This window comes from Marmota monax, unplaced genomic scaffold (assembly GCF_021218885.2).
Source record: "Marmota monax isolate L192 unplaced genomic scaffold, Marmota_monax_Labrador192_F-V1.1 WCK01_AAM20220418_F8-fsc00008, whole genome shotgun sequence".
NCBI lineage: Eukaryota > Metazoa > Chordata > Mammalia > Rodentia > Sciuridae > Marmota > Marmota monax.
This window is the reverse complement of record NW_026694432.1, coordinates 7,204,160-7,275,662: the sequence shown is the minus strand read 5'-3', so window position 1 is coordinate 7,275,662 and position 71,503 is coordinate 7,204,160. Positions and strand designations below refer to the sequence as shown.

General features: G+C 42.7%; 5 protein-coding genes across 5 annotated transcripts; 2 read left to right on the top strand and 3 right to left on the bottom strand.

Annotated features, from left to right (window-relative positions):
* Positions 1 to 4,960: 4,960 nt before the first annotated feature.
* On the bottom strand, positions 4,961 to 6,155 carry LOC124075293 (olfactory receptor 2A12-like). The gene is made up of 2 exons (XM_046418822.1): positions 5,905 to 6,155; positions 4,961 to 5,663 (listed from the first exon to the last, which is right to left on the bottom strand). The coding sequence occupies exons 1-2, from the start codon at positions 6,153 to 6,155 to the stop codon at positions 4,961 to 4,963; spliced, it is 954 nt and encodes a 317-aa protein (XP_046274778.1).
* Positions 6,156 to 23,917: 17,762 nt separating this feature from the next.
* On the top strand, positions 23,918 to 29,150 carry LOC124075385 (L-amino-acid oxidase-like). The gene is made up of 7 exons (XM_046418913.1): positions 23,918 to 23,933; positions 24,830 to 25,044; positions 25,388 to 25,500; positions 26,523 to 26,724; positions 27,308 to 27,376; positions 27,598 to 27,734; positions 28,298 to 29,150. Exons 1-7 carry the CDS (start codon positions 23,918 to 23,920, stop codon positions 29,148 to 29,150), a joined length of 1,605 nt encoding a protein of 534 aa, XP_046274869.1.
* A 4,154-nt stretch (positions 29,151 to 33,304) lies between these two features.
* LOC124110238 (olfactory receptor 2A12-like) lies at positions 33,305 to 34,252 on the top strand. The gene has a single exon (XM_046469426.1). The coding sequence runs from the start codon at positions 33,305 to 33,307 to the stop codon at positions 34,250 to 34,252; it is 948 nt and encodes a 315-aa protein (XP_046325382.1).
* A 5,317-nt stretch (positions 34,253 to 39,569) lies between these two features.
* On the bottom strand, positions 39,570 to 40,517 carry LOC124110219 (olfactory receptor 2A12-like). Its single transcript, XM_046469397.1, has one exon. It carries the CDS (start codon positions 40,515 to 40,517, stop codon positions 39,570 to 39,572), a length of 948 nt encoding a protein of 315 aa, XP_046325353.1.
* A 12,025-nt stretch (positions 40,518 to 52,542) lies between these two features.
* Positions 52,543 to 53,490, bottom strand: LOC124110170 (olfactory receptor 2A5-like). The gene has a single exon (XM_046469314.1). It carries the CDS (start codon positions 53,488 to 53,490, stop codon positions 52,543 to 52,545), a length of 948 nt encoding a protein of 315 aa, XP_046325270.1.
* Positions 53,491 to 71,503: the final 18,013 nt, after the last annotated feature.

Here is a 71,503-nt window from a genome sequence, read left to right as displayed (position 1 = left end):
GTTCAGAGCTTGGGAGAAGCTGCCTTCTTTATTACAAAGCCCGTGCTTTCTTGGTGTGACTAGGGAAAGCTGGGAACAGTGATAGAAGTGAGAGAAGCAAGCTGGTTTGGATATTTCGAGAAAAGTAGAGAAGAAAGCTGGTTTTAGAGAACCCAGTTAGAAGAGAGTTTGAAGAACAGCCTTAATAGAGAGGGGAGGGAATTGATTGGACTAGGAATGAAGAGTGGAATTGGGGGTGTTAGGTGCAGGACAGGCTGAATAAGTTGTCTGCAGGGCATGCCAAACAAAGTTAGCTGCAGGATGACCTGGCTTTTCAAACCCTCTGTCTGGTTCTTTATCACCTGTTTGCTTCAAGCCCAAACGCCCAAGCCTCCGCTCAAAGCTGAACACTAACCCCCCTTGTGCCAACAAGGTAGCTTGCAGACCCAGAGACCCCATTAGATTTGGGCTATAAAAACTCCCTGTGCCTGTTCCTTCCCTTTATCATAAAGTTCATTCAGACTCAGGTGGGTAAAAAATTTCTAATCAAGCTTTTAACCAGCTTCTCCTCAGGAATTACCAACTCCTGGCTACTGATGATACCTCCAGTCGAGACCTATGTCAAATGGACTGAATCATCATGGATCTGTGGTGGTAAGGAACCTTCATTTATCTGGTTCCTGAAGTTATACTGGTCCTCTCTGCCTTCCTGTGGGGATTCTTACTTCCCTTCTCTCTGATTCTCCCATGCTGCCCCATCTCAGCAGGAAGCAGCCAGAATGAGTTGACGCCCACTCTCATTTAATAATAAAGAGGGGGGAATGTTGGGAGTCACCCCAGCTCCAAAGACTAACTTCCCCATCCCCTGAGAAGAGCTGTCCAATGGTGAGCCCTGCTGGCTTACATGATCCTTACCCACCAATCAGACTAGCCCTGCTGACTCACATGATCCTTACCCACCAATCAGAAAGCACCTCATGCCAACTGTCAAACCATTAAACTGTCATAACTGTCAAACCATTCCCAGCTCTATAAATATGCATAGCTGTTCCTCAATAAATGGGCATTTTCTCTGAAGATGAGCCTTGTTCATTCTTTCAGTGATGATGATGGCTTCCCTTCCCAATGCCAAAACCATTCACTCATGGCCTCAGCCCTCAGGGTCCCTTGCACCTTGGACAAGGCACAGACAAGTTACACATAGAAACTTAGGAAATTTTACTGACCACACAGTTTATCATTCCCTGAATGGCAGCAACACTCCAGTGAAGATTAACTTGAAAAGAGAAGCTTTCTCAAGGGGATCTCCCTACCTTTATAGAATCCCCTCCAAATTTTACCCTCACATTTTCTATTGCTAGAGGAAAAAAAGAGACAGAAGTTCCTAGCTAATCCTAGTTGGCATTCCTACATGCCACGTCCGTAGGACTATCCTACTAGCCTAGACATTTTCTGCTCCAAACTTGGCTTTGACTTTTCAAAGTTCAGATCACCCAATGGACACAAATGACAGATAATTCAAGGAAATACTGCTGTGGAGAAACTCTGTGAGATGCTGGCTTTGAACACAAAGGAAACTTAAAAACCCTTCATAGTTTATCTCTTTAAGGTCAGAATTATTGAACCTTTATCAAATGACAGTCTTCAGTCTTCAATGAAACTGTGATGGTTCCAATGAAGGTGATAGAGAATCAGTGCAAGCAGAGGTCAGTGAAGGTAGTTTGAACTCAGTAAGAAAAGTACTAATGATTGTGGTATTGGTGAGAGTTACAATAGTTATTCTTGGTATAAGATGAATATTTGGCTTTGCATTTCACAGCTAGGTATAGAGCAATTTCTGAATACACTTGAGGAAGTAGTGAGGAAGAGGGCCTCAGGGAGCTGCTAGGGGAGAGAGAGAGAGAGAGAGAGAGAGAGAGAGAGAGAGAGAGAGAGAGAGAGAGAGAGACCTGGCAGGACCCATGTAGAAATATTGTTTAATTCAAAAAGCCCCCAAATCATAGGAGAATGAGTAGTGGAAATATCATAGGGGTTGATGTGCTATCCTGCTACATCAAGATTAGATCAGGTGGTACCCTGGGAAGAGATGGCAGGACAAAGGTATGTAATTAAGCCAGAGAACAGATAAATAGGAGTTGAGGATGAAAGGGAACTGAGGGAGCTGCTAGAAGAAAGTGAGATACAGGAAATTTAGACTTCAGAGCAGGAAATGTTCTAGGTCATTAGGAAAAGGTCCACCCAAGGATGCTGTGCCTGGGGGAAATTCAGATTTGGGTAAAGAGAGGAAGGAAACATTCAGTGGAGAAGGTTTGAATGTGCCTTAATTTTAGGAAAGGGATTTCATAGAGAACCTTCAAGAAAAGGAGACTAAGCTCAACTTGTGAAAGAATATATGGGATGGAGCCCTAGCGAGGACATGCTGGGTGATAATGGTAAGAGATGAGCAGAGGTGACAGTCTGGAGTCCCAGCTCCCCGTTTCTGGCCTAAGGACTTTAAATATGACCTCTAATTCCTGGGAGCATTTGTTTTCTCGGTTTCCAGGTTTTCAGTAAAATCCAGATAATGATACTTTGAAACATTAGAGAAACTGCATCCCTTTGGGTCCAATCAGGAGACATAAAGGACCCAGTAGGCAAAATAAGGAAAAGGTAACATAATTAAGTATCAACTATGAATGAATGGGACCCAAGGAACAAGAGAGAGGGGCTGAGGAAGGACAGACTTGGGAGGGGTTAGACCTCATTAGAGGAGGTGTGGTTCAAGCACTGAATTGCAGAGGAATTAGCTGGTTAGCCAGCCCAGAGCTGACAGGCAAACTAACTAGGGGGCAGGCCATCAGCAAGCAGGGCTAGGGACAAACAGCTGGGTGCTGGCTGCCACTGGGAGCACAAGGTCTTCACAGTCTGTGGGCCTTACAGAAAGAATGACGTCTATGTGGGACACTACATGCTTCAGTCCCCATGGGAGGGCTTGCTGAATGAGTCCACCAAGGAGCAGCACGCAGGCCATTCTGGGACTAGCTAAGGGGCCAGGCAGGTGCCTGACTGGGGTGGAACTCGGGTTTCCATGTTGAGAGGGTGGCCAAGACCTGAGGGGACAAGTTTGCTGGGCATTCTGAGCCTGTGGCCCAGGCTGGAAACGGAGAGAGACTCCCTAGTAATTCATTATCCCTGACTTCCTTTCCTCGTGGATCACTCTGCTCATCCCCTCAAGAGCTGACCCTCCCACTTGCCCGCCTTTCCCCAATTCTCCCCTGTTTGTCATCTAAACCTTCATGTGCTCTGCTGCTCTCCCGAGGAAAGAGTCCCCATCCACACTCCTGCACTCTCCCCTGTTTCTCCCACGCCCTTTCCAGCCATGGGCTCCTAAAGCCACTCCCACAAGGAGGTTATCACCCCTAAATCTGCACCACTTCTCAACCAGAATTTCACACTCTCACTGCATTGAGCACAAAGTACACCATTCCCAGGGGACTTTCGGGATCTGGCCTCTGCCTGACTCCTGATTTTGTCTTTCCTGTCCTGCTCACTGCCAGGACCACAAGAACCTTCCTCCTGTTCACCAGATCATGCAACTCCTTTCCTAACGTGAGGCCTCTGAACCTGGCTTACCCTTCACTGAAAGTGCCTCCTCCTGCTCATTCCTTGCCTGACTCCTTCTCGTCCACAGGTATCAGCTAAATCTTAACTCCAAGCCCTTACTTGTCTACTCTGGGTGAGTAGGTTTCTGTCCTCTAGTTTCTCTACCACAGAATGCTGTTTGTTTTCTAAAGAATTTTGCAACCTCATTTTCTAGTAACTGACCTTGATTTCTCTATTAAGTTTTTGTTCCACTGGTAGAAATAATATGAATCTTCTTGGGGCAACCTTCTGTTATTAGTGAACTCAGGCTAATAACACCATAACTAGCTGGGCTTAAATAACAGAGATTTATTTTCTGGAAGCTGAAAGTCTGAGTTCAGGGTTCCAGCCCCATCAAGTCCTGGTGGGGGCTCTCTTTCTGGACTGTTGATGGCCACCTTCTCACTGTGTTCCCATGTGACAGAGGGACAGAGAGGAAGGCGAGGAGGGAGGGTGAGAGTGAAAGCATTCTCTGGTGTCTCTTCTTATAAGGACACAGATCCTATCAAATTAGGGATCCACCCTTATGACTTCATTTAACCTTAATTATTTCCTTAGTCCAGATCCAGTCCCATGGGGTGTGAGAGCTTCATCATATGAATTTAGGGGGGAGACAGTTCAGTCTTCAGCATCCTCCCTCTCTCCCGGACTCCAAGCCCTGAAGAACTTATCAGGTGCTGAGGTCCACAGTGTTGGATGACTGTGGAATGGTGGGGAACCTGGCCCTTTGTGTCTATCAGCCGCCAAGAGAACCTCATTCCCCTGAGATCATCAGTTCTCACCAGCCATTGTGGCATCTTCTTGGGTTGCAGAAATAAAATTTCATGACTATAAATCTCTCCATATCTTTCCTTGGGTCTTCAAAGTTCTGGAACTAAGCATGTCTGCCCATTGCCATGTAACTTTGTTACTTCTCTGTAGGGAAAACACTTCCCACCCCTTTGGCATCGCCTTGATCACGTGACTTGCTTGGGATGTGTGCAGTCATTTCTGAGAAGCTTTAACAGTCATCACATGCTTTGTCCATTATGTCTTCCCCTCTGTCTTGGAATACCATGTTCCACAATAAGGGCTCTTCCTTATAAGGTGATCTGAGACTTTAGAGAGCTGCAGCCAGCCTACAACTAACATGGAACATGAGCAAGAAATGATTGTTTGCTGTTGTAAACCAGAGATTATTGAGCTGTTTGTTATTGCATCACAAAGTAGGAAATTAATCAAGACATCCACGTTGGTTTCATGAACATTTGTTCCACTAACCAAGTTCTATACTTATTCAAATGCACAAAGTGGGTTGCAGGTATTATAGATGCTCTCTCTTTCTTCAGCATTGGACATTCTATCCCATTCTTCTCCTGGGTCACCAGGCCACCCTACCACATCCCATTACCTTAAGAAAAGCCCTCTTAATGTCCTTATTCCTCAGACTGTAGACCATGGGGTTGAGCAGGGCTGTGAAGACATTGTAGAGGAGGGAGATTTGCTTGTCTTGCTCTGGAGAGTAGCTGGAGTTGGGCCTCGTGTAGATGTAAGTCACTGGAGCATAGAAGAGTGTGACCACAGTCAGGTGGGAGGCACAGGTGGAAAAAGCCTTGCAGCAGCCCTGGGTGGACTTGATCTTGAGAATGGCCAGGGTGATACGAATGTAGGAGGCCAGAATGAGGGACAGTGGGGTGACAACCACAAAGACACTGATGATCAGGTCCACCATGTCAATCAGCTGGGTGTCTGTGCAAGCCAAGTTCCGCACGGAGGGCCCTTCACAGAAGTAGTGGTTGATCCTATTAGGCCCACAGTATGGCAGCCTCATAGTGAGGAAGGTATGGACCAGAGAGAAGAGGAAACCACAGGCCCATGTCCCAGCTGCCAACTGTGTGCACAGTCTCCAGTTGAGAATGATGGTATAACACAGAGGATAGCAAATGGCCACATAGCGGTCATAAGCCATGACTACAAAGAAGATGCACTTGGTCAGTCCCAGAGCACAAAACACATACATCTGCAGCCAACAGCCAGCAAAGGAGATGGTCCTAGAGTGAGCCAGAAGATGCACCAACATGGGGCTGGGGATGTGGCTCAAGCGGTAGCGGGCTCGCCTGGCATGCATGCGGCCCGGGTTCGATCCTCAGCACCACATACAAACAAAGATGATGTATCCGCTGAAAACTAAAAAATAAATATTGAAAATCTCTATCTCTCTCTCTCTGGAAAAAAAAAATAAATTGCTAAGGCTGGCTTTGAACTCATGATCCTCCTGTCTCTGCCTCTATGTTTAAAAAAAAAAAAAAAAGAAGATGCACCAACATCTGGTGCATGGTGGTGGTGATGTAGCTCGTATCCAGCACCGAGAGGACACAGAGGAAGAAGTACATGGGAGTGTGGAGATGTGTGTCCAGGCAGATGAGGGCAATGATGAGCCCATTGCCCAGCACTGAGCTCAGGTAGAGGAGAAGGAAGACAAAGAAAAGGACCCTGTTGGACATGGGGTCACTGGAGAAGCCAAGCAGCACAAATTCAGAAACCCAGCTTTGGTTTTTCTCTGGAAGCATCCCCATGGTGGGGCCTATAAGAAAATCACATTCATCGACATGTCATCTAAAGTATGGTAGCTCACAAGAATGCCACCTATAAAAGCAGACAGCGAAGATTTTAATCCTGCCTGCGATGCTGTTTCTGAGTAATCTTGGACAAGTTACTTAACCTCTCAGAGCCTCAGTCTCTTCATCTATAAGATGTGGCTAATAAACATCTCTCATGGATTTTATCAGGAGTACAGACAATGTGTATGAAGCAACTAAAGACTTAAAACACTGAATAACACACAAAATGTTCGTATGCAATCTTCCACTTCCTTCCCCACCCCTCAGTACACAGTTGGTCACTCATGTCTAACAAACCAGTTGGCACCAGATCAGCCCCAGCTCCCAGACTCCTTAGAGAGGAAGTTCTGCTGTGCCTTGGAGAACACTGTCAGGGTGTGAGGAAGCAGGCCCCTCCTCCTCACACCCTGGAAACATGCTCCTTGGCCAGCTGGCACAATGTGAGGCTCCAGAATAGTGGGCGCTGGAGGGCACTGGCCGCAAGAGCAGCAGGAAGGTCCGTCTGCTGCTGGCTGGGGTCCGCCTTCCTTATTCAGCTTGAGAGCCAGAGGAGTGGCATGTGGAAGGGCCAGCAGTGCTCTCCTCACCTGACCTCATGGACCGACTCCAGGCAGGCTCTAGGGCCACACTCGCCCCATCCTGTGGCTGCAGCTTGGCCACTCCAGCAGTGGCTTTCCTTGCCGTGCTCTGTTGTCCCACCTGGCAGCCACGTCTACAAACCAGCCCTGACTCACCCAGCACCATTGTCCCCACCCCGGGGCTCCTGCTCTGCAAACTCTGCCTGTGTCCACTGGAAGGTCATGTATTCCTGTGAGCGAGTCACACCAATCTGAATCTTCTTGGTTTTTCTCCCTAGTCCCCATCACTTTTTTGGTCAGGAGCAAGGGAAAGTATAGAGGTACCTCCTAAGTTTTTTAAAAAATTTGTTCTTTTTCAATATACATGACTGTAGAGCGAACTTTGACATACAACCTCTCATTCTTGTGGTTGAACGTTGCCGCAGTCCGGCTGCAGCAGCAAAATAACCGGGGGGTGACGAATAACTTGTGTACGTTGATACAGCAGGAGAGGGAGCCGTTTATTGCAGGATAGGAGCAGTATTTATACATTCCACACAGCTTATCTAATTAGCACAAACTAGATACATCAGTCAACCAATAAGGAATCTCCACACTTAATGGCTTGCTTTTGTTACTTCTCAAACCACTCCCTCTGGCATTTTGCCAGGCACCATCCAGACTTGTTTACGAACTCTAACATTCCCCTGGCAAAATGCCAGGTGTTATTTTTGACTTGTTTACAGACTCTAACAGAACGTGATGTGGAGTTACACTGGCGTGTGTTCATATGTGGACACTGGAAAGTTATGTCTGATTCATTCCACTGTCTTTCCTATCCCCTTTCTCCCTCCCTTCCCTTCATTACCCTTTGTCTAATCCAATGAACTTCTATTCTTTCCACCCCGCCCCACCACTTACTGGGTGTTAGGATCCACATATCATTTAGCTTTTGGTTTTTGGGGACTGTGGTATATATTCTCAATGCAATATTACTCAACTATAAAGAAGAATGTAATTATGGCATTTGCCAGTATGGATGCATATGGAGACTATTATGCTAAGTGAAACAAACTAATCCCTTCTAGATCTTTATTTCCTTCAATATGTACTCTCCTTCAGCCTAGAGATAACAGCTGTTTTCATTTATTTAAAAATTTTTTCCCACTTCCTAGTTCTGCATTCTCAGGGTTCTCTTTTATCCCTTTCAGTATCCAGCTTTCACTAGTTGACAATTTGTTATACTGTATTTTCATGGTTCAAATTACTGGTGTGTTCTGCCTCTACTGACCAACAAAGATGCTGAATCTACAGGAAACACATTTAATAAGGAACAGAATATTTATATAGTTGCAAGTTACCTGTCTATGAAGTATTTATTAGTTACAAAAAAAAAAAATTAGCTACACAGTTGGGAAACTGGATAACGTCTCAATCACCAATGAAGAGCATGTAGACACAATAGACATCTCCAGATTAAAAATCAACCACCTATACATTATTATTAAATCTGAATCTAATCATGAAGAAACATCAAAAAACCCAGATTGAGGAACATTCCAATATAAAAATTGCTTTTTTTTTGGTACCAGGGATATACTGAAAAATATCAGTAGTGAAAAATAGCATTTGGAGAAAAAAAAATAATTTTCTTTTTGTAACTTAAAAAGAAATAACAAAGAAATCATTTAAAAGTAATATGTAAATGCTGATAATCTATAATAGATGCAAAGAGAATGAAGAAAATAATGAAATGTATAATCCTGAGGAGGAGGACTGCTATAAATTACATTATTATGACAATTGATAAGGCTGGGAAATCCCTTGGATTTACATTAGATGATATTAAAGTATCATTTAAAGGATAAATTTCCCAGGTGTGATAACTCCTATATAAGAGAATATCTTTATTCTTGGGAAATAGTTGCTGAAGTCCTAAGGGGTAAAGGAACATGATATTTACATATTACTTTTAAATGATTCTAAAATTATAACTACAACAATATATTTATATACAGAGAAAGAAACATGAAGCGTATGTGATCAAATGTTTAAAATTAATAAATGCAAGCAGGGAGCACACAGGATTTCTTTGTGTTGTTCTTTCAACTTTTTTATAAGTTCAAAATTATTTTGAAATGAAAAGTATTTTAAAGTTAAAAATATTCTAAATGTAAAATAAAAACTTTTTCAGACAAAAACTTAGATCAGTTAAAGGGAGTTATTTAGGTTGAAAGAAAGTGAAGAAACAAAAATGCAAGGAATGAAGAGAACCTCAAGGAAAGAGCAAATCAATGGATAAATATAAGTTATTAATGAACATAACACAATCATGAGGTCTTATGAGACTTAAAACAGAAAAATTAAAGGTCATGATGACAACAATACAAGAACGTTGGTGAGTAATGGAGTTAGAGTGGTCTAAATATTAGCATAATTGGAAAAGTGGTAAAACTAATCATGTTTGTAGACTTTGAAAAGTCAAAGATTCATGTTTTGATATGTAGAGAAATCATTAAAGAATAAATAATGGGTATCTCACTAATAAGCTATAGTTTTAAAAAATGGACTGATAAAAATGTCTTTAGGGGCTGGATATAGCTCAGTTGGTAGAGTACTTGCCTAGCATTCACAAGGCCCTGGGTTCAATCCCTAGCACCACCAAAAAAAAAAAAAAAAAAAGAAAGCCTTTAATCCAAAACAATAGTAACTTGAGATAGAGAGGTAAAACATTTAAACAGAAAATAGAGCACTGTTAAATATGACTTAAGAAAGTATGTAAGGCCAGGCATGGTGGCACATGTCTGTAATCCCAACCACTCTGGAGGCTAAGGCAGGAGGATTGCAAGTACAAGGTTAGCCTCAGCAATTTAGTGAGGCTCTGAACAATTTAGCTGGACCCTGTCTCAAAATAAACAAACAAAAGGGGGTTGGGGTTGTAGCTCAGTGATAGAGTGCTTGCCAGGTATGGATTAGGCACTGGATTCGATCCTCAGCACCACATAAAAATAAATAAATAATATGGAAGCTGAAGCAGGAGGATCTCCAAAGCCAGGCTCAGCAATGGTGAGGCACTCAGCCACTCAGTAAGACTCTGTCTCTAAATAAAACACAAAATAGGGATGGGGATGTGACTCAGTGCTTGAGTGCCCCTGAGTTCAATCCCTGGTAGCAAAATAAATAAATAAACAAATAAACAAACAAACAAACAAACAAATAAAATATAGGTATTGTGTCCAACTACAACTAAAAAACACTTTTTAAATTTTTACTTAGTTACACATGACAGTACAATGATCTTGACATATCATACATTTGAATCAGATGGGATATAATTTCTCATTTTTCTGAGTATACAGGTTGCAGAAGGGCTGGGAATATGGCTCAGTGGTTAAGCACCCCTGGGTTCAATTTTTTGGTACCAAAAAAGTATGTAATTAATTTAAATGCAAATTGACTAAGTATTTTAATTAAGACATATGTTTAGAGTAAGTTAAAAAAAATAACCTACATATTGCTTACAAGAACCACTTTTTTTTCTTTCCAGTGCTGGGGAACAAGCTCAGGGCCTCATACACACTAGGAGAAACCATCCTGTCATATAAGGACACAAACACACTAGGAGGACAGAGGGAAAGAAAATATACCATGAGAATATCAACTAAAAGAAATGTTAACTTCATGGAACATTTGCCAAATTTGACCATATGCATCATAAACATAAACTCTAAAAAATACAAAGCATGGAAATCCCTTGGCGCGTATTCTCTGAAGGCAATGAAATTAGCTAGAAATCACTATTAAAATAAATATAATATGTATGTACTTAATTCCTTTAATTAGCAATATACTTCTAAATAATGTCTGGGGCAAAGAAAGACAAATATGAAATTAGTATACATTGAACTAAATTATGATGAAAATAATACATTATTTGGTGCTTAGGGAGAAATTCATAGCCCTAACTGCAGATGTTACAATAGAAGAAAGGCTGCAAATTAATCCACCTCAAAAAGCCAGAAAGTATAACTTTAAATCAAGTCCAAAAAGAAATTAATAAAGGAAATAATGAAGATTAAAGCAGAAAATGAAATAGCAAATTTGCAGTAGAGAACACTCAGCAAAACCCAAAATTGACTCTTTGAAACAATTAATAAGTTAATAAGTCTTTAGCAAGAATCATGAAGAAAAAGAAATAAAACACACATTTCCAACACCAAGAATGAAACAGGAAACATTCCTACAGAGTCATTTAAAGATCATTCAAATCATTACTAAACATTTTTCTGTCTGTAAGTTTGACAAGTTAAATAAAGTAGACAAATGTCTTTTAAAAACACAAATTATCAGAACCGAAACAAAAGAATAAAAGTCAGAAAAGTCCAATGTCTTTGAAAAAATTGAGTCTATAATTTAATTTAAAATTTTTCTAGACAAGAACCAGGTCAAGGGAGGAGGGAAAGAAAAGGGAAGATACTGGGGAACAATGTTGACCGGATTGTATTGTTATTTTTGTGAATGTGTAACAGTGAATTCCACTATTCTATATAGTTATCATGCACTAATAAAAATATGGAAAAATAAATAAAACTTTTTTTAAAAACAAAATTCCCAGGTAGTTTAAATGGTGAATTTGTCCAATATTTAAGAGAAGAAAAAAATGCTACTCACAGCAAACTTTCCCCCAAAAAACATTTTTTTTTAAAGAGAGAGCGAGAGAGAGAGAGAGAGAGATTTTAATATTTATTTTTTTTGAGTTTTTGGCAGACACAATATCTTTGTTTGTATGTGGTGCTGAGGATTGAACCCAGGCCACACGCATGCCAGGTGAACGTGCTACCGCTTGAGCCACATCCCCAGCCCCCCCCAAAAAAAACATTTAAAAAAGTGAAAATAGCTCATTCTATGAGACAAGCACAAGCTTGATATCAGAAAATAACAAGGACATTACAAGAAAGAAAACTTACAGACCAATCTCTCTCACGAGCATTGTTCAGGGCTACTAAACAAAGTATTAGCAAGGTAATTTCTGCAATATATAAAAAGGATACATCACAATAAAATTGGGTTTCTTACATGACTTTAAAGTTGGTTTAGCACTCAATAATCAAATAATATAATTCACCATATAAATATAAAAAGGAGAAAATTATAATATCTCAATAGATAGGCAGAAAAAGCAACTGAGAAAATTCAACAATCACTTGTGATCAGAAACAAACCTCTTAACCAACTAGAAACACTTCTTAAGGTGATAACAGTTATCTCCAATAAAAGAAGAAGGAAAAAAAAACCTACCGCAATGTCATTTCTAATGGCAAAATATTGACAAATTACTCCCTGAGTGAAACCACGTTTCCTGTTACCAGCTCTCTGCCATTGTCCTGGTGGTCTTAGCCAGTGAAATAAGTCAATCCAAAGAAATAAAAGGTCGAGTGATTGGAAAGAAAGAAATAAAGCTGTCAATATCAGCAGGCTACATGATTGGGTAGGTAACAAAATCCAAAAGAATTCAAACTAATGCACAAGTGCACACAAACAATAATAATGTATGGTAATATTTTTAAATAAAATAATAGAAATAAATCTAGTAGAAAAATAATCTATATGTAGAAGAACACTATTTAGAGAAATGATTGAAGACCTAAGTAAATGGAGGGATATGCTGTGTGCAGGGCTTGAACGTGAGGATGCAAGGTGACTCACAGATTCACTGTCATTCCAGTCAAAATCCTAGACCTATTGTTTGGGGTTTTTGCAGAAATTGATACCCTGGTCATAAAATTCATCTAAAAAGTTTGAAGAATCTTGAAGAAGAAGAAGAAGAAGAAGAAGAAGAAAAAGGCAAAGTTGAAGGGGTTACTAGATATCAAGAGTTACTAGAAAGCTATAATAATTAAGCAAACACAAAGTGGGTACAAGAATAAATAAATAGATCAGTGCAGCAAAACAAACTCCCCAACAGACCCGGGCGCATGCACTCACCTGATATGACAAGGTGGAGCCTACAATGCAGTGAGGACAAAGATGATCTTTTCCATAAATGTTGCTGGACCATGTAGAGATTCATACAGGTAAAAAGAGTCTGTTTATCCTACTCACACGACACACAAAAGTCAATTCAAGACACACTATAGGCTTAAGAGATAATGCAAATTTTTAGAATCAAACACAGGAAAATATCTTTATCCTCTTGGCATAAGCAAAGATTTCTTAAACAGAACAGAAAAATCTTCTAGCCATAAAAAGAAAAGTAAGAAACCAGGTTGTATTAAAGGGAAGCATACATCTAAAGATGTTCAGTGTGAAGAACTCCTACTATTCAACAAGAAAACACACCACCCAATGGAATAATGAGCAAGAGATTTTAAAAGATAGTTCTGAAGTGAGGCTATCAAAATAACCTTTAATTAAGAGCAAAGGTTCAAAAAGACTCAGCCGAGAATTACAGACGAAGACACGGTGTGACTCCATTACACACGCACCAGAATGGCTGCAGTGAAATGCCTCAGGTGCCTGGTGCAGTGGTGCACACCTGTCATTCCAGAGGCTCAGGAGGCTGAGGCAGGAGGATCACAAGTTTATGGCCACCTGGGCAATTTAGGAAGACCCTGACTCAAAATTTAAATTAAAAAAAAATGGGTCTGGGGATGTAGTTTAGTGGTAGAGGCCCTGAGTTCAATCCCCAGTGCAGGAAAAAAAAAATCCTAAATAACCACTGTCTGAAGACTTCTTCAGCTGCAGCACCTGACTATCTCCTCCCATATCATCTCCTTCGACACAGTCACAAATCTCCAGGCAAGTCCTCCTGGTATCCTGCATATCTGTATTCCTCTCCCACCTTCAGACCCCTGAAGACATCCTCAGCATGCAGGAGGTTCACCACCTATAGCCCTATCACCCACAAACACTGTGGCATGTCCGATCCTGTTCCCACATCCAGGAAGCCTTCCCTGACCTGTCCTCCTCCTACTCCCAACCTAGACTAGATACAGCCTCAATTTCTTGCCTACCCACAAGAATCCATGAAGGTTCTGATATCAATTTTGAGACTTATCCACTTGGTAAAACTTTTTTCCTTCCTCTTAACTGAATTGCCAGATAACTGAGATGGAATAGCTGTAATAAAGATGGATATGGGGGTGGAGTCACAATCTCCTTTTCAATAATAATGACAGCTAAAGTTCAAGAGCAATTTACTTGTGCCAGGCATTTTACACTAATTTTAGCTCAACCTCACAACAACTCATTGAGAGAAGTATTTTACCTGCATTTTATAGGTGAGAAAACTAAGGCATAGAGAGAACAAGTGGTTTGCTCCAGATTACAAGCTGGTTTGGTAGACTTTGAATGAAATCCATCTGACTTCAAAGCTACTCTTAATTCCTTTACGTACTTCCAACAAACAGGCTGGTAGATGGGAGAGGTGAAGAATGCGAATATCCCCCATCTGCACTTCAATTTGAGCTTATTAAGGTTTGTCATGGGGTACCATAGAATTATGGCCTTGTGGAATTCAGAAGAGGAAGGTAAGGTCACCATACAAGACAGGACCAGAAATGTTCTAGGACAAAGGGCTGAAGTGGAAGGCATGAATTATTTCTCATAATCAAGTTTCCTCCAGCTGCCCCCGTACTTGACCATGGGAATCCATGATGTTGTATTGAAAGGCAGAGGGAATGAATGGGCCATCATGGTCCTGGCATGGCTAAGTCTCTCAGTCTTACTCCAAAATCCTTGAGCTCAGGACATTGTGTGACTCATTTCCCTGTTTCTAATATCTAAACACGGCTTGACACAGAGAAACTATCAGTAAAAATGTATTAAATGAAGAAAGGAGGAACTAGGAAAGAGAAATGAATAAAAGGGGATTGAGGTGTCAGGCGGTGAGGAAAGAACACAGTGCAATGGGGCAGGGGTTAGAGGAGAGCTCGTGGAGGCACAGAGAGGGATGGGTGGGTGGCCCAGCTGCTTCTGACCTCCAGCCCCACAGGTGCCTGGGATCCCACCCACAACCCCAAGCCCAGAGACCATCTCACCCCTCATTAATCCACAGAAATGTATCACTGAGGTGCTGCCCCTGGCTCTGAAGAGGAAGACACTAAGCAGGAAGGCCCCTGGGCAACTAAGTCCAGGGAACCAAGATTCCAGGCAGCTGAGTCTTCAGAAAATCCCCAGGTTTCTGAGAGGTCTGGGGCCGCACACCTTCTCTCCATGGTGCAGATCTCTGTACCTAGCCAGGCCAACTCTGGCTCCTGAAAACTTTTCCTGGACCGGTTCTGGGGTACAGATGAAGCTCAATCATCTCAGGCACTTCCTGGTGGGACAAGCTGTTGAGGTTTTATGGTCCAGCCTCCTCAGCTGGCTCCTCTGGGAGAACTGGGTAAGGGCCATCCCTGTCCCCAAGGGGGGATGCCAAGATGGAATTCCATGAATGTTGTCAACAAGAACCTTACGAGGAAGAGTCCCTTGGGTACAGAGCAAGAGGAAGCAACCTCTAGGAGGAGAGGTAGTGACCTATTTTCTTTTCAGGCCTTTTAGAGATATGAGCAGTTTGATAGACATGTCAAGAATTGGAATCTTCATTCTGATTCTTCTTTTACTGTCCAAACCCCTGAGCCCAGACTTGTCAATTAAACCATATTTGAGTCACATCTCTCTTCCTTCCTTAGCTACCTTGGGCAAATCAATGTCCACCTTCTTTCTCTGGCAACACAATACCATGGATAAGCTTCCCAACCTCTGTGATGATAAACAAGATTTGAGCATCTGAAAGGATAGGAGAAAAAACATACCACTCACACAGATGTCATAGACAAGTTTCCATCCTCATATCAGACAGAGTGGACTTCAAGCCAAAGTTAATCAGAAGGCAAAAAGAAGACATTTCACACTGCTTAAGGGAATTGTAAATCAGCAAGATATAACAATTGTAAATATTTATGCTCCAAGCAATGGAACATCTATGTATAGCAAACAAACCCTTCTCAATTTCAAGAATCACATAGACCTCAACACATTAATACTGGGTGATTTTAACACATTTCTGTCACTACTGGATAGATCTTCCAAACAAAAACAAAACAAAGAAACTATAGAACTAAATGATACAATCAGTAACTTAGACTTAACAGACATACATAAAATATTACATCCATCAGTCAGTGAATACACTTTCTTCTCAGCAGCATAGGGATCCTTCTCTAATATCAGCAATATCTTATGCCACAGAGCAACTCTCAGCAAATACAAAAAAATAGAGATATTACCCTGCATTCTATCAGATCATAATGGCATGAAATTTGAAATCAATGATAAAATAAAAATAGAAGCTACTCTAACACCTAAAGACTAAATAATACACTATTGAATGATGAATGGATAGCACAATAAATCAGGGATGAAATAAAAAATATTTAGAGGTAAATATGAAAACCAATACATATATCATAATCTCGGGGACACTATGAAGGCAGTGCTAAGAGGACAGTTAATTGCATTGACCTCATTCACTAAAAGAATAGAAAGTCAACAAATAAATGACCTAACATTACATCTCTAAGCTCTAGAGAAAAGAGAACAAATCAATACCAAAAGCTCTAGAAGAAATGAAATAATTAAAATCAGAGCTAAGATCAGTGAATTGCAACAAAAGAAAAATTTAAAAAATGGCAAAACAAAAAGTTGGTTCTTTAAAAAAATAAATAAAGTTGATAAACCCTTAATTACTAAAATTCATGTTAAAAAGGAAATATCACCTCAGACACTACTGAAATACAGAAGATAATCAGAAACTATTTTGAAAATTTATACTCCAACAAAACAGAAAATATTGAAGACATGGACAAATTTCTAGAGACTCAAACTGGATCAGGAGGACAAACACACTTTAAACAGAACAGTTTCAAACAATGAAATAGAAGATACCATCAAAAGTCTACCAATCAAGAAAAGCCCAGGACCAGATGGATTCTCAGCTAAGTTCTACAAGACCTCCAATGAAGAATTAACACCAATCACCTCAAATTATCCCATGAAATAGAAAACCCTTCCAAACTCATTCTATGAGAGTAGTATCACTCTGATAATCAAAACCAGACAAAGAAACATCAAAAAAAGAAAATCAGACTAATATCCCTGATGACCATTGATGCAAAAATTCTCAATAAAATCCTGGCAAATTGCATACAAAAACATATTAAAAAGCCAGTGCACCATGATCAAGTGGGGTTCATCCCAGGGATGCAAGGTTGGTTCAACATACAGAAATCAATAAACATAATATATCACATTAATAGACTTAAAGACAAGAATCATATGATCATCACAATAGATGTAGAAAAAGCATTTGACAAAATACAGCACCTCTTCATGTTCAAAACACTAGAAAAACTAGGGATAGTAGGAACATACCTCAAACTGTAAAAGCTATCTTTGCTAAGCCCAAGGCCAACATCATTCTAAATAGAGAAAAATTGAAAGCATTCCCCCTAAAAACTGGAAGAAGACAGGAATGCCCTCTTTCACCACCTCTATTCAACATAGTCCTTGAAACTCTAGCTAGAGCAATCAGACAGACAAAAGAAATTTAAAGGATATGAATAGGAAAAGAAGAACTCAAACTACCACTGTTCAAGGATGACATGATTCTATATTTAGAATACCCAAAAAATTGCACCAGAAAACTTCTAGAACTAATAAATAAATTCAGTGAAGTAGAAGGATGTAAAATCAACACCATAAATAAAATACATTTCTATACATAAGCGAGGAATCTGCTGTAAGAGAAATTAGGAAAACCACACTGTTCACAATAGCCTAGAAAAAAAACACCTGGGAATCAATATAACAAGAGATGAAAAACCTCTACAATAAAAACTACCGAACACTAAATAAAGAAATTGTAGAAGATCTTAGAAAATGAAAAGACCTCCTATGCTCTTGGATAGGAAGAATTAACACAATCAAAATGGCCATACTACCAAAACTGTTATACAGATTTAATGTAATTCCTATTAAAGTCCCAATGAAATTCTTCATAAAACTGGCAAAAGCATCATGAAATTCATTTGGAAAAATAAGAGACCCAGGAATAGACAAAAGAATCCTCAGCAGGAAGAATGAAGCAGGAGGCTTCACAATACCAGACCTTAAATGATACTACAGAGCAACAGTAACAAAAATGACATGGTATTGGTATCAAAATAGACATGTAGACCAATGATGCAAAAATAGAAGACACAGAGACAAACCCACATAAATACAGTTATCTCATATTAGATAAAGGTGCCAAAAACATACATTGGAGAAAAGTTAGCCTATTCAAAAAATGGTGTTGGAAAAACTGGAAATCCATATATAGCAAAATGAAATTAAACCTCTACCTTTCACCCTGCACCTAAATCAGCTCAAAGTATGATCAAAGACAGACACTAGAAGAGAGATCATGCACCTAATACAAGAAAAAGTAGGCTCAAATCCTCATAATGTTGGCTTAGGACCTGACTTCCTTAACAAGACCCCTAAAGTGCAAGAAGTAAAATCAAGAATCAATAAATGAGATAGATTCAAACTAAAAAGCTTCTCAGCAAAGGATATAATCAATGACCTGATGAGAGAGCCTACAGAATGGGAAAAAATCTTTACCACATGCACCTCAGATAGAGCACTAATCTCTAGGATATATAAACAACTCAAAAAACTTAACACCCAAACAAAACAAAACAAAATAACCCAATCAATAAATGGGCTAAGGAACTGAACAGACACTTCACAGGAGAAGAAATATAATCAATAAACAAACATATGAAAAATGTTCATCATCTCTAGCAATTAGAGAAATGCAAATCAAAACTACTCTAAGATTTCATCTCACTCCAGTCAGTATGGCAATTATCAAGAATACAAGGAATAATAAGTGTTGGCAAGGATATGGGGGGAAAAGTACACTCATACATTGCTGGTGGGACTGCAAATTTGTGCAACCACTATGGAAAGCAGTATGAAGATACCTCAGAAAACTTGGAATGGAACCACCATTTGACCCAGCCCTCCCACTCCTCAGTTTATACCCAAAGGGCTTAAAAACAGCATACTGTAATGATGCAGCCACATCAATGTTTATAGTAGCTCAACTCACAACCGCTAAACTATGGAACCAACCCAGGTGGTCTTCAACTGATAAACGGATAAAGAAAATGTGGAGTAGATACACAATGGAATATTACTCAGCCTTAAAGAGAAATCAAATTATGGCATTAGCCAGCAAATGGATGGAGCTGGAGAATATCATGCTAAGCAAAATAAGCCAATCCCAAAATACCAGAGGCCAAATGTTTTCTCTGATATGTGGATGCTAATTCACAATAGGGGCAGGGGTGACTAGGGAAGAATAGAGGTACTTTGGACTAGACAGAGAAGAGTGAAGGGAGGGGAGGAGGTATTAAGATAGGAAGGATAATAGAATGAATTGGACATTATTACCCTATGTGGGTATATGATTACATGACCAGTGTGATTCTACATCATTGTACAACCAGAAGAATGAGAAATTATACATCTTTATGTTTGATGTGTCAAAATGCATTCTACTGTCATGAATAACTAATTAGAACAAATACAAAATAAAATAAATGATTTCTACTTTAAAAAAAAAGAGTTAACTTTTATGGTACCTACTCTATACCAGATCTTGAAGGTCCTGGTAAACAGCATCAGAAAGTAAGCAGTGTCAACCCCATGACACACAGAAGAATGTGGAGGCCCAATGGGTTGAGGGAAGATGCCCAGCAGCTAACATCTTACAGGTACAGAACCAGAATTTGGTCTACCAAGTTCTAGTATTTGTTCTCTTAATCTTGCTGTTTTTTCTGCCTCAGTTGTTTCCTCTGTAAAATGCTAATACACCAACCTCTTCCCTTCTAAAGTTGCTGGGAGAATTAAATGAGATTTTGTAAAAATTCCTGGCCCAAGTCATGATTGTGGGTGAATGTTCCTACCTTCTGTCTGGGCTTTGGTCTCCCAGCCATTCAAAAGGAGAAGATTGGACTCTGAAATCCTTCCTAGCCAGCTACAGGTCACCAGAGCTGATTGTTAAAATGTTTAGGTATATTGTGAGCTGATTATTAAACATAGCCATTTAATTTTTTAAAAATTTTAATTTATTATATATAACAACAGAATGCATTACAATTCATATTACACATATAGAGCACAAATTTTCATATTTCTGGTTGTACACAAAGTAGAGTCACATCCTTCCAAACACAGCCATTTATAAAAGCTAAATTATATAACCATAAATAAATAAATTTCATTTAAATCAAAGGTAATAAATATTCAAAAGTCTTCACATCCTAATTTTTCGACTATGTTTTACTGCCCTCTGTGTTCTAGAGGTTGCTTAATGATGTGCTACTGTGCACTCCCAATCCTAGTGCACTGATATCATGTTTCTTGCTTGACATTGACCTTGATTAGTATATTTACATCATTGTAATTGCTGAACAATACAAATCAGATTGTCTCCTACTTTGGCTCCCTCCAGGATGGAGTCTTAAGCTTTTATTTTACAACACTGTCACTGACCCTTATTTCAGCTCTGATGATGTAATCTACTTCAGAAGGGATTCATCTCCCCATAGAATGGATGAGGAAACCGAGGTCCAGGCAGGTTCAGTGAGACTTGATATTGTCAAGATGTCAATTCACCCTAAATTGATCCAATGCAAATCTGCCACAATCCTGATATTTTTGCAGAAATTGACAAACTGATCCTAAAATTCATGAGGAAGTTCAAAGGACCCAGAATAGGCAAAACAATCTGGAAGAAGAAGTTGGAGGAAATATGCTTCCTAGTTTCAAAACCTACTAAAAAACCTACAGTAACCAAAACAGGGTGGCACTGGCATAAGGATTAGCATGCAATTTAATAGCCTAAAATTGACAGTCCAGACTTAAACCCTCAAATTCCATCAACTCACTGATGACCTTCAATGGGGGAAAGGAGGTCATTTCAATAAATGTTGCCAGGATAAGTTGATATCCACATGCAGAAAGATGAAATCGGGCCCCTACCACATATCAGATACAAATTACTTCAGAATGGATCAAAAAATAAAGCCTTTAAAATATAGCATAGGAGTAAATTTTTATGACCTTGGATCAGGCGATCTCTTCTTAGATGTTACTCCAAAAGTAACAAGAGAAAAAAGAATAGATAAATTGTATTTCATCAAAGTTAAAACATCTGCACTAAAAAGGACACCATCAAGAAAGCGAAAATACAGCTGGACACAGTGGCACACACCTGTAATCCCAGTGGCCCAGGAGGCTGAGGCAGGAGGATCACAAGTTCAAAGCAGACTCAGCAACTTAGTGTGGTTCTAAGCAACTTAGAGAGACCTTGTTTCAAAATAAAATATAAAAAGGGTTGGTGATGTGGCTCCGTGGTTAAGCACTCCTGAGTTCAATCCCCAGTACCAAAACAACAAAATATATAAAAATACAACTCATAAGAGACAATATTTGCAAAACATAAATCTGATAAAGAACTTGTATCTATAACATGAAGTACTCTTCCAACTCAATAATTAAGAGAGAAATCAGCAGGTGAAAAACTTGACAAAGGATCTGAATAGACATTTCTCCAAAGAAAAAATAGAAATGGCCAATAAAAACATAAAAAGATCTTTAACAACAACATCCATCAGTGAAATGCAAATCAAAACCACAGTAAGGTATGTTTTCACACTCACAAGGAGTTCATAACCCACTTGAATCAAATGTATGAAATATGATATGTCAAGAGCTATGTAATGTTTTGAACAACTAATAAAAAAAAAGGATGAGTGTAATAGAAACAACAGATAATAGTAACTGCTGGTGGAGATGGAGAGAAATTGAAACTCTCATTCATTGCTGTGGGGATGCAAGATGGTGCAGACACTTTCAATCCCAGCTCTTCAAAAGGTTAAATATGGAGTTATATAACCCCACAATTCCATCCCTAACTATATACCCAAGAGAAATGAAAGCCTTTGTCCACATGAAATCTTTTATGGGAGTGTTCAGATCAGCATTGTCCATAATAATAAAAAAAATAGGAAAAAGAAAAATTACCATCAACTAACTAATGAATAAACAAAATGTGCTATATCCATAAAATAGGATATTATTTAGCATTAAAGAGAAATGCATGCTGGCACATGCTATGATAGCGATGAACCTCAAAGACATTGTGCTAAGTGCATAGAGCCATTTACAAAATATCACATTTTACTATTTCATTTACATGAAAATTTCAGAATAGGGAGATCCATAAAGACAGAAAGTAGATTAGCCATAACCTAGGGCTGGGTGGGTTGGGAAGAATTTCTTTTTGTTTTGTTTGTGTTTGTGTTATTTTTGGTGCCAGGGACTGAACTCAAGGGTGCTTAACTACTGAGCCATATCCCTAGCCCCTTTTATTTTTTATTTTGAGATAAGGGCTTGCTAAGTTGTACAGAGCCTCACTAAGTTGCTGAGGCTGACCTTGAACTTGCAATCCTCTAGCCTCAGCCTCCCATGTTGCCAGGATTATAGGCATGCACCACCATACCACCTGGCTCTCATATTTCTTTTTGGCATGATGAAAATATTCTAAAATTGACTGTGATAATGATTGCACAACTCTGTAAATACACTAAAAAGGTTGAGTTTTGCCCTTTAAATGGGTGAGTTAATTGTATCTCAATAAATCCATTACAAAAGTAAAAGGAAGTTGGGCACAGTGACACACACCTATAATTCCAGGAACTTGGGAGCCTGAGGCAGGAGGTTCACAAGTTCAAGGCCAGCCTCAGCAACTTAGTGAGACCCTGTCTTAAAAAGAAAAAAAAAAAGGTAAAAGGAAGCAGCAAAAGAGAAACAGGGAGAAAGAACCCAACCTCTGTCCAAAGCCCTGTAGTTCACACAGTAGGTCTCATGTGTTATCCCACTGCATCCTCCCAGAAGCCCTGTGGTGGAGATATCACCTCCATTTCAAAGATATGATGGCTTCATGCAGCCTGGTCTCAACCCAAACAAGAAAGAAGGGAACCAGCTTAGGTAACTACCAAGAGCAAAGTGCTGTGTTAGACTCTTCAGGCACGTCATCTCAGGTCATCCTAGAATACCCTAGGAAAAAGCTATTACTGGCCCCATATTACACATAAGAAACCCAGGCTCAGGGAGGTATGGACATAAATGCTTTGTCCCAAAGCCCACAGCTACAACAGGACAAAGCAGGATCTGAATCCAGTCCTGTTGAATTCTAGCTAGTGTCCTTTCCTCTGTGCTCCTCCTGATACCAGGATCCAAGTCCTGGGCCCTTGCTCCTGAGTGCCCCTACCTACTCCCCGTCCTGGTCTCTGCCCAGTCCCATGCAGCTGACTTGGTGTATGCTTTCTGCCATCTTCTTTTGCCGGCCAACCTGCTACCACCTGCACTATGCACAGAGAACAAAAGGTAGACTTGGCACCATAATCAGCTGGCCCTATTCCTTAGGGGGAGAAGTTTCAGTGCCAGAGAAGCTCACCTGTGCTTAAGGAAGACCCGGACAACCCAAAAGAAGGGGCAAAACCCACTCTCCAGTACAAATGGGCCAGAACAGAGATCTCTGTCCTACCTGCCAGGGAGCCCCTGAGAGGGGCAAGGAGATCATGGTCCTTCCACAGGAGCTCCTGGCCAGAATCCCCACCCTGAACAAACCCACAGCAGAGCAGAAGGCACCACAGTGGAACGGCGGTGGGAAGAGGGATGTTCTCCACTGGGAGCCCAGACGCTGGATGCCTAGCCCAGCCTTCACCCCTTAGTGGGAGGTGATCACAGCACAACATACTCATGGCCTCTCTCTTCCCCATTGGCACCAGGAGTAAGGGTCTGAGCTGAGAGAGGAGCTTTCCCTAGGAGAGAGGCTGGTCAGGAGGAATGCAGGAATGCAGAAGATGAGGCTGAGGCTGGGCTCCGTCACCATGGTCATCTTACCTGACAGGCCAGGCTTCGGGGCAGGACTTCCCTGCTTGGCACAGCCAATAGGGACAAGGACATGCTGGTGGGACAAGGGCCAATTACTGCTGGAGTGGAGCTGGTTCCTCATAAGGAGAGAGAAAACTGCTCAGGATTCAGCCGAGCTGCAGGGCCATGGCCACCATGAGTGGTGAGTGGGGCCCCTCCTCTGGGTCACAGAGAGAAAGGCCTGAGGAAGGGGTGCTGGACTCTGAGATGGGGAGAGGAACTGGATCAGGGGAGGGGTCCAGGAGCTTTGATGAGGGTCTGAGGAGAAGTTTGAGTACAGGGCGTGAAGCAGCAAGGAGATTAGGGACCGAGACAGGAATAGGAGCTCAGCTGGGGGCTGGGGCTGGGTCGAGGTGCTGAAAATGAATCAATTGAATGAAAATGGATCTGGAGAATGAGTTTGGGGGTTGGGTTCATTTAAGGGAAGGACATGGGGACTGAGACAGAAATGGCAATACCTCGGGGAGATGGGGAAACCTGTCAGGGGTGGAGAATGGACTAGGGAGGTTGAGTAGGTCTGGGGGATAGAAAGAGAGGAGGGAGCTTGGAGATTATTTCCTCTGGGCTTGGTCATCTGTCCCCTCTTTTCTGAGTTGTCCCAGTGGAATGTTCTCTTCATGGAGAAGGGTCTTTGCTGAAAGCCAGCTGGGTCTCCTACCCTTCTTTAGAGAGTGGCCCCTGAAGATCCCCTTCCTTCTGGGAACTTTGGTTATCCATCAGTACAAAGATTAGACTAAGGGGGTTCTCACCTGCCTCCCCCCCCCAAAAAAAAAAAAACCTAGAGCTAGTAGAAGGAGTACATTCACAATTACACATTAACTTTACAACTAACACTACTGAAGTTCACACATACACCATCCCTACATAGAGACAGCCACAAATCACTTATCTGTGGCCACACACCCACCAGACACTGCCCTGCCCTGACCACTCTGCATTCACTCATGCAGCCAGGCTCCTCCTGGGCAAGGCAGGCAGGACCCACAGAGCCTGGGCCCCAGCAAGGTCACATGCATTGATTGCTCTCTCTTCCCCCAGGTATTCTGGTGTTGGCACTCCTGCTGGCTACCTCCAGCTGCCTTGCCTACTATGAGGACTTGGCCAAGTGCTTCCAGGACCCGAATTATGAGTCCTTCCTTGTCACAGCTCAGGAGGGACTCCGCACCTCTCCCCTGCCCAAGCGCATAGTAGTAGTGGGAGCTGGCATGTCAGGCCTGACAGCAGCCAAGACCCTGCAGGATGCTGGCCATCAGGTGAGGAGGTCTTGAGCAATGGCACATAACCTGCTGGGCCCCTGGAACCCTTAACATTTAATCATCGCTAACTTTCATTTGCATTCCTGTGGAAACAAAAGCCAAGAGCTATGCTGACAGGCAAAGGCCAAGAAGTGCCCTGTCCCTGCTCACCAGAAGCTCTTCAGTTTCACATCTCTCAGGACCGTTCTGGAAGAAATGCCCAGTGAGGTTGCCATGCACTTTTGAAGACTGATGATGGGGATTCCAGGCCAGAGCGTGTGGCATTGTAGAAGTGGGAGTAGGGGGTGGGGAGAAGGGAGACACGTATCTGAGAATGACAGAAGTTTCTCTGGATTCCCAGGTAACCATCCTGGAGGCCAGTGATCATGTTGGGGGCCGAGTGGTCACATTCAGGAACAAGGAGGAGGGCTGGTATTACGACCTGGGGCCCATGCGAATCCCCAAATCCCACAGGTAAGTCCTAGGAGAGAATTGGAGCAAAGGACAAGTAGGAGAGATAAAGGAGAGGTGGGAGGGGCCCTGCTGCTATCACATCAGAGCCCTTTCAGATTCACTGCGTCATGTAATTCAACTCTGTAAGTCAGGATTAATGCTTGTCTCCCACTTAACAGAGAAGACCAAGGCTCAGAGCCCAGGGTCACACAGAAAGTGGAAGATCCCACAGTTAGAATAGTTACCATTAACTCATCAAACTGTATGCTTTAATATGGGAAGTTTCTTAAATGACAATCATATTACATTAAGCTGTGAAATTATAAAAGTTATTAGCAGTACCTACCATTTGTTAAGCACTTACTTTGTGTCAAGCCCTGTGCTAAGCATTATATTTACATTATTTGATACTTACAACCCTATAAATTGATGATTTCCATTTACATATCAAGAATCTGGGCTCTGAAATATTAAGTGACTCACCCCAGTTTCTCCTAAGAGAAGCAACACAGCTCCTCATCAAAATCAAGGAGGTACCTGGCATAAAAACAGTTGCTTGATCCTTAAACTATATTTGACTCTTGAGGTTTCCAAAACAAAATGATCCTCAGCCTGGTATCCCACATACTTCCATAAATATGACTTATTTTTTGCCTTTAATGTAAATTAAAACCCAGTTTCTCTCTAAACTTTCAAAGTAAAAACACTAACTGTAACAGCCCAAACTAGGAGTTATTAGATATGGCTTCACACTACTTAGAAAAGGCAAACAATTCCAAATACTGCCTGAAACAAAAGGCCTCATCTCCACCTTTGTGTCTCATAAACTGGGAATTCCTTAAGGGCCCTAATTCAGTGAACTTCCCCAGGGCAAAACAGAAGAAAAAAAATAATGCCCGCAGCAAGAAAAAACAGAGAATAGAGAAACCAGTTAGTCTGGGCTCCCTGGCTGCAAGAAGAAACTGGTTTTCCTGGAAGAGGTTTGAATTGTGGGGTCAGCTAGAACAAGGATGGGGGTCAATTTATTACTGTCTCTGCTCCAGGCTAATCCACACCTACGTCAAGAAGCTTGGCCTGAAGCTGAACAAGTTCATCCAATATGATGGCAATACCTGGTACCTCATCAATGGACAACGACATCGCAGTTGGGAGGTCAAGGCCAACCCAGAGATCCTGGGCTATTCCATGAACCCCACAGAGAAGGGCAAGAGTGCCATGAATCTCTTCCACCAGTCCATTATCAAGGTGCCAACTGCCTTATCCCAGCTAGGGTTGGGAAGGAAGAGGGTCTCTCCTAAGGCTACTTGGCAAGTTAATGGATGGACTCAGGTCATCCAACTCCTACCTGGTGCTCTTGTGGTGGATCCACCTTCCTTCTAACACCTGCTAAGAACGTATCACTCCCAACCCCACACCAACCTCCTCCCCCCCCTCCCCCCCCATCCCCGTCCTTGGGTAGTCCAATGGCCTATTACTTGATCAGTGGAAGCGGGAGGAAAGGGAATCCTAGATTAGCCAGTCCTTGGTAATGAATCACTCCTCCTGGATCACAGCGAAGTTCTCTGCCTTAAATTTTAGTCTCCAAAAGGTCTTTAATGAAGGAGAGATGCTTGGAGAAAGAGTAACAGGCAGGAGTTCCTGGAACTACCACCCCTCCTCCTCCTTATCCCCACTTTTTTCAAGGGACATCCAGAGAACCCAGAAGTCATGCCTTTAATTTAAAGGAATGCAGAGGCACCAGCCTCAGTCCCCAGACATCCTTGTCCCCAGCAGCCTGATGTCCCGGAGGCCCAATTTGAATGGTGGTATCTCTCTTCCCCTTCTGCAGCTCAAACAAAGTCTGAAAATGTTCAACTGCAGCCACCTGATGTCCTTCTATGATTCTTACTCCACCAAGGTGAGAGTGGCAAAGAAGTTCCAGGATGGAGATGGGGTGGTGGACTCTGTGCTCAGCCTAGCCTCCTGGCTTGTCATCTGCCAACCAGGATGCTCTCTTCCCACTGCCAAAGGCTTCCTCTTGCTGGAGTCCATTCCCACACTGGTCTGGGTCCAGGCGCCTACTGGATCTACACTCTGGGCCCTCCACCCCACATTTCCATCTTCTGTACCTCCCCACAGGCTTACCTGGTGAAGAAAGGGATGCTGAGTGGAGGCGCAGTGCAGATGATTGGAGATGTGATGAATGAAAACGCTGGGTACTATAAATCCCTCCTGGAGTCCCTGAGGAATGCTAACATCTTCTCCAAAAGTGATGAGTAAGGTGGATCTGGGGCCAGGATGAGAGTCCTCCTCCTCCCCAACACTGATTTACTGGGTATTTACATGTGCCAGACACTCTGCCAAGCACTTTCCAAGAACTGTCACATCTAATCCTTAATATCTCCTATAAAGTAGATGGCATTATTCAGAGCCATTCTACAGGTGAAGATGCTCAGACTAGGGAACTTATTCAAGTTCACACAGCTTAGGCAAGGGCTGAAGTCAGACTCCAAACTCAGGTCTGTAGATTTCTACCTGCAAAGTAGAATTTCAGGGTAACTGAATATCTGTTAGATATTACATCACGCTATATCCACTACCCCAGATTCAGCCCTAGATTGCCTATGTGATCGTGAGAAAGTCACTTTAGGGTGTCAGTTTTCCAAATTGTCAAATTAAGTAACAATCCCTTCATGACAAAGGCTGTATGTGAAGTGTTCTGCACAGGGTGCGGGGAGCTAGTTCCCTCTTTTTTTGTACCAGGAACACTGGAGACAAGGAGGCACTTGGGCCTCTGGGTGCCTCCCCCCATCACTCTCCCCTCCCTTCTCCCCTGCAGCTTTTATGAGATCACCGGGGGATTTGACCAGCTTCCCAGAGCCCTCAGCACCAACCTAAAACCTGGCACCATCCATTTGGGATCCAAGGTGGAGATGGTAGTGAGGGATGGGCCTGAAGTTCGGGTTTTGTACCGCAAAGGTGGGCCCACCTCGGAGCTGCACAACCTCACTGCTGACTACGTCATCATCTCAGCCTCTGCCAAGGCCACGCGCCTCATCGCCTTCCAGCCACCTCTGTCCCCAGACAAGACAAACGCTCTGCGCTCGGTGCATTACACCAGTGCTACCAAGGTGGTTTTGGCCTGTGATGAGCGCTTCTGGGAACGGGATGGCATCCGAGGCGGGGTCTCCATCACTGACGGGCCATCGCGCTACATCCACTACCCCAGCCACAGCTTCCCCAGCGGCAAAGGTGTCCTGCTCGCCTCCTACACTGTGGATGACGATTCCCTCTTCTTCACTGCCATGAAGCATGACCAGGTGGTGGATATCGTCCTGGATGACCTGGCGGCAGTGCACCAGATACCCAAAGAGGAGCTGCGGCATCTGTGCCCATCTTCCGTGGTCAAGCACTGGTCTCTGGATCCCCTCACTATCGGCGCCTTTGCTGAGTTCACACCCTACCAATTTATAGACTACTCACAAAAGCTCTTCCAGCCAGAAGGCCGTGTTCATTTTGCAGGGGAACATACCTCCCTGCCCCATGGCTGGATGGACACTGCCGTCAAGTCAGGCCTCCGGACTGCCAGGAACATCCAGGCTGCTGTGGACAAGGAGGCCACTCAGGGAAAGGCGCCTCTGCACCAACCCTTTGCCAACGTCCAGGATAGTTCCTCCAAGAGCAATCCCTAAGGTAGTGGGCACCAGCAGGCTGGGAGGTGGAAAGAGGAGGAAGAGACGCAGAAGAGAGGTTACCATCTGTCTCTCCCTGAACCCAATAATGCCAGGCAAAAAACTCAGCTAGCAAGTGGGCAAGAAACATCACTCCCTTCCCTGTTTCTCTCCCCAGCCGGACCTACAGAAAAGAAGCAGCAGAGTCAGGGCTTATGGAGGGGGAAGGGAAGAATCAAGGGCAGAGAATACTAAAGTCAGGCCTTAGACTGAGGAAATAGTCTCTTGCTGCATAATCATAACAGGAGAAAAAGAAAAGGTCCAACAATACCTAATTTCTATTACCTACAACTAGAAGTCCCTGAAGGAACAGACAACCCCCAAACCACAGTAACGCTAAACCACATACTGACCACACATGCACTACCACAACACACAAACCCCATCCTTGCATGCCTGGACAAGAGCTCCATATCTTAGTCCAGCGTGGAGACAGGACAGAAAAAATTCTTTTCTACTTTTTTTTAGTGTGTACAGGTGGGATCTTGGCCTCTATCCTCACATCCACATCCACATTGCTAAACAGAATCCCCCACCTCCACCTGCCCAGCCCACACATCTTCCTGGAAGTCTCCCCACTCTTCTAAACCCAACCTGTCTTTCCACACTCCATTCAAATTATTTCCCCTCCACAAATCTTCCCTTCACAGCCACCCAACTCCCAGGGATCTCTCTTCTTTGAACCTCAATTCTTCCCCTCTAGAATCCCAACCATGTGGACTACAGATCTTATTTTTCTGACAGATAATCATGTCATGGTGGCATATTATCTCCCTACCTAGACAGAGAGCCCCCAAGGGCTGAGATCTAATTTTTTATGTTTTGGTGCATTTTCCTTGGTAGTCACTAAACACACACTATGTCCTTCAGCCCGTCAACACTTATCAAACCTTTATCTTATGTCTGCTGCTGTGTGAAGAACCAGAAATATAAAAAATGAGCAGCATTATTAAACTGAATCCACTCCTCCCCATGTCCCTATGCTTCCAAAGATCAGCTCCCAAATTGGGCTCAAATTTTTTCTCAAATTCTTGGAGGGCAAGAACCACTCCTAGGTATTGGGGCTCAAGTAGACAAAAGGAAAAGTAGATCAAGTCACAAACCCTCTTCCTGGAGAAGATTCCCCACCAGGAAGACCCTGGTGGAGCACAGTAAAGGACTGATATTCAGTGTCCTGTGCTAAGACTGGCAGATGGTATGGTGGAAGGAATAGAGAATTTCCTGGGAAGTTTTCCTAGGAAACTTTTGTTAAAACCCTGTAAGGCTCCTTTCTGGTTTTCCATTCACCAGTATATTATTTGGGACCTTAGATTTAGTTCCACGTGACAGAAACCAAATTCAAACTAACTTAAGGAAAAAGGACATGTTTTGGCTCTCCTGTCTAGGAAGTGCAGGATGAAGCTGGTTTCACTCAGAGCAAATAGATTCATGACTAAAAAGACATCAGTTAGGTCCCCTTTCCTCCCACCCCTTGGTCTTACTTTCCAGACGTAGCTTCTATAGTGGGTTGAATAGTGTCCCCAAATTCATGTCCACCCAGAAGTGATGAGTGAGACCTTATTTGTAAATAAAATCTTTGTTAGTGTAATCAAGTTAAAATGATATCAACTTGGATTAGCAAGGGCCCTAATCCAATGGCTGGTATGCTGATAAGAAAAGGGAATTTTGAGTCCATGGGGAAGACAGTTCAAGAATGCCAAGGATTTCCTGAAGCCACCAAAAACTAGAAGAGAGGCATGGACTAGACGCTCCCTCAAAGCTCCTGAAAGGACGCAGCCCTGACAACACCTTGATTTTGAACTTTTAGCCTAGAAATGTGAGCAAAATAATTTCTATTGTTTAAGCCATCCAATGTTGTGATAATTTGTTATAGCACAGCCCCAGGAAATCAATTCAGCTCCCTTCTTTCTTCTGGAAAAGAACATAATCAGAAGCCATTTCAGAATAAGACTAATAAATCTAATAAATTAAAGAATAACAATAATAATAAATAAATAATAAATCAAAAATTAAAAAAAAACCTTTTTAAAAGAAGCCATTCCAGGATCATGTTTTTATAGGTTGCCATACAAAGTAAAGAAAGGGCTCCTCTCTTCTAGAGTCCTCATATGGGTTTCCATTCTGGTCATCTACCTGCTTATTCAGGGGCCCACCCCTTGTCCTAGAAAGTGGGTCTTGTAGCTGGCAGCCCCAGTAGCCACCAGAACTTGGGAAGGGGACAGCAGCAGATACACACTTCAGACTGCAACTCCTCTAGACCTCAGGGTTGGGCTAAGGAATATGTTGAGCTACTCCAGGGCTTGGGTAAGCCAGCTCACAATGTAGATGGTGAACCAGAGGCCAAACTACACCCAGAATGTGAGGGAGGAGGAGGAGGAGGAGGAGGAGGAGGAGGAGGAGGAGGAGGAGTCATCTTTTTCCAAACTGTCTCCTGGGCTGTTTAGATTTGGTAGCCTCTCAGTGTCTTGACAAAGGCCATCTCTTCCTTAAGAGTCTCAGAGTTAGCCTGGGAGGAAGCCTGACCCAACAGGTCTAATCAGAGAAAGGAGCAGAAGGCAGAACTAGAGGAGAGGGAGGGGCCTAGGCAAGAGCCCACCATTGACCATCATGAATCCCCAAGAAGAGGGTCCTAAAGAAACAAGTCAGGAAGGAACAAAGGCAAGGACTCGGCAGCAGGTCTACTCTCTCTAGGCTAAAGGGGAGAACATATTGAAGGGACTAAAGATTTTAGGAAGAATTAGTTTATTTCACTTAGCATGATAGTCTTCATATCCATCCATTTACTGGCAAATGCCATAATTTCATTCTTCTTTATAGTTGAGTAATATTTCATTGAGAATATATACCACAGTCCCCCAAAACCAAAAACTGGATGTTCTCCCTGATATGTGGATCCTAACACACAATAAGTGGTGGGGCGGGGTGGGAAGAATAGAAGTTCATTGGATTAGACAAAGGGTAATGAAGGGAAGGGAGGGGGGAAGGGAATAGGAAAGACAGTGGAATGAATCAGACATAACTTTCCAATGTCCATATATGAACACACGCAGTGTAACTCCACATCATGTCAACCACAAGAATAGGAAATTACATGTCAAAAACACTCTACAGTCATGTATATTGAAAAAGAACAATTTTTTTTTTTTTTAAATTTAGGAGGCACCTCTCTTCTTTCCCTTGCTCCTGACCAAAAAAGGTGTGTGTGGCGGGAAGGGGGACAAAAAAAATATCTAAGATTCAGATTGGTGTGACTCGCTCACAGGAATACATGACCTTCCAGTGGACACAGGCAGAGTTTGCAGAGCAAGAGCCCCGGGGTGGGGACAGTGCTACTGGGTGAGTCAGGGCTGGTTTGGAGACATGGCTGCCAGGTGGGACAACAGAGCACGGCAAGGAAAGCCGCTGCTAGAGCGGACAAGCTGCAGCCACTGGGTGGGGCAAGTGTGGCCCTAGAGCCTGCCTGGAGTCGGTCCATGAGGTCAGGTGAGGAGAGCACTGCTGGCCCTTCCACATGCCACTCCTCTGGCTCTCAAGCTGAATAAGGAAGGCGGACCCCAGCCAGCAGCAGACGGACCTTCCTGCTGCTCTTGCGGCCAGTGCCCTCCAGCGCCCACTATTCTGGAGCCTCACATTGTGCCAGCTGGCCAAGGAGCATGTTTCCAGGGTGTGAGGAGGAGGGGCCTGCTTCCTCACACCCTGACAGTGTTCTCCAAGGCACAGCAGAACTTCCTCTCTAAGGAGTCTGGGAGCTGGGGCTGATCTGGTGCCAACTGGTTTGTTAGACATGAGTGACCAACTGTGTACTGAGGGGTGGGGAAGGAAGTGGAAGATTGCATACGAGCATTTTGTGTGTTATTCAGTGTTTTAAGTCTTTAGTTGCTTCATACACATTGTCTGTACTCCTGATAAAATCCATGAGAGATGTTTATTAGTCACATCTTATAGATGAAGAGACTGAGGCTCTGAGAGGTTAAGTAACTTGTCCAAGATTACTCAGAAACAGCATCGCAGGCAGGATTAAAATCTTCGCTGTCTGCTTTTATAGGTGGCATTCTTGTGAGCTACCATACTTTAGATGACATGTCGATGAATGTGATTTTCTTATAGGCCCCACCATGGGGATGCTTCCAGAGAAAAACCAAAGCTGGGTTTCTGAATTTGTGCTGCTTGGCTTCTCCAGTGACCCCATGTCCAACAGGGTGCTTTTCTTTGTCTTCCTTCTCCTCTACCTGAGCTCAGTGCTGGGCAATGGGCTCTTCGTTGCCCTGATCTGCCTGGACACACATATCCACACTCCCATGTACTTCTTCCTCTGTGTCCTCTCGGTGCTGGATATGAGCTACATCACCACCACCGTGCCCCAGATATTGGTGCATCTTCTGGCTCACTCTCGGACCATCTCCTTTGCTGGCTGTTGGCTGCAGATGTATGTGTTTTGTGCTCTGGGACTGACCAAGTGCATCTTCTTTGTAGTCATGGCTTATGACCGCTATGTGGCCATTTGCTATCCTCTGAGTTATACCATCATTCTCAACTGGAGACTGTGCACACAGTTGGCAGCTGGGACATGGGCCTGTGGTTTCCTCTTCTCTCTGGTCCATACCTTCCTCACTATGAGGCTGCCATACTGTGGGCCTAATAGGATCAACCACTACTTCTGTGAAGGGCCCTCCGTGCGGAACTTGGCTTGCACAGACACCCAGCTGATTGACATGGTGGACCTGATCATCAGTGTCTTTGTGGTTGTCACCCCACTCTCCCTCATTCTGGCCTCCTACATTCGTATCACCCTGGCCATTCTCAAGATCAAGTCCACCCAGGGCCGCTGCAAGGCTTTTTCCACCTGTGCCTCCCACCTGACTGTGGTCACACTCTTCTATGCTCCAGTGACTTACATCTACACGAGGCCCAACTCCAGCTACTCTCCAGAGCAAGACAAGCAAATCTCCCTCCTCTACAATGTCTTCACAGCCCTGCTCAACCCCATGGTCTACAGTCTGAGGAATAAGGACATTAAGAGGGCTTTTCTTAAGGTAATGGGATGTGGTAGGGTGGCCTGGTGACCCAGGAGAAGAATGGGATAGAATGTCCAATGCTGAAGAAAGAGAGAGCATCTATAATACCTGCAACCCACTTTGTGCATTTGAATAAGTATAGAACTTGGTTAGTGGAACAAATGTTCATGAAACCAACGTGGATGTCTTGATTAATTTCCTACTTTGTGATGCAATAACAAACAGCTCAATAATCTCTGGTTTACAACAGCAAACAATCATTTCTTGCTCATGTTCCATGTTAGTTGTAGGCTGGCTGCAGCTCTCTAAAGTCTCAGATCACCTTATAAGGAAGAGCCCTTATTGTGGAACATGGTATTCCAAGACAGAGGGGAAGACATAATGGACAAAGCATGTGATGACTGTTAAAGCTTCTCAGAAATGACTGCACACATCCCAAGCAAGTCACGTGATCAAGGCGATGCCAAAGGGGTGGGAAGTGTTTTCCCTACAGAGAAGTAACAAAGTTACATGGCAATGGGCAGACATGCTTAGTTCCAGAACTTTGAAGACCCAAGGAAAGATATGGAGAGATTTATAGTCATGAAATTTTATTTCTGCAACCCAAGAAGATGCCACAATGGCTGGTGAGAACTGATGATCTCAGGGGAATGAGGTTCTCTTGGCGGCTGATAGACACAAAGGGCCAGGTTCCCCACCATTCCACAGTCATCCAACACTGGACCTCAGCACCTGATAAGTTCTTCAGGGCTTGGAGTCCGGGAGAGAGGGAGGATGCTGAAGACTGAACTGTCTCCCCCCTAAATTCATATGATGAAGCTCTCACACCCCATGGGACTGGATCTGGACTAAGAAAATAATTAAGGTTAAATGAAGTCATAAGGGTGGATCCCTAATTTGATAAGATCTGTGTCCTTATAAGAAGAGACACCAGAGAATGCTTTCTCTCTCACCCTCCCTCCTCGCCTTCCTCTCTGTCCCTCTGTCACATGGGAACACAGTGAGAAGGTGGCCATCAACAGTCCAGAAAGAGAGCCCCCACCAGAACTTGACGGGGCTGACACCCTGAACTCAGACTTTCAGCTTCCAGAAAATAAATCTCTGTTATTTAAGCCCAGCTAGTTATGGTGTTATTAGCCTGAGTTGACTAATAACAGAGGGTTGCCCCAAGAAGATTCATATTATTTCTACCAGTAGAACAAAAACTTAATAGAGAAATCAAGGTCAGTTACTAGAAAATGAGGTTGCAAAATTCTTTAGAAAATAAACAGCATTCTGTGGTAGAGAAACTAGAGGACAGAAACCTACTCACCCAGAGTAGACAAGTAAGGGCTTGGAGTTAAGATTTAGCTGACACCTGTGGACGAGAAGGAGTCAGGCAAGGAATGAGCAGGAGGAGGCACTTTCAGTGAAGGGTAAGCCAGGTTCAGAGGCCTCACGTTAGGAAAGGAGTTGCATGATCTGGTGAACAGGAGGAAGGTTCTTGTGGTCCTGGCAGTGAGCAGGACAGGAGAGTCAATTTGGGAGTCGGGCAGAGCCCAGGTCCCAAAAGCCCTCTGAGAATTTTGTACTTTGTGCTCAATGCAGTGAGAGTGTGAGATTCTGGTTGGAGAAGTGGTGCAGATTTAGGGGTGATAACCTCCTTGTGGGAGTGGCTTTAGGAGCCCATGGCTAGAAAGGGCGTGGGAGAAACAGGGGAGAGTGCAGGAGTGTGGTTGGGACCCTTCCCTCGGGAGAGCAGCAGAGCACGTGATGGCATCCCAGAAAGAGTCCTGGGGTGGGGGTGGGTGTTGGTTATGCTGCTGAGTTTAGATGACAAACAGGGTAGAATTGGGGAAAGGCGGGCAAGTGGGAGGGTCAGCTCATGAGGGGATGAGCAGAGTGATCCACGAGGAAAGGAAGTCAGGGATAATGAATTACCAGGGAGTCTCTGTCCATTTCCAGCCTGGGCCACAGGCTCAGAATGCCCAGCAACCTTGTCCCCTCAGATCTTGGCCACCCTCTCAACATGGAAACTGGATCTCCAACTCAGTCAGGCACCTGCCTGGCCCCTCATCTAGTCCCAGAGTGGCCTGCGTGCTGCTCCTTGGTGGACTCATTCAGCAAGCCCTCCCATGGGGACTGAAGCATGTAGTGTCCCACATAGACGTCATTCTTTCTGTAAGGCCCACAGACTGTGAAGACCTTGTGCTCCCTGTGGCAGCCAGCACCCAGCTGTTTGTCCCTAGCCCTGCTTGCTGATGGCCTGCCCCCTGGTTAGTTTGCCTTTCAGCTCTGGGCTGGCTAACCAGCTAATTCCTCTGCAATTCAGTGCTTGAACCACACCTCCTCTAATGAGGTCTAACCCCTCCCAAGTCTGTCCTTCCTCAGCCCCTCTCTCTTGTTCCTTGGGTCCCATTCATTCATAGTTGTTACTTGTTTATGTTACCTTTTCCTTATTTCGCCTACTGGGTCCTTTGTGTCTCCTGATTAGACCCAAAGGGATGCAGTTTCCCTAATGTTTCAAAGTATCATTATCTGGATTTTACTGGAAAATCAGAAACTGAGAAAACGAATGCTCACGGGAATTAGAGGTCATTTTCAAAGTCCTATGGCCAGAAACAGGGACCTGGGACTCCAGACTGTCACCTCTGCTCATCTCTTACCATTATCACCCAGCATGTCCTCGCTAGGGCTCCATCCCATATATTCTTTCACAAGTTGAGCTTAGTCTCCTTTTCTTGAAGGTTCTCTATGAAATCCCTTTCCTAAAATTAAGGCACATTCAAACCTTCTCCACTGAATGTTTCCTTCATCTCTTTACCCAAATCTGAATTTCCCCCAGGAGCAGCATCCTGGGATGGCCCTTTTCCTAATGACCTAGAAACACTTCCTGTTCTGAAGTCTAAATTTCCTGTATCTCACTTTCTCCTAGCAACTCCCCCAGTTCCCTTTCACCCTCAACTCTTACTATATCTGTTCTTTGGCTTAACTACATACCTGCCATCTCTTCCCAGTATACCACCTGATCTAATCTTGATATAGCAGAATAGCACATCAACCCCTATGATATTTCCACTACTCCTTCTCTTAAGACTTGGGGGCTTGTTGAATTAACCAGTATTTCTACATGGGTCCTGCCAGGTTTCTCTCTCTCTCTCTCTCTCTCCCCCCCCCTAGCATTTCCCTGAGGCTTTCTTCCTCACTACTTCAAGTGTGCTCAGAAATTGCTCTATACCTAGCTGTGAGATGCAAAGCCAAATATTCACCTTATTCCAAGAATAACTATTGTAACTCTCACCAACACCACAATCATCTTTACTTTTCTTACTGAATTCAAACCACCTTGACTGACCTCTGCTTGTACTGAATCTCTATCACCTTCATTGGATCCATCACAGTTTCATTGAAGACTGAAGACTGTCGATTGATAAAGGTTCAATAATTCTGACCTTAAAGAGGTGAACTATGAAAAGTTTTTAAGTTTCCTTTGTGTTTAGAGCCAGAGTCTGACCGAGTTTCTCCACAGCAGTATTTCCTTGAATTACCTGTCATTTGTGTCCATTGGGTGATCTGAACTTTGAAAAGTCAAAGCCAAGTTTGGAGCAGAAAACGTCTAGGCTAGTCCTAAGGATGTGGGAATGCCAACTAGGATTAGCTAGGAACTTCTGTCTCTTTTTTTCCTCTAGCAATAGAAAATGTGAGGGTAAAATTTGGAGGGGATTCTATAAAGATGAGGAGAGCCCCTTGAGAAAGCTTCTTTTTTCAAGTTAATCTTTATTGGAGTGTTGCTGCCGTTCAGGGAATGATAGACTGTATGGTCAGTAAAATTTCCTAAGGTTCTATGAGTAACTTGTCTGTGCCTTGTCCAAGGTGCAAGGGACACTGAGGGCTGAAGCCATGGGTGAATGGTTTTGACATTGGGAAGGGAAGCCACCACCATCATGACCACCACCAGCTACCATCCTCTCAGCAACCTCTTGACTCAAGTACTCCAATGATTACCCATCTCACATTTGAATAAATGTTAATTAAAAGCTTTAAAGTGGAGGGGCTGGGGTTGTGGTTCAGTGGTATAGCACTGGCCTAGCATGTACAAGGCACTGGTTCAATCCTCAGCATCACATAAATGTAAAATAAAGATATTGTGTCCACCTAAAACTTAAGAATAAATTTTTTTAAAAAGCTTTAAAGTGGAATATTAATAAGGATATCTCCCAGAATGCTGGCTGGTTGTCATCAGAACCTCTTCATGCTATATCTTAAGGGCCTGTCATAGTTTTCTTATAGTTTTGCTGACTGAGTTCATGAGCTTTTGGGAGACAGACCCAAGCTAATCAAATCCACAGCAGACTGAAGTATAAACAAAGGCCAGCTCTTTTTATTTATAATGTTAGCTATCTCTTCCCCCAGAGTGGAATAGCCATTTACCTTCGGCTGAAAGGGTCTCAGATGTCTGCTTGGTTACTGTGGTGTAACTCTCACCAACACCACAATCATCTTTACTTATAGAATAGAAAAGTTGCCATGTTTATATGGAAACTTCAATGTGTCAAGCACTCTTGTAAGAACTTAACCTGTCACAACAATCCTATAAAGTGTTAGTCTGCTATTGTTATCATCATCCCAAAATTCTACAGATACCAAAGATTCTGGCTCTCTCTCTTCTTTTTTCTTTTTTTTTTTTTTTTTGTGGTGCTGGGGATTGAACCCAAGGCAAGCACTCTATTAACTGAGCTATATCCCCAGCCCCTAGAGTTTGGCTCTTAAACACTCTGATGTAGTTTGGGTAATGTTTCATCTGTGTACTGAGAGACCCCTCAAAATCTCTCTTCCCCACAGCAGTGGCTCACCTCCCCAGGGACAGAATGAATCCTGTATCCTAGGGCCCACACTCCCCTAGACAGTGCTGAATGGACAGTGACCAACCTCTTAGTCCTATTCCTAAGGTTACTTTTCCTTTCTCCTATGACAGTTTCTTTAGATCTAGTCTTTCTCCTGACTGAGAAAGAAAGTTACTGATCTGGGGTCCTCGGAGTCATCTTGTCCCAGCCATCCTGATTTGACTTAAACTGTCCATTTCTTATTCACTCAGTAACTCTATTCACAAATGTTAATCATGCTTTATATGTGCCAGACCTTTTGAAACTCCCAGAAACAGAAAAGAATCAGTCACAGGTCATAGTTGGCAATCTGTCTACAATTGTTTCCTTTGATGTTTGTGCATAGCCTAGCATCTGGAGCCTCAGCAGGTCCATACCAGGTACCTACTTCTGCATCTCAATTTTATTAACCACCAGTGAATGATTCTTGCCTGTCTGTTGTTTTGATAGAGAGAAGGGCTATAGACCCTCTTCTTTTCAGGCCCGGATGTGTTCCAGTGGCCTTACTCAGGGACCCTGCCCCAGCCTGTTACTTTGAGGAAAGCCCTCTTTACATCTTTGTTTCTGAGGCTGTAGATGATGGGGTTGAGGAAGGCAGAGATGACATTGTAGAACAGAGCCAGTTTCTTGTCCCGCTCTGGGGAAGCATTGGCCCCAGGGTTCATGTACATAAACATGGCAGGTCCACAGAACATGGTGACCACAGTGATGTGCGATGCACAGGTGGAGAAGGCCTTGATCCGCCCTTGGGTGGAACCAATCCTTAGAATTGCAATGAAGATACGGATATATGAAGCCAGAATGAAGGAAAGTGGTATCAGGAGAAGGATGAAGCCCAGGATGAAATCTACTCTGTCATTGAGGGATGTGTCTGCACAGGCCAACTTCAGAACAGCAGGCACCTCACAGAAGAAGTGGTTGATCTCATTGGGGCCACAGTAGGGCAGGCGCATGGTGAAGACAGTGTAGACTAGGGAACAGCTGACACCCCATAGTCCACAAAAGATGACCATTGCCCCACACAGCCAAGGGCTCATGATAACCTTGTACCTGAGTGGAGAGCAGATGGCTACATACCTATCATAGGCCATGACAGAGAACAGCCATCCCTCAGTGATGCCCAACACCAGAAAGATGTACATCTGGGCCACACACCCAACATAGGAAATGGTCTTCTTCTGGCAGACCAGATGCACCAACATCTGGGGCACAGTGGTGGTGACATAGCTCATGTCCAGCAGGGAAAGGACACTGAGGAAGAAGTACATGGGTGTGTGGAGGCGGGAGTCCAGGTGGATCAAGGTGACAATGAGTCCATTGCCCAGGAGTGTGGAGAGGTAGAGGGAGAGGAAGAGACTGAAGAGGATGACATTAGTTCGGGAATCCCTGGAGAAGCCCAGAAGGATGAACTCAGATACAGAGCTGCGGTTCTCCCAGGGAAACGCCTGCATTATTCTTCAGCTGCAGAAAGAGAAATGGACCTACTGGCCCAGTTTGGAAGCCATATTCAGTTGCCATGGCCATTCCACTGCTGCCAAGGTCAGTAGCCATTGGGTCCTAGTTGGGATTAATGTCAGTTCAGAGACTGGGGTCTACCTGGGATAGGTTACTTTTGGGGAAGGAAGGGAAATTGTCAATATTTAACTTCTCTGGCCAAAATCTTTTCTGAAAAACTCCAAAGTCTCATTTCCTTCTGTTCTACCAGCCCCCTAAAGGCCACCTTCCTTTCTCTCCTTCAGGAGCTACCATCACATAGTGCATTGCTTGGGGGCCCTTCTCCCTAGACCTGGCTGCACAGTGAGATGGTGAAGATTTCAAACTCTCTTCTTCCCCTTGTCTCAAAATACATATTTAGAACTCTTTCTATTTGGTGCTTCCAATTTTTTTTTTTTTTTTGGTACTGGGGAGTGAATGCCAAGGGTGCTTAACCACTGAGCCACACCCCCAGCCCTTTTTTTATTTAATTTAGAGGCAGGGTCTCACTGAGTTGTATAGGGCCTTGGTAAGTTGCTGAGGCTGGCTTTGAACTCATGATTCTCCTGCCTCAGCCTCCCATGCCGCTGGTATTACAGGCATGTACCACTATGCTCAGCTTAACTTTTGATCACTCTAGAAAACTAGGGGAATCAGAAATGTGGGTGTAGATATGTGGCTCCACAAACATGAGAGGTTCCTTGATAACTTACATTGAGCCTGCGTTTCTTGATTCTTTCAAGTCCCTGGAAGCTTTCTCAGATTTTATTTTAGATGGGTTTACTCAGCAATTCTGCTTCTTCTTATCCTCACCTAATTCTTAAGGGAAGGGTCTTCCTACTTGACTCTAAAACTTGAATAGACTTGAGGTAGAATAACAGCTGTCTTGTTTGCTTAAAGATAACTTTGGAAGGTCTGGGGTTGTAGGTTCGCATGTGTGAGGCACTGGGTTCAATCCTCAGCACCACATAAAAAAAAATAAACAAATAAAATAAAGATCTTTGAAAAAAAAAGATGGCTTTGGAGGCTGGGGATGTAGTTCACTGGGAGAGAACTTGCCCAGGATGCACAAGGCCCTGGGTTCAATTCCCAGTACCAAAAATAAAAAGACAGTTCTGGCATCTCAAGCTCTCCAGCCTGGTGGGGATACCCCTCCCAATTTTAATAAACCCCTTAGGATCCCTTTCTCCCCTTGAGATTGGTGATTGGCAGGTAGCCTGGGATAAAGACTGGGTTTGGGTTTAGTTTATACCTGTAGAGATTAAAGGTGATTCTCTTGTTCATGGAGCCATAGGAGGTGGAATTTTCTGGTGGAGAAGAATGGGGTTTGGAATGGGATACTTGAGTGCAAGTCCTGATGCTTTTACTGTGGCCTTGTACATGTAATTTAATCTTCCTGAGCCTCAGTGTTCTTCCTCATGGAATGGATATGATGTCTACCAGGGAGACAGCCTGTGAGTAGTGTTAGGTTATGCTGGCAGCTGGAAGTTTGCTGGGGCCCCAGCAAACTTCCAGCTGCCAGCAAGGTTATTCATGAGGCAACCAGCACTGTGACTGCCACAGAGAGGGAGCTCAATAATGCCAGTGCCCATCAAGTGCTCCTGCTCATGGTGTCATTCATTGAATGGTCGTATGCAGGTATAGGAGCTGGAAAGACAAGGATAAACAAGGACAAGGACAGGGTATATTCCTAATCTTAAAGAGCTTACAGTCTAGTTGGGGAAAATAGAGGAATAAATATACAAAACCTTTCCCAGTATGTTTAGCATCATGAGGGGGAAGGCGTGCAGTTGGCCATGGCTCTATAACTTATATTGAGCCCTAAGGGTGGAGAAATAAAACCTCTGCTCTCAAAGGGCACACAGTGAAGAGACAGGCAAATGATGAACAGCCACCAAGTGAGGAGTGCTGTGTTGGAGAACAGAACACCTGATGTGAATCTTAGAGGGTGAGCAGGGTTAGCCAAGCAAAGAATTCAAAGAAGAGTTTTGCAAACAGAGGGAGCAGCAGGTGCCAAGGGCCTGAGGGAGAGCTTTGTGCAAACAGGGAGCCCAGGGATGAAGTCTGCACAGGGGATTAGGAAAGGGGATTCCTGGAAGATGGGCCTGAAATTAAGAAGGAAACTCGGTCTAAATAGTGTGTGTATCTGCTAAGAAGCACGGACTTAATCCTTTAGGTTGTGGTGAGTGATGGTTGGTTTCAAGCAGAGATATAATTTGTTTGGGCTCAGGGTTTAGAAACATGTTGTGTGGATGGAAGTTAAGAGAAGGCATTGGAAGAAGACCAGGTGAGAGGTAAAGGAAAAAGACACAGAAGGCTCGTGTTCCACCCAGGAAGAGGGGAGGGTAGAGGGAGTGTATAGAGATGACCCAACAGCACAGGGCAACTGAGGCCTAAAGAAAATGAGAAAGGGAGCATGCTATTGGAAGGTAGTGAAACCTTCAGGAAGTGTAAGTGGGGCCATTTGTGAGAGAGTTAGGTCACTGGGGGGTGTGCCCATGAAGAGAATATTGGAATCTGGGCCCTTCCTCTTTCTCTCTTTTGCTTCCTGGCCACCATGAAGTGTAAAGTTCTCCTGTGCCATGAACTCTTGCCATGATGAGTACAGACCCAAAGCTATAGGGTCAGTGGGCTGAAACCTCTGAAACCATGAGCCAAAATAAATTTTTCCTCACTTTTAAGTTGATTACCTCTAGTGTTTTGTCATAGTGACGATAAGCTGACTAACACTTGGAAGCAGTGCAGACAGAGTCAACTATCCTGGAAGGTAGTAAGCATCTAGATCCCAGGAAAGGTTCAATAAAACTTAATGAACCCCATGTCAAGGATGTATTGTGACCAGACCTGCACACAGTGGTGCAGGAGGGTCTCTGGTACACTCCAACTGAAAGAGTTGAGGACTTTGCCATCCTTCTCTCCTCTCACCTGCCTGTTTCACCTGGACCCGAGGCCTGGGCTATTGCAGTAGTGTCTCAATAGGCATCCCTCTCCCAGTCTCTGCTACAAACTGACCAGAAAAGGAAGCAAAATGGAGAAAATGAGGAGAGGGGAATGTGGAAAAGAGAGAGCAGTGAAAGGTGGGTGGGCTGCGAGGTTCTAACATCTTTATAATTCTGTCCAGAAGAAAGAAATGCCAGGGTAGCAATATCTGGATTGTTACCTCCTCTCCTTCTCCAGTGTGAGTGTCATAGTTCTTCCCCGTTTCAGCATCTCCCCCAGCTCCCCGACTCTCCTGAAGCCTCCAACAGCCCTTTCTGCACTCCTGGAACTAGCTACCTTGACCTCTCCCTCGCTTACCAGTCCCTTGTCCTGTATCCTCAATCCAAGGGTCCCAACCTGGCTGGGATGCAGAGGAGAGCCAACTGCCTTAGCTCCACAGTCACCATCTTCACCTCCTTCCTCCTTTCTTCCTCAGAAAGAGAGAAAGTCAGAGCCATAAGTAGACAGTGGGACAGAAGGAAATCCATGAACAGAGCCGTCCAGAGGTTGGGGGAAGAGCAGATGCCAGGTCTGAGGGGCCAGATGCAAATGGGAAGGAGGTAGAGGCAGGCAGGCGCCTGGTCAGGCAGGCAAGGACAAGGACAGGCGGGAGCATCAGGAAGGGCTGGTCCAGGTGTGAGGACTCTGTGCCTCAGGCCCCCTCCTCCGCCCCTCCCCTACTTACCTGGCTGTGTGTGAAGGATGAGTCAGGAGCCTGCTGGGTCTTTTTAACCTTCTGCTCCTGATCCTCAGGGAGGACAAGTCAGGCAGCTTCTTAATGAGCCTCTGTGCCTTGGGACCCTCCAGGCCCCACTGCAGGCCTCCAAAGCCCTGAGCACACATTTAGCCCCCTCAGCCTGGCACCAAGGTCTCTGCACCAGCCCCCCAACTCTCCCTGCTCCCCACAGCCTCTCTGTGTTCTGCCTGACAGTCCAGTGGGAACACAGTGTGAGCATCCACTGGAGTAAGTGCATGGCTTGAGGAGTGCAGGGGCCCAGGGCTGGGCAGGATGTGAGGGAAGCCTTCCATGGGCCCTAAAGAATGAATCAGGGTTTCCCATGGGCTGGGGGCCAAGGTCGGGCTCCTGGCTGTTCTCAGCCCCTACACAGTGCCCCACTCCACCCTCCCTACCACACTTGGCTGAGTACCAGCCTGCACTGTGTCCTGCATAGTGTGGCCCCCAAAGACCATGACTTCCTGCAGGGAAAGGAATGTGCCCCAAGCAACTGTGGGATCCCTCCCTGAACCTGATCAAGATGAAGCTAGTGACAAATATTCTACATGGGAGCCAACCCCTGGACAGTCAGCAGACTTGGGATCAAATCCTAGCTCTGCCATGTACTCATGGTGTAATTCTGGACAAGATGCCAAACACCCCTCAGTTTCCTCATGAGCAAAATGGGACACTGACAGAATAGGGTAGTGACGGGGTTAAGTATGATCAGGCATGAAACAGAGTAAGATATGCGTGCTTGACATGATCCCAGTGTGTCAGGTGGTGGGTCTTCTGCTTGTCCTACAAACATATGTTTCCATCATTAGATTCAGAGTGATGAGGGGCTACAACTTTTCCTGCTCAGCCACCCCTTCTACTTCTTAAACGGGTCGGGGCATATGACAAGTACTTCATAACTGTGATCAGTCAGAATCAATCCCAAGCATAGATGGGGAGATAGCCCTTTGGGTGACATAATGTGGGAAGTCTGATGTAGGCTTTGATTTAAAATCAATAGAATCAAATATTAGGGCATGTGTGCTGGGCTCTGGGTTCAATTGCCATCATCACCATCACCGTGAGAGCTCAGCTCTCATGAATGGAATAATGATGCTGTTTCATGGGGGGGGGTGTTCGTTATTGTGAGAGCAGGTTCTTTATAAGGGATTGGTTTGCTCCCTTTTGCCCACCACCCCGTCCTTTCTGTGCTTCTTCTTTCTGCTATGAGACAACTGCAAGAAGGTCCTTGCCAGATATTGGCACCTGATGCTGGATTTCCCAGACTCCAGAACCACAAAGTTAATAAATATTTATTTATTATCAATTACTCAGAATTGGTATTGTCAGAAACACACAACGGACCAAGATGAAAATTGATATCAGAGAAGTAGGGCTGTTGCTATAACAAATATTGAAAATTTTGGAACTGGCATTGCACAGGGGCTGGAAGAGTTTGAAGAAGCAGTCTAGAAGCGGGCTGTTTTCTTTTTGAATATAAACAATTTATTTGATAAATTAATGCCTTTCAAAAAAACAATGCCAGAACAGTATGCAATTGAGTATGCTAGTCAAGTTCATAATGAAGCACCTGTGCTCATGTTAGATTGGGGGACTCACTACTGCTGGGGATTCCTGGAACCAAAGCCAGAGCAGTGCTAGTTATCTGCTCTTCTGCATAGGAGGTAAAGAAAATTTCTGAACAGAGAACTTCCTAATCCTACCTCTTACAATACACATAATAATTTTTTAAAAAGTGTGACAGCTAACCTACACTTATACACAGTCACTCTTCAGTAGTGGTTGTTATTAAATGAAGACGAAATGACCTGTTTAACCCAGTCTCAATCCTTAAAACAGAGAAATACATCCATTGGCAGCAGGTAGTTATATATGTGAGCGAAGTTTAAAGTAATACAGAAAGTGGAGACAACTCTACACAGACCCACATAATGAGGCGCTGGCAATTCATATTGCAAGCTGGGCGACTTACATCCATACCTGGTGAATGACCTGCTGTGTGGACAACCTGTATTCGAGATAAACCAGCATTAAGTTAGTGGAAAGAGGATCTGAGACCACAACATGCAACCCTCCAAGATAGAGAATTCTAAACCTGAAAACTATAGCCAAAGCCAAGGTCTGCTATTCGGCCTCATGGTCATTTCTACCCATGAATCAGACCTTGGAAAGTAAGAGGTCATGAGAGGTCATCACAAAAGTGCAGGTGTGAACCACAGCTTCTGTTCTCCACTGCCAATCACAGGCAAGGGGCTCACCACCATCCACTCAGCCTTCTCCGTGTCCTCTTCCTGCGGTCCTCCTGTTAAGCTCTCCGTCCACACGGTTGCCTCCAGTTGCACAGATACAGCTTCACAGCCAACCAAAGATGGCTTTATGCCAACAAAGAACATGAAGGTCCTGGGAAACCATGACCTGTGAAGCCAACGAGTAGAAGAAATTCGCAGTTCTGAAGGGAGTCTGAAGTTTACTTGCTTAACTGTGATTTGTTTTTGTGGTTTTGGAGAAACTTTGTCCCCTGCTATGTAGACCTTATTATCAGGGGTTACAAGTGGCCAACTCCATTGCTCTGGGCCTGAGGTGAGGCAGGACACCATGGTGGAAGAGTGTGGTGAAGAAAGCAGCTCAGGACATGGAACCAGGAAGGGGTTGGGGAAGAGGGTGAGAAAGAACTTCCCTCACCATGGGCAAAATATGAACCTCAAAGAAACCCACCTCCTCCAGCCACACCCTTCGTGCCTACAGTTAATCCCTATCAGCAGATTAATTCACTGATTAGGTTAGGGTCTCCTAACCCAAGCATTTTGCCTCTAATTTTTTGCATTTTCTTACACATGAGTTTTTTGGGGGCACCTTATATCTAAACCATAACTGTGTATAAAAGATTAATCTGTGTTGTCTTCTCTTGTGGTGTCTTTGTTTGGTATTAAAGGAATGTTGGCCTTGTGGAATGTATTGGGAAGTCCTACCTTTTTATTCTTCTTTTTAAAAAGAATTTGAAAAGCTTAGTGTTGAGTCTCTGTATGTTTGACAAAATTCAACAGTGAAGCCATATGATCTGGGATGTTTCTTTTGAGAAATTTATAAATTACTAATTAAATCATTTAATTACTAATTAAATCTACCATAGGTCTTGGTAGATTTTCTGTTTCCTTTTGAGTTAATTCTAGTAGTTTATGTCTTTCTAGATATAAGCCCATATTTTATAAGTTATTTAATTTGTTGGCATACAATTGTTTATAGGATTTTCTTCCTTCTTTGTTTCTTTTTCTTTCTTTCTTTTTTTTTGGTAAGAATGTCCTTTTATTCCAAATTTAGTAATTTGTGTCTTTTCCCTTCCCCCCCCTTGATCAGTCTAGTTAAAGGTTTGTAATTTTGAGAATCTTTTAAAGAAAGCAATTCTTTATTTCATTTTCTCAAAATTTTTTCTATTGCCTATTTATCCCTATTCAAATCTTTATTTCCTTCCTTCTGCTTACTTTCAGTTTAGTTGACTGAGTTGAGGTTTTCCTTATTTTTTTAAATATAAGCATTTACAACTACACATTTCCCTCTATACATTATTTTTGCTATATTCCATGAGTTTTTCTTTCCTTTACCTTTTTCAGTACAAGGGATTGAGCCCAGGGGTGTTCTACTGTAATGCCAGATTTGTGGACCCCAACAGACCTCCAGGAGCTGAATCAGATGCAATCACACAAGAGTCTTTAATGCAAGCTGGAGCCTGGACTCACAACCGTTCCCGATGCAGGGGTCCCAGGGAGTGAGTCCCGGTCTTTTGTTCAGTGAGATTTTATAGGTTTTGGGGGGATACTCTATGCGTCACAACATCACACAGCAAATCATTCCATACCGCAGGAAAATCAAACAACTCTTAACATTGATTAGCACATTCACTGGTGGGAACTGTAAAGGACGATGGAAATGCTCCGTAAACTCAACAAGCCAAAACAACCGTTTACCTGTGCGAGATTTTATTAGCAGGACCATAGAGGCCAGTCGCAGAAGAGAAGGGGGGGAGAGGGAGAGGGAGAGGGAAGAGGGAAGAGGGAAGAGGGAGAGAGAGAGGAGGGGGAAGAGAGAGAGGGGAGAGTAAGAGAGTGAGAGTGAGAGAGTAAAAGAGCGAACAGAACAGGGTGTTGATATTTATGGGCTCAACGCAGGATGAGGAGGAGCAAGGCGAGTGGGCTGTTACTTCTTCATTGGCCGAGAGTTCGCACCACTTTAGGGATTGGAGGTGCGCCATTCAAAGTTCGTGCCATTCGCAGGGATTGGAGGTGACGGTTCGCGTGCCATTCAGTGCGTCATGGACCTGAGCTCCTGGAAGAGAAGCTCTCCGGGTGCCATCTTTACCAACAGGAACAAGTTGGGTAGGGGTGATAGGTTAGTACAAGAGGGGGATTCCTTTGAACTAATTGGTTTAGGCCACGAGGGGTGTATGTGCTAAACTACATGGTTTCCCAACATGTTATCAACCACCATAAACTACTGGGGGGTCATCTGGCATTCCAGGTATTTTCCCTGTCTCATGTTGATTGGAGGCTGCTAGGGAGTTGCTATGGGCCCTCACCTAGCCTAACTGAGTCAGGGACACTTGGCACCTCAGACCTCTTCTGTTATTTACAGACAAACAACTCAGCAGGGTGGGTATGTGCCTAGGAGTGCTCTGTGGGTTTTTCCAAGGACAAGGGTCATGCCCCCTTCCCTGGACAGGCTTTGTTCTGAGGTAGAGGCTGGTTTCTCAAAAATGGAGTCACATTAGTTTCTCACTATCACCAAGCTAATTCCCAATCCCTTTTATTTATTTATTTTTAACAGCATGACAGTGTGTCCCTAAATTGCCCAGAGTGGAGCAATTGTGATCCTCCTGCCTCAGCTTCCCAAGTTGCAGGGATTACAGGTATATGCCATCGCCTCTGGCTTGCATTCCATAAATTTTCTTGGAATCATGCAACATTGCTACACTTACTAATTCTAGGATTTTTTTTTTTTATGTAGAATCCTTGTGGGCTTGTGTTTTGGTTTTACATAGACAATTAGGTTATCAGCAAATGGAGACAGTTTTCTTCTTTCTATTCTTCTCCTTTCTTGCCTTCTTGTACTGTCTAGGACTTCCAGTGCTGCTTTGAATATGGGTAGGGAGGGTCAACTTCCTTGTCTTGTACGGATTTTAGTGGGAAAGCACTTAGTCTTTTGTCACTATGTGTGATGTTAGCTGTAAGTTTAGGTGGACGACATCTTTTATTGGAGAGAGGAAGTTTCCTTGTGCTCCCAATTTTTGCTGAGTTCCCCTGGACATTTGTTTTTGTTTTTACCACAAATGGGAGAAAGGAGAGTCCAAACCATTTGCATTTAAAATAGCTTTTTTTTAAGTGCAAAAAAAAAAAATTCCTTTAACAAAACAACTGTTAGCAGTTGTTTTGTTAAAGGAATTCAAGGCCAAGATGCAGGCTGTACCCTTTAAGACCTCACCCAGCTGGATACCCTGCTTCTGAGGCCAGAGTGGAGTGCTTCCTTAGTGGTGTTAAGAGTCCATGAGGAAGTAAAAACTTCCATATTTGCTGGAAGTAGCTCTTCACTTCCTGAAGAAGAGACCTGAGTGAATGAATGAAAAGGAGGCACTGCGGAAGGGGAGAAGGGGCCTTCCAAGTGGAACAGCCTATGCCAACACCTAGAAGTCAGGACTGGCTGCAGTAGAGGCGGGGACATTGGGTGGCCTGCTGTGGGTTTTTACTGCTCTGAGAGCACTTAGAGGACAGCCTCTTTAGTTCCAGCAGCTGATCCTCAGACCCCTCTAATGGCCCCAGAGCAATTTCTTAACAAGGCCCCAGGAATCACTATTTCTGACAATTATGTTTCTGTCTTTAGAAAATCAAAGCTCCTCTTTCCTCAGGGCTTACATCCTTTGAGTCTGTGACCTGCAGGCAGTAACCCTGGCCCTGGGGACTTTTTGTTTTTTGCTGTTCCGCGTCATTCTCTCTCTCTCTCTCTCTCTCTCTCTCTCTCTCTCTCTCTCTCTCTCTTTCTTTCTTTCTCTCTCTCTCTTTTTGGTACTGGGGATTGAACTCAGGGGTGCTCAACCACTGAGCCACACCCCCAAACCATTTTTTATTTTGAGACAAGTTCTCGCTAAGTTACTTAGGGACTTGTTGGGTTGCCAAGGCTGGCTTTGAACTTGTGATCCTCCTGACTCAGCCTCCAGAGCCACTGGGATTATAGGTGTGTGCCTCTGTGCCCAGTCTTTATTTACATCATTCTTAGCACTTGCATGTCTTGAATGCTCAAGGAATGAATGCTAAGAATACTCTAGACTTGGAAATTCCCCTAAGTTTATCTTCTGGATGATTTGGCTAATAAGCAAAGCACACTCTTAGTGTTTATTGGTCTTTTGGATTTTCTTAACATTTAGATGATTCTTGGTTTACAAATTAAACTTCTTTCAAAGTAATTAGAAGCAGTTGGAATGTTTTAGTAATTGAGTCTTATCAGAAAAACATGTAAAGGGTACCTGATTTAAAAGATTCATCATGGGTTACCATTTGCAAAGCAACTTTATATTTGTCTGAAACCGAAGTGATAAAAATTGATTTGCTTTGATAGTGGTAGAACTAGTTTGTTTTCTGGTTTATGTGGCAGCTGATGTTGTGATTGTTTCCCACTCATTTTGGGGTATGTGTATTTGTGCATGTGTCCTCACACACATACGTGTGAGACATGGCTCTGCATATAGTTAATTGCCACCATAAGTATCCAATCCATACCTCCTGACTTCACAATAAACCTTATATTAACATTTGAAGTTGACAAACAAAACTACTATTGATATTATGTCTACTTTCTTAAGGTGACTGAGTTGAGATTTAAAAAAAAAATATATAAACATTTATGGCTATAAATTTTCCTGTAAGCACTGCTTGCTGCATTTCACAAGTTTTCTTTCTCTTTTTGCAGTACTGGGGCTTGAGCCCAGGGGATTTCTACTGCTGAGCTGCATCCTAAGCAGAACTTAATGAACATTTTCTAAGACACTTAGTTTTGAAGGCAGTGACTCTGATGGCAATGTATACAACTATTTAAGTTTTAAGTCCTGTTCCATTTAAATTCAAAATACTTCTATGATGCAGTCAGTCATATGTGGTCCTTATCTCCATTTTATGTACGAGAGGACTGAACTCCAGATATATGATGTGGTTTTATCAAGATCTCGAGAAATTAAGCTAACACTGAGACCCAGTCCTTTTCCTGCTGTTCCCGTGGTCTCTCTGGTGGCAGAGAAAATTTAAGGTAAGTCAGTTTTGGAAACCAAGATACTCTCCTTGTAAATACAAGTCTAGACACCTGGAAGCCACGGTTGGGGTAGAGATGATGGAAATAGGAGAGGAGCCCATGAAAGTAAAGAAGATCTGAAAGGAGAGTTGGGGAAATTTTAGATCAAAGATGAAGGTGGAGGTAAAATCACTCAACAAGCATTTATTGAGAAGTTACTGTTGCATTGTGCAATGCTGTTTGGTTAGGCTACAGAATGCTGGTGAGGAAGACTAAAAGCACCTACCACAACTCTAGACTTCAAGGATATGACCCTGTAGTTGTGACTTAGAATAATAATTCTAATTGTTTTCAACTTTACTCAATAATATACCATTCATTATCTCTGCTAAGCCTCAAAAGTATTGGATATTTCAGAGTTGTATGGCATAATATAATAGATAAGAGCCTGAGTTATGGAACTGTGCTCTCTAGGTTTAATATTAACTGTGTTATTTTCTAACTTGGTGACATTTGGCAATGTATTTAATCTTCTTGTGTCAGTTTTTTAAAAAAATATATGAATAAAGGAGATAATACCTACCATTAGAGTTATTGTAAGAATTAAAATAATAAGCTCATGTAGAATACTTAGAATACTTTTCATACAGAAAAAGCCCAATAGAGTCAGCTATTATTATTTAGGCATAATGAATACCATGAAGCACATTTGACCAATATGAAATTAAATCACAGAGAAGTTAGGTGACCTTTCCAAAGCCATGGAATGTCAATGATACATTTAATCCATGAACATAATTTTCTCTGAGTTCTTTCCTCATGTTTCCATTTTCTTTCTTTTTAATTTATTGGTTCTTTTGAGCTATACATGACAATAGAATACATTTCCAAATTAATGAGTAAGTGGTTTTATTTCTAGATCCCTTCCTCATCTGGAAAGTCCTGTTCATTACAATGACATCAGTGAAATTGTGGATGGTGTATGTGAGAGACCAGAGGCACTGCAGACATTCGCGGGCCATTGCCTATTGAGCATCCTCACTCATTCCAAATAACCTGAAGAAAGCCCTCTTCACATCTTTGTTCCGGAGGCTATAAATAATGGGATTGAGAAAGGCTGAAATGACATTGTAGAACAAGGCCAACTTCTTGTCATCATCTGGGGAGGCTTCAGAGCCAGGCCTCATATACATGATCATGCATGGAACACAGAACATGGTGACCACAGTGATGTGGGAAGCACAGGTGGAGAAGGCCTTGATCCGCCCTTGGGTGGAACGAATCTTTAGAATAGCAGTGAAGATACGAATGTATGAGGCCAGGATCAGGGATAGGGGGATCAGAAGCAAGATGAAACCCAAGATAAAGTCCACTTGGTCATTGAGGGATGTGTCCGCACAGGCTAACTTCAAAACAGCAGGAATTTCACAAAAGAAGTGGTTGATTTCATCAGGGCCACAGTAGGGAAGATTCATTGCAAAGACTGTGTAGACAAGGGCACAGATAAGACCACAAAGGGCAGAGCTGACTGCTAGCAGTACACACAGAGTTTGGCTCATCTGGACCACATAGTGGAGTGGATGACATATAGCAACATATCTGTCATAGGCCATTGCTGCAAAAATCCAGGTCTCAGTGATGCCTAGGGTCAGGAAAATGTACATCTGAACCACACACCCCGCATAAGAGATGGTCTTATTTTTGCTTATCAGATGGACCAACATCTGGGGCACTGTAGTGGTGGCATAGCTGAGATCCAGCAGAGAGAGGATACTGAGGAAGAAGTACATGGGTGTATGGAGACGCGCATCTACTCTGATCAGGGTAACAATGAGCCCATTGCCCAAGACTGTGAATAAATACAGGAAGAGGAAGAGGAAGAAAAGGATCCAATTGGTCCTGGGATTTCTGGAGAAGCCCAAGAGGATAAACTCAGTTATGAAGCTGTGATTTCTTGAGCCTTGATTGTGCATGGCCCTCCTTCTGACGAAAGAAGAGGACATAGTCTGGACTCTTTTGTAGTCTCAGAGAATGCTATGTGAGATCCACAGACACAGGGCTGAAGCCCAAATCCCCATTTTCACACCCAGGAAATGTTGTATCCAATTGGCCTAGCATAGCTCTAGATACTTACTAGGGATTCTAATAAACACTTGTTGGTTTGTCTAGTTAACTAGCTCTGATAAAATTCCAAGGGTTCTATGATGAAAAATTTTCAAGCAGAAATCTTTTTTGGAAGATGCTCCCCTCCCCAATATACACACACACACACACACATATACACACACAGCATAAACCAGTCATAGTGAGGTTAGGGAAAGGCAAAATATGTTGAAGAAAACCAAAAAGGTCTAGACCTTCCTGTAGTTTTTAAAGTCATTCTTTTACATAGCAAGAGAAATAGGTGCTACAAAGGACAGTGTAAATGTAAAACAAGCAAAATAATCCAATTTCTTTTCTTTGCATTCTTCTTCTCTGGTAATATACCTTTGAAAACCCATAGCCATAAATTTTTAGGAAAAAGGAGAATTAAAAAAATTTTTTTTTGTAACAAAAGAAAATCTTTTCCCTGGAACATCCCACCTCCCCAGCCCTCCCTTCAGTGCTTACAACCATAAAAAATAAATTGATATGTAAAAATGGCCACAGGAGCTTGGTGTGGTGGCACATGCCTAGGTTGAGGTATCCCAAATTTGAGGTCAGCCTGGGCAATTTAGCAAGACCCTTTCTTGGAACAAAAAGTAAGAAAGGACTGGGGACATAGCTCAGGGGTAAAGCACTCTTGGGTTTCAGTTTTCAGCACCAGTACTACTACTACGATATGACTACTACTAATAACAATAATATAAAAATGGCTACAGGGAATAAGACTTGAAACGCAGAGAAAACTTCTGTGTCCCTGGCAGTTCTTAAAAAGATGAAACATATTTACCTGGGAGTGAAGTGTCTGTGTGTCTGGAAGCTTTCCTTAAGAACCAGTAAGGAATCCTCCATAGCTAGGCTACTCCAGGGGAAAGTCGAGCAGTGGGCAGGGATGGATCCTTTGGTCTGGACTCAATCCTCCACCCTAGGTTGGAAGCCTGGATAACAGAACACATTACTGACCATTTCTTTTCTCTTTATCCTTTTCCTGATCCCTCAATGGCTACTCAAGAATACTATCAGACTGATGCAATAGAATGTTAAACTATATTAGTTTATATTGTTATTAAAAATTAGTGTCCATTAAAAATGTCCATTGTGAGTTGACGGGATGCTGTGAAATGACACGGGATAATGTAATGAGCCCTGGAAAAGAATCTTTTAGTACAAAAAAAAAAAAGAAAGAAAGAAAGAAAAATAAAAAATAAAAAAACCCCAATGCTATCACCCAGATATGTCATTTTTTACAGACTCCAAAAGGTGGAAATATTCATTTATAAAATGGCACTGTGTAAAATATTTTAATAAATGTGACCCCATTATATTATCACCATAAACCTCTGAAGTCAGCAGCACTATTTTTCTTTTCATAAAATCAGTCATCCAAAGTTGAAAACCCTGTGCTAGAGCCCGGACTCAAACTCTAAGTCCCATGTTCTTACCACGTTAAAGTAGAAATTGTCTCTTACACCATGAAATTTCATGAAGGGTTTAGTAGTAGCAAGGCACTCAATAAAATACAAACCTATTTTGCGTGACATTGTGTGAGAAAGCTAACCTTGTGAACTCACAGTTTTACAGGGCTGGAAGTGTGTATTTCATAACATTGAAAATTGTTGGGTTTGTTTCATAGAAAAATCCCCAAACCCTCTACGGCCATACCATCCTGAATGCGCCCGATCTCGACTGATCTCGGAAAATCCCCAAACCCTGGATCAAGATTGCAACAGTGAAGATATCAGACAGGAAAGAAAAGACCGATACCTGTCAATTTAGGTTAAAATAATACACGATAAATCCATGAACAAGATTTAGGCTTGGATGGATGAGGAAAACAATAATGTTCACATTAAAGGCAGTATATAATAGCACAGGAGTTAGCAGCATCTGAATGTGAATCCTCACTCTAATGGTGAATACAGCCTAAGTTTTAGATGCCAGCTATATGCTGAAAGCTGAAATATAATTTCATTCTGGATCTCTTAAATTCACCAGTCCATTGGCCTACTTGACATTTGTCTCCATAGGAATATCTAATAGGCAAATATATCATCCCTAAAGAAAAAGGAGACAGTAAAACACCATTTCCCTGAATGTTCCCTTTCTGTTTTCCCCAAATCTAGCCAAGTTAAGGGGAAAAATGAGCGCAAGCCTGGGCCAGAAATGTCCACATACATATCAACTTGAAGAACTCTAGTTTTCTCCTATGCACACTAGAGTATCAACTGTAGAAAGTGACTTTCTTGCATATACAAAGACAGTTGCTCCTTGGGAGCTGACCACACAAGCAAACTAAGCAAGATTATGCTGATGATGTCACTGCTCCTTCAGTCTAAGGTATATAAAACTCCTCTCTCAGTGGGAGAGGGGCATGGAACTGAGAGCACAGCGGGAAAAGCATGTGTCACTCATCCAGCCACCACTGGGCAAAACGCCATGAGGAAAAGAGGCACTGCTTGGTGAAGCACCTTGGATGGAGGTGCTGTCTGTTCAGCCAATTGCTACTGAACTCTTCTTGGAGCAGTCACTGATCTCTAGTAAGTTTTCCCTGGTAAATCGTATTTCTCCCATGCTATCTCCAGGCGCTTTCTTTGGGTTTCCTGCAACCTACCCATGGCCCTGCCACAGCTGGGCTACAGACAAGCAAATTATACTTAACATTTACTAAAATCAAACTTCCAGTCTTCCCCTATAAATTTGTTCCTCCCATGGTCTTCCTCAGCTCAGCTAATGGCAATTTCATCCATCGAGGTGACTAAAGTAAAAAAAAAGAATTTCAGAGTCTTTCAAACTTCGTTCTTGCTTACACACCCACATGGAACACATCAGCAAATATTGTTCGTTTTATTTCAGAGATAAATACCAAGCCAGACACGGTGGCACACACCTGTAATCCCAGTGGTTTGGGAGGCTGAGGCAGGAGTTTTGTGAGTTCAAAGCCAGCTTCAGCAAAAAGCAAGGTGCTAAGCAACTCAGTCAGTCAGACCCTGACTCTTAATAAAATATGACATAGGGCTGGGGATGTGGCTCAGTGGTAGAGTGCCCCTGAGTTCAATCCTCAGTACCAACCACCCCCCCACGAAAAAAAAAAAAAACAGAAAAGATCACATTTCACCATCTCCACCATTGCCATGACCCAAATCATCGTCTTCCCTTACAAGGAATATGGAAAGATCCTCTCAATAGTCTATGGTTTCCTTTGTCTTCCTGCACAGTCTTTTCTTAGCACAGTTACTAGAGTGATTCTGTTAGTATGTAGCCCAGCTTATGTAAATTATCTTCATCAAAACCTTCAAGGAGCTTCTTGCATCATTCAAAGGAGAAGCCAAAGACCTGATAGGATCTCAAGGTCCCTTATCACCTACCTGTCCTTACCTCCTGCCTCTCCCCGGTTGCTCTATCTGCTCCAGCACACAGCCTCACTGAAGGCATGCTCCTATTTCAGAACCATTTGAACTTCCTGTTCCCACTGCTGGAAATTCTTTCTCCAATTTCTTTATGGTCCATGGCCCTCCTTCTTCAAGTATTTGCTCAAATGTCATCTTCTCAGGGAAGACTGGAAAAAAGTGTTTCCTGACTATCCCATTTAAAATAAAAACAACCCAATTTCCTTATTCATATCCCCTGTTTTATCTTCATAGCATCTCTCTTGGGGGCTGTGCTTGGAACCCAAGAAGGGTTACTCTCCTGCCTCCTAAACAGGCCCCATACAAGCTGCTTCCCAGAATAAGAGAGAGACTGAGAAAAGAGTGGGCTGGGGGCCAAAAAGAACTGTTGTAATCTTTGTTATGTTTTTCTGCCTAAAATATTTTATTCTTTTCTCCTTTGAGAGTATGTTCTAAGAACAAAGCTATGAAATGATAGCTGTGAAGTAGCAGCTGTATTTAGATCACAGGATGCAAGGTAGAACAAGGACGAGGAACTTCTCAAAAGAATATTTCTACTAAACTATAACAAGAGCTTCTCCCTGGTATCTCCTGTCCTAATCTCTCTCCCATCCTAATCTACCCCACACACTGCCAGAGTGACTATTCATAAAGCAGAACCGAGAATGACATTTTCCCAACTGAAAATCCTTAGAGCTTTGGAATCTGATTCTAACCTACCTGGCATTCTACCACCCCGACCCCCATACTTCTATACAGTTCTTTCCATATGTCTTGCTAGACATTATAATGTGGTTGAAAATTACTCATCTATGTTTATGGCTGCTTTTATCCTCCAAAAAGAAAACTTCTTTCAGAAACCATGTGTCCTGCAAAAGTCTAAGATATTTACTAGTTGGTCCTTTATTGGAAAGTATTTCTGACTGCAGCTTGTTCACCATTCTCCAAATAATCCAGGGTACTTTCACAAGTCTGTGGTACATGTCAGGAAGTCAGTAAAAGACTCTGAGGCCAAAGAAAATGTTTGGGTTTAGTTTTGCCACTTACCAACAGCACAAACTAAGGGAAGTCATTAATCTCACTAAACCTTTGTTAGTTGGCTTTTCATCAGTGGGACCAAAATACCTAACAAGAACAACTTAGAGGAAGAAAAGCTTACTTTGGGCTCATGGTTTCAGAGGACCAGTCCATGGTTAGATGACTCCATTACTCTGAGCCTGAGGTTAGGCAGAATATCATGACAGAAGGGTATGGAGGAGGAAATATCAGTTCATGGAAGCAGAGAGAGAAAGAGAGAGGAAGGGGCCAGAGACAGAAAAAATCCAAGGTCACACCCCCAGTTATCTATCTCCTTCATCCACACCCCACTGTCAAGCTTACATAGAAAGCAGGAGAACTAAAATCAAGAATATGTGGACAGTCCTCGCTTTCCTCAGATAAGCTTCTCTTCCAGTCTTATTTTATGTCACTTGAGATGACATGAGGATGGGACAGGGATATAACCCATTTTCACTGAGCACTAGCCATGAGCCAGTTACTTTACGTCAAAGATAGGATAATAGGTTAGCCAAATGGGTGTTAGAATCAGACCTGGGTAACTAGTCCTGAATCCATCACTAATTAACGAAGTGACCTTGAGTAAGTTATCCAATTTCTGTGTGTCTACATCCTCTTCTGGAAACCACTGATAATAATAGACTTATTGCAAAGAATGGGTTTAAAGATTAACTGAAATATTATATGTAAAAAGTTGCTTAATGCTGTTTGCAGGTAAATGGATGGCGTTGGAGAAGATGATGCTAAGTGAAGTCAGTCAATCCCCAAAACACAAATATCAAATGTTTTCTCTGATATAAGGAGGTTGACTCATAGTGGGATTGGAAGGGAGAGCCTGGGAGGAATATATGATTTCTAGATACGAAAGAAGGGTGGGAGGGAAAGGGACAGGGCAGGGGATTAGCAAGGATGGTGGAATGTGATGGACATCATTATACAAAGTACATGTATGAAGACTTGAATTGGGTGTCAACACACTTTATATACAAACAGATACAAAAATTGTGGTATATGTGTGTATTAAGAATTGTAATGCAAAAAAAAAAAAGAAAAAGAATAGCATTACCTTAGATTAGGTAGGGGGAAGTGAAAGGAGGGGAAGGCAGGGGAGTGAGGATAAGAAAGATAGTAGAATGAAACAGACACTATTACTTTATGTATGTATATGTCTGTATGACCAATGTGATTCTACAATATGTATAATCAGAAAAATGAGAAATTATATCCCATCTATGTATGATATATCAAAGTATATAAGTGCATTCTACTGTCATGTATAACTAATTAAAACAAATAAAAAAGTTGCTTAATGCTATAACTGCAGTGTAGTTAGTATTCAAAAAAGAGAGTTATTACTTCTATATTATTTCATCCTCAGAGCATGTCTTTTTAAAAATTATGAGCTTTTAGAAGAGAGAGAGAGAGAGAGAGAGAGAGAGAGAGAGAGAGAGAGAGAGAGAGAGATGCTCTCCTGATGTCACACAGCTATTAAAAGACACAATTCAGAAAGATTGGACTCTGCTGTTCCTACACCATCCACAGGCAATATTGAGCCAGAGCTATAGCTGGCTGTGAACTGGTGGGAGTAGCCTTTCAGGTGGCTGGTCTTGTTCTTCAAGCACCTTACCTATCCTTCCACCCCGATTCCAGGTCTAGTACGCAACCCTTCTCCATTCCATGTCCTGCAACTGCCTCAGGCAGTTTCAGCATCCATATACTGGGCTGTAAGGTGGCCTTACTTCAGCCACTCTCCAGAAGATGCTGCATCTCACAGGCTCCCTGGGAGATACCCTGGTTGGTGTAGTAATGAGGCTCATGGGTGTCAGAGACCAAAGCTTCCCTAAGGGTGCAGCCAGAGAGGACTCCAGTGTCACCTCAGGAGTATTCCAGTCCTGAGGGATTCCATTACTCAAGAGTACTTTCAACAACAAGGGAGTAATCATGATAGAGAGAAGGGCTTTGTGTGCCCCAAGAGAAACCCAAATATTTTGGATCTAGAGATCTAGGATCTAGAAACTAGGATCTTGGATCTAGAAACTAGAGATCTAGGAGGGATGTAGAACTTGGTCCTCATCTCAGGCCTACATTTTGGCACCTGGAGGCAAGTGTAGTAAGGAAGCAAACAGGAGGACTCTAGTTTGAGCAACTCTCTTGACCTTACTTAAACATTATCTAGGTCCTCCATAGGAAAAGAAAACATCAGAACTAGAAATGGCCTTTTTGAGAGGTCAGGAAACTGAGGCTCAGTGTCCAGAAACATCAGAGAAGCAAAGCTAGGCTTCATAGCTAGATATCCTGATCCTGTGATGCAGTGTTTCTAATTTCTCCAGGTATTGGTCTACCCCACTGAGGCTGAAGAAGGTTTCAAAGCTGCCCCTGTCTTTTCCATTTCTATGCCATTTCTACCCACCTCTAGCTCTCTTTTATGAATCTTGGGAAAATCTCGTCTCATCTTTGTTCCCACTAACTAAAACCCAATTTTGGCGGGGAAAGGTGGGTGTTAGGTAGGAGTGAGGTCAGCAAATGATGGGAGATGAGTCTGGAGAAGTTATGAGGACCAGATTATGGAGGATCTTGTAGGCCAGTCTGAAGAGTCTATATTATATACTGGGGACATCAAGGAATTTCTGAAATTCATTATTCAAGAGAGTGATGTGGCTCATGAGCATTTTGGAGCTGGCTCAAAGTGGTTCATGACAGTCAATGTGTGCATTTCTTTACAACTCTGTGTTCCATAGTACCACATTGGTAGCTTGAAATTGGTCATGGTGGGAATATTTACACCCCCAAAATTGCCAAGTCAGTGATTTTTATTTTCCCTGGGGAGATTGTTCTTAAATATTTACACCACTGAATAATCTTATGAGTATTTGAAAAAAATTGGTAGCCAGTTTGACTAACAATAGTGGGAGGAGTAAGGCCAGTTAGAGGCTATTAAAATAGTCCAAGCAAGAGATTGTTAGGCTTTGTTATCCAGGTATAAGTTGGAAAGAATTAAAGGAGCTGAATGGTAACTACTGGTTGTGGGGCATTAGATGTTTTGCAATACAGGGGATGGTGGTGCCATTAATTGAAGTGGGAATCCCATGAAGGGAGTAGATTTGAAATGAAGGCTGATGAATTTCCTTTAGGACATATTGCATTTGAGCTGCCTCTGAGACAGAAAGGTTGAGATGCCAAACAGATAGACTCAGATGTATGCTTATTCATTCTTACATTATACTAAGATTTCCTGTACTAAATTCCAATAGTCAAATGGAATTGAAATTAACTTTGCTTAACCACAGAGGGTTTGGGAATTTCCTTCCATCTTATCCCCACTCCCTATCACACACATTCTTCCTCTGTTATTGAACATCCAAATGGGAACCCCCATTCTGATTTCATTTCAGTTGCTCAGTAGAAATTTTAAATTATACCTCGACATAAGAGTGAGCAGCTTTATCCTTTCAAACAATTTATCAACCAGAGTTGTTTACATCTTCTGTCCTTCTCTCCAAGAAAAATCTTTCAGGTCAAGTCCCCAGGTTTATGATGATGTCTACTAAGGAACCTCTTGACCACGGACCACAACCCGTGCAGATAAGACGAACCTGGTTTAAAAGAGCTGGCTGCAACATTAAGCTAAGAAAGCGGCAAAAAAATCACACAACACAGAGAGTAGTTTTTAAACCGAGGGTGGGAATGCTCTCATCTTAAGGGGCCGTTTCCACACTACAAAGAGAACCTGCACCTGGAATCCCCCTTTTTTTTTTTCATAGGGAAATTAATTAACAAAATAGTTTTGATAGAATGTTCTTCACCAAATAAGGCCCCAGTGGGTAACGCCAGGTCCAGAGCTGTGGGAAAGCAGACTTTGCTGAGTGAAGGTGGAGGCCACCTGCTTCGCGCAGCCCAGACAGCAAGCAATGCCAGACTAACACCCCCTTGGCTCAAGGCTGGGAGGATGCTTAATATAGCTCATGGGTGGCGCCGCACAGGAACCACTCATCTCTGGGTGGTTACAGTGTGGGAAAACCTTCCTGCAGCCGGAGAGATCCAGTCACATAACACCACCCAGGAAATCAAGGAGGAAACAAAACATAGTAAGAGGCAACACACAGAGCTCAGTATTAGAGCAAAGATCATTTAAAGACTTTTAAGCTAGGGCAGATCGTGCCACATCAGAAAGCAATGCTTCACACCAATTGAAGACACCCGATGTTGTATGTACCAGCTCACATCAATGCAATCATTCTTAGTTCTTGATATTCGTTCTCTAAGTGGCTGGAGGAAATCTCAAAAAAACTAATTGAAGCAGATTATGGACAATGTAATTGATATTTCAGTCTTCTTCAAAATTATTTTTTAGACTCTCTTTTAAGTACCACCCTTTTGTGCCCTGAGTTCCATTCAAATATTATTTAAAATATTATTAGTGAGATAAAGTTTTCATGTGATGAAATTCACAAGTCTTAAAGGTACAGTTACAAATGTCCATATGCCTAATACACAAGGTAAAACCGACAATTAATTGAAAACTGAACAAATTCATAATCACAGTGGCAATTGTAATACTCATCACAGAGTTATTGACAGAATAGACAAAATTCTGTACATTAATCATATTTTTAACATTTGTTTCAAGTGCATATGGAATACTCATCAATATAGACCAATATTTGTCCAGAAAATTTCAAAATCTTGAAATATTAGAAAGTATATATTTAAATACAATAGAGATCAACCAAAGAAGATAGACAGAAAAGCCCCAAATATTAGAAGTTAAACAACACATTTCTAAGTAACTCATATATCAAAGAAAAAAATCACAAAGAACTTAGAAAATATTTTGAACTGACTGATAATAAAAGATAATATTAAAATCATGGATGCAGCTAAAGCAGTGCTTAAAAGAAAATTTATAGGTTTAAGTACCTATGTTAGAAAAAATGCAAGTCTTTTTAAAAATTAAGTTTCATGGAAATAAACTAAAAAAAAAATCAATTCATTAAGAAGTCAATCTACTAGGAGCAAATTGTTAGAGATTTTCATTTTAAAAGTATATATTATAAGTTCCTTTGAATTAACTACAATTAACTCCAATCACTCCCTTCTCTTTCCTGTTGCTGTTGTGCACCACTGTATTCCCTACTCCTATAGTAGTTATTATTATCTTAATCACAAAAGTGCTTTTTTATGTTTACCTGTGTTTACCAGTGGCTTTGCCCATTGCCATGCCAGTCACTAATTTATTACTTTTCTGCTCCAAATCCAATTTTCATTGCCTTTTTTTCTGACACTACAGCTGTACTTTATGAGTAGTTCTCTCTTAGCAGCTCACACAATACAGTGGAGAACACCAGAGGTCCGCTGCAGGAGGAAGGGACTTCCCTTCCTGGTTCCAGGGGCTTCTATTCTTGTCTCTTACTCCTGCAGCATGGAGACTGCTGGCAGCATGCATGCCCCCTAACAAGTTCTGCTGTCACCTAGGAGAGGCTTCCTACTTCCCTGTGTTAGCTCTTGTTCCCTGCTCTACAGCCTTGCTGCTTGTATTTCCTTCCTCCTGGGATCAAGTTTCTTCTTCTTTGGTTTATGCTTTAATGATGGCTTCATGGTGGTGAATTCTCTGCCTTTATTTAGCATTTAGTCTTTAATAATGACCATGTCTTTATTTAGAATTTTATTTTTAAAACTGCTTTACTTTTAATTGGCATACAATAATTGTCCACATTTCTGGGGTACAGTGTGATAATTCAACATACATACACAATGAGTTATGATCAAATCAGGGTAATTAGCATTTGCTTCTCCATAAACATTTATCAATACTTTGTGCTGAGAACCTTCAAAATTCTCTCTTCTAATGCTTTATAAATTTTATAATAAATTGTTAAAAAACGTAGTCACCCTACTGTGCTGTAGAACACTAGAACTTACTGTATACACTCAATTTTAAATGATAAAATGGCTGAGTATGAAATTCTGGATTAATAGTTATTTACTCTCAGAATTTACAAGATAACATTCTATTATGGGGGAAATGCAAATCGAAACTACACTGAGATTTCTTCTTACTCTAGTTATAATGGCAATCATCAAGAATACAAATAGTAATTAATGCTGATGAGGATGTAGGAGGAAAGGAACACTTATACACTGTAGTCAGGATTGTAAATTAGTACAACCACTACGGAAATTAGTATGAAGGTTCCTCAAAAGACTAGGAATGAAACCACCATACGACCCAGCTATACCACCCCTTGGTATTCGTCTAAAAGAATTAAAGTTAACATACTCTACCCATGCTTAGAGCAACACAATTCACAGTAATCAAGTTATGAAACCAGCCTAGGTGTCCATCAGCAGATAAATGGATAAATAAAATGTGGTATATATACACAGTGGAGTTTTACTCAGCCATAAAGAAGAACAAAATTATGTTGGTGGAACTAGAGCACATCAAGTCAAATAAGCCAGACTTAGAAAGTCAGATGTTGTTGTTTTCTCTCATATGTGGAAGCTAGAGTGGAAAAGGGTATCTCATGAAAATAGAAGGAAGAGCAGTAGAGTGGTAGAAAATAATCAGGGAGAGGGAGATTAGAGTACAGGGAAAGTACTGGGGAAGGAAATTGACCAAATTACATTATATGCATATATGAATATATCACAATGAATTCATTATGTATAATTATAATGCATCAATAAAAACTGAAAAATTAAGTGAAAAAACATGCTAAAGATGTCTTAGATTTATTAGAAGCTATCTTGAAGCCAAAAGAACTGGATGCTATGTATTGTCCACAACATCAGAAACCAGTCTGACTGCCCAATAAATAATCGGGCAGATCCAGCTGTGAAACAGAAACACTGAGACCAACAATGACACTGAATTCTGAAGTTGATTTGACAAAATATCAACTGAGGTATTTCCCTGATGACTTAAAAAGGGTCAAGGAATAGGAATTTGAGTATGGTTCTGGCCACTCCCAGGATGTTGATTACAGATATACCAAGAATTGACAGATTTATTACAGGCAAGGTAAAGTCTTTGTCCCTGAACATTTAATGGAAGTTCTAACAAGTCATATACACCCGAGTACCCATTTGGGGAGGGTATTCACCTTCCAATGGATAAAAGAAATTCAATATATGAACTCACTTGCAAAGGACTGATCCAAAGGTGACTCAAGGATGTATGGTGAATGCCAAAAATGGCCCCCAAAGAAGTCCCCCATCCATAATAAAAGGACCATAATCCAGAAGCACTGGAGCCAGGAATTACTGGGAAGTACCTTCGGCTAGAGGCTACTCTGGACAGATAAGATTGATGCAATCTGGGGCTGGGCCAATGCTGTTCTCTGCTGTGCAGCTGGGTCTTGGGAATCTCCCCAAGAATCATACTAGGAGAGTGGGGCAACCAACTGTGGAGGGGCACAGTAGGTCTCATGCACTCTACCACCCACAATGATGGCCTTCACACAAATCTGGTCAAATACCTGACCCCAGCCAGCTTATCGTCCATGTCACCAGTCAAAAGGAATGTGAGCTGCACTCCCTCCTGCATTTCTGATCTGAATATCACTGCATATGATCTTCTCTGTGCCTGCTTCAGTGGCATTCCATGAGGACCATGCTAGGCCACAAAAAGATGGGGCTGGGACAGAGTGGCAATATTTGCGTAGTCTCCAGGGTTTCTAAAGCAGCAAGCTCAGGTGTGACCTCCACGAACTGGCTCCCTGCCACAGCTTTTTGTTTATAAGTATGGAGCACTTCTCCAGTGCCACCTCGCTGTGCTGCTCCAGGATCAGCCAAGATCAGACTGCCTTTCTGTCCTATAGTTATTCTATGCTAAATTTGTCCATTACCTCTTTCCCTCTGTGTAACCCCTTCCCTCTGCCATGTTTAGCATGGCTGCTGCAGGTTCCACACCGATGCACTTTCTCACTCTGTTCCAAAGACCAGAATCTCTGGGTCTCTCCAAGTCTCTGCCAGGACAGTATTGAACTTGAGTGAATTCCCTCAGTCACCCATCTTGCTGAGGAGCTCCTTTCCAGCTACTTCAATCCTGAGCTGCAAAGAAGCTGGACGGTGCTGCTTGCCTCTACCCCACCATCTTAGATACTCAATCTGTTTTATTGATCCTGGTCTCAAAAAATTACCAATTCACTGTTAAACAATGAGCCCTTAAACTTCAATAATACAGCTGGCTAATCATGTTCCTCTGGGTACCTGCAGAGGTAACTAAAGAGATAACAGAACACAAAGATCAGCCTGGGATTACAGATGTGAACTCATGGCATAGGAAGGACAATGCCCTTTAGGATACCTGACTGCAGCCTTCACTGTTTCCAACACATTGCCCCAGGTTCTCTTCAGCATCATACTCTCTAAAAAATTTGTCATGAATGACTACCCTGACAACCCCCCAGCCTGGGAAGACGATAGCTGTGGGCCTTCCTGAGGATGGGGTTTACCAGAAGCTGATCCTAGTGGCTGGAACAGTAGATGGATATGGTATGATAGAAAGTGGGGTTAAACTGCAGAAATGTACCCTTGGGTTCCATCCTTAGTAAGACCTACATATTGGTGGGTCCATGGTCTTTGTTCTCAAAATTGATGATTAAAACAAAAATCAAGATCCAAAGACAAAATATGCCTAATTCTATATGAATAATGTTTTCTTCTGGTTAGATGCATCCCTCTTCACTCTGGAATAAGAGATCTTCAACAGTGTGCCTTTATCCAACCATGTCAAAGGAAAAGCCACATAAGTACATTTCAAAATTTAGAAATTAACTTTCCATACTTTCTGGTTTAACAAGAGGCTAAAATTTTCATTTTTCTAGTTTGAACTTACAATATTCAATAAGTAGGAAAACATCTGGAAATTCTAAAAGTGTATCACTTAAAAATGTTTCTAATGCATTAAGTCAGAGGAGTACAGATAATCATCAAAGTTTCCTATATTATTTTTTCAATGAGGACTGTTACTTTAACTCTTGTGATGTTCAATACCTGATTTGGACATTATTTTTTCTTGGGAAAGGAGACTGTTTTTCAAAAGAGAGTTATGCTTGCCATCCAAATTTGGCCAATGATTTATTGATAAGATCCATAGCCTTTAAGTTCATCTGAGAATTTTGCATGTTAACTAGAGTCTGAGCACAGACTGCAAGTTCAGTATTACTTCTAGGTCCTGCTCTGCTGTGGGAACTTTCTTCTTCAGAATTTCATTTCTGCTAATCCAGGCCATTCCTTCCCACTCCCTGGTTCCCATAGTCCTCAAGGAAAACCAGCCGGGGCTGCTCCCCATCTGCCTTCCTATCCCCTTGGGCCCTCTTTGGTGACTCCCAAGGACTTGCCACTCTGGCCTTCCTCACTTTGTGCTCCTCCTTTCCACAGTGATCTGCAGTCCTCTCAGCCTGCGACTGAGCTTCTCTCTTCATCTTACTGGTATCCTCCTCAGGGTGCAGTCACAGACTTGCTGTATGGTGTGCACTCTGTGAGGCTGAGCTGAATCTAGGGCTCTAGTGCACCCTTGGATGGCAGCATTGGCTACTGCAGATGTACAAAGACGACTCTCTTGGTGCACACAGTGACCAACTAAGGGTCTACTTGATGGTAGCTGGGAACAAGTCATTAACTTCCTGGATCTCATGCCCATCATTTGGTGATTCAGTGGCACCAAGCTTATTTCATTTGCCTGTTCTGTTATCTCCTTAGTTACCTCTGCAGTTTCATTTCTTCTTTTGAGCCTGTGTCTGCTCATGACATCTTCATGATTGATTCCCAGGTCATTGGCTCTTGTGTCTGTAGGGACTCCTCTGGCTTGTCCCCTAGTTGGCTCCCCACCGCTCACTGGCATTTCCATCTGAGCTCTAGAGGGTCAGGTGGGACTGCATCCCTCATGCCTCCCAGCCTCTCCTCAGGGACATGCAGCATCCAGAGGTGCAGGAGGCCAGATTATGGATCACACTGCCCCAACTTTGCTCACCCTGCAGGTGTATGTGGCACAGGTGGCAGTGCAGGGGGTGGTGCTGGCTGCAAAGACTGCCCAGATGCTGAGCTGGCAGCAGCCCGAGCCAGGGGTGGCTCAGCAGGATGAGGTTCAGGAGCAATGGTTGGTGGTGTGATGGGGAAATGACTTGTCCACTCTTCCTTAGAGGACCTTCAAATGGTCTTTTTTCCTGACATCTGTTTCATTTTTCAAAGATGAACCTCCAGCTTCAAACCTAGGGTAAAAATTCAGCATATGTGTGGGCAACACGTGGGTGAGAAACTCAAACTTTGCTTTGTAGATTTTTATTGATAGTTTTCAGCCCATACCTCAATCCAGTGTTTTAGGGTCCCTGAGCCCTGCGATTCTCTCCATTTTTCCAAGAATACTCCTCCAGTGTGGGAGAGAAGTTATAAACCTGGCTGCACTTGTATGTGGAGGGGATAACCTGCAGACCCTGTGTCAGTGCCCACACCCTGAGTCCTGAGCCTCTTTCTTGAGTCTGGGTGGCCTGTCTCTGTGCTTGGGTGTCCCGTTTGGATTGCTTTTGTGGTTGCCTCCTTCTCCACCAGTTTTCCGCTCAATGTCTTTAGTTTTTTGACTTCTAATATTCCCCTTCTCTCTGTTGTGGGGCTTCATACCTAACCTTGGGATCCCTTTATTATTGGTGACTGGGAAGGCAGAAGAGCTCATGACGTGTACTCAGTCTGCGGTCTTTACCTGGAATTCACACACTGGTCTATATGATAAAAGTTTGACCAGTGGACTAGGGCAGAAATGAGAAAAGTGTGATTCAGGATGGGAATAAGCAGGCTTGAGTTTAAACATGTTAAATTTGGTCTAAAGTTAACCCTATACATTTTATGTTTGGTGTAAAGGTTTCTCCACATGCAGAGAGCTGGACTTAACCTGATGTGCAAACACTGTAACCTTTGTAGAAAGTAGCTGAGACTTAGCCAATCAGAAGAGGTCAGCTGTTCAAACCAGAGTCAATCAAGTGCTAACCAACTGGGCTTTCTCTGACCTCCAGTTCCTTTTCTGTATTTACCTCCTTTTCCCTGGCTATAAAAACACCCAGGTGATGGAGCAGAGCATTTTGGACTATTTTTTGGTCTGAATGGGTACCCTATTTGAGAATTGTCAATAAAGTCACCATTACATATAAAATAAATTTTGCTGAAATTTTACTTTTTAACAAAAAGAAATATTTATTTTCTGGACAGTATACATTTGGGTATTCAATACAGCGCCAGGCCCCACCACTGGAATCCTGCTGTGATCATCTCCCAGGTTCCACATCATAGCCTTGTAGAGAGTGAGGTCACTGTAGACCCTGGAGTGGTTCAGCCTGTGGTTGTGGCATTCTGGGTGGACTTAGAGGGGAGGCTGCTGGATCTGAAAGACCCCTGTGGGGATGCAAGAGGTCCTGAGATTGAGGCAAGTGCACTCCAGGACTGGATGCCCATTATGATGCTACCAACCCTGCACTTTGGCCAGTGAGTGGGTCTCACCAAGGGGCAGTGGTCTCAGTGCCTTGGTCTAAGAGTGAGCATGGGAGACAATCAAGAGAAGAAATGGGGCAGTGGTATTAGTTCCTGTTCTTGAGATAATGTGCAGTTTTGACACTCAATGTGCAAATATCAATGAAAGTGCAGGACAGAACTAAGACCTTGTGGCCTTGGAGAAAAGTCCTGAAGCAGGAATTGGAAAAGTAGAAGAAGCTAGTAGCCCATAACCTGCCACATTTCCAAAGCCCTTTCACATCATTTCACAACAAGTCATAGTCAGAGAAGTGAGGTTACCTCCACTTTACCAATGAGAGAACACTGAATACCATAAAGTAGGGGCAACGAGAATTGGGCCCAAAGGAGTGTCATGCAGGACGGAGCCCTCAGTAGCAGAGAACACTGACAGGCAGCATGACTTCTCCATCCTTCTGGACTTGAAGCCCAACGGGTGCTTCAGAACAGAAACTTGCTTTTTGTAGCTTATTTCTTGGTCCTTGGCTTACCTCAGTTTGAAATTCTTAATACAAACAGTAACACATAGTCAAAGCTGATGATATGACTATCTACACCTAAGTGCCTAATACTAGCTCATGGAGATCTCAAACTTCATCTTGAAGACCAATGAAGTTCCTACCTCTCTCGCACTCTTTGTCTGAGGTACCAACCTTATCCTGGATTCATTGATATTAATGAAAATCATAAGTCGCCTCATATTCTATTCTTTCTTGAATCCTAACATTCTGCTTTTTTTAATCCCTTGACTAAACACTGTTTTTCTTTCATTCTTTGCAAAACTTTTAGTTTTACTCTTTAGATTAGCAAACTTCCCTATTTCATATTTAGAAAATAACATCTAAACTACATAAAATAAATAAAGAGAGGTAAGTTTTAGTGTTGTGGTAGCATCTAACATGTGGGTGGAATAAATTCTTATATTTGCTACTTTTAGGGCATTGGTTTTTGGTGCCTATTTAGATGAAACTAAAAAACTATCCAGAACTAAGGTTGTAGCTTAGTAGTAGAGTATTTGCCTAGCATTTGTGAGAATCTGGGCTCAATCCCCAGCACTGTAAAAGAAAACAAAACCCCTCTCTCTCATCAAGAGAAATGATAAGGTGGGTGATTAAAATGTGTTTTTAAAATTTTTTAAATTAGGTATATATAAAGCAGATGCATTTTGATTCATTGAACACAATTGCAGCACAACTTTACATTTCTATGGTTGTACATGATATAGCCTCGCATCATATGTGCAGTCATACATGTACCTAGGGTAATGATGTCCATCTCATTCTAGCATCTTTCCTACTACCCCCATTCTCCATTCTCTTTGCCCCATCAAATTTCCTCCATTTTTCCCATACCCTCCCCACCCCCCATTATGGATCAGCATCCACTTATCAGAGAGAACATTCAGCCTTTGTTTTTTCGGATTGGCTTACTTCACTTGGCATGATATTTGATATTCTCCAATTCCATCCATTTACCTGCAAATGCTATAATTTTATTTTCTTTAAGTGCTGAGTAATATTCATTATGTATATATGCCACAGTTTCTTTATCCATTTGTCTACCAAAGGGCATCTAGGTTGCTTCCACAGTTAAGTGAATTGAGCTGCTATAAACATTGATGCAGCTGCATTACTATAGTATGCTCATTTTAAGTCCTTTGGATATAGACTGAGGAGTGGGTAGCTGGATAAATGGTGGTTTCATTCCAAGTTTTCTAAGGAATCTCCATACTGCTTTCCAGATCTCACCAATTTACAGTCCCACAATGAATGAGTGTGTCTTTTCCCCCTACATCCTCGCCAACATTTATTGTTGTCTGCATTCTTGATTAACTGCCATTCTGACTGATAAGAAATGAAATCTTATAGTAGTTTTGATTTGCATTTCTCTAATTGCTAGAGAT

Excerpts from the sequence above, each read along its gene's own strand:
- LOC124075385 (XM_046418913.1), top strand. Across the intron at positions 26,725-27,307 it reads TCCACCAGTCCATTATCAAG|CTCAAACAAAGTCTGAAAAT; the intron begins GTGCCAACTGCC and ends CCCCTTCTGCAG. Across the intron at positions 27,735-28,297 it reads ATCTTCTCCAAAAGTGATGA|CTTTTATGAGATCACCGGGG; the intron begins GTAAGGTGGATC and ends TCTCCCCTGCAG.
- LOC124110219 (XM_046469397.1), bottom strand. The coding sequence starts at position 40,517 with ATGCAGGCGTTTCCCTGGGAGAACCGCAGCTCTGTATCTGAGTTCATC.
- LOC124110170 (XM_046469314.1), bottom strand. The coding sequence starts at position 53,490 with ATGCACAATCAAGGCTCAAGAAATCACAGCTTCATAACTGAGTTTATC.
- LOC124075293 (XM_046418822.1), bottom strand. The coding sequence starts at position 6,155 with ATGGGGATGCTTCCAGAGAAAAACCAAAGCTGGGTTTCTGAATTTGTG. Across the intron at positions 5,664-5,904 it reads ACCACCACCATGCACCAGAT|CCCCATGTTGGTGCATCTTC; the intron begins GTTGGTGCATCT and ends CCACATCCCCAG.
- LOC124110238 (XM_046469426.1), top strand. The coding sequence starts at position 33,305 with ATGGGGATGCTTCCAGAGAAAAACCAAAGCTGGGTTTCTGAATTTGTG.